This window comes from Beta vulgaris, chromosome 9 (genome assembly GCF_026745355.1).
Source record: "Beta vulgaris subsp. vulgaris cultivar EL10 chromosome 9, EL10.2, whole genome shotgun sequence".
Taxonomy (NCBI): domain Eukaryota; kingdom Viridiplantae; phylum Streptophyta; class Magnoliopsida; order Caryophyllales; family Amaranthaceae; genus Beta; species Beta vulgaris.
The window spans coordinates 30419761-30491849 of record NC_079210.1 but is presented as its reverse complement, the minus strand read 5'-3'; the positions used below and the strand labels follow the sequence as shown (position 1 = coordinate 30491849).

At 35.0% G+C, this 72089-nt stretch overlaps 3 protein-coding genes across 3 annotated transcripts; all 3 read left to right on the top strand.

Annotated features, from left to right (window-relative positions):
• Window positions 1-14924: 14924 nt before the first annotated feature.
• LOC109136028 (uncharacterized) lies at window positions 14925-15290 on the top strand. The gene has a single exon (XM_019251629.2). The coding sequence runs from the start codon at window positions 14925-14927 to the stop codon at window positions 15288-15290; it is 366 nt and encodes a 121-aa protein (XP_019107174.1).
• Window positions 15291-18396: 3106 nt separating this feature from the next.
• Window positions 18397-21240, top strand: LOC104903567 (heavy metal-associated isoprenylated plant protein 28). The gene is made up of 3 exons (XM_019251711.3): window positions 18397-18544; window positions 18672-18747; window positions 20651-21240. The coding sequence occupies exons 1-3, from the start codon at window positions 18536-18538 to the stop codon at window positions 21028-21030; spliced, it is 465 nt and encodes a 154-aa protein (XP_019107256.2). The 5' UTR covers window positions 18397-18535; the 3' UTR covers window positions 21031-21240.
• Window positions 21241-45932: 24692 nt separating this feature from the next.
• Window positions 45933-49211, top strand: LOC125493378 (heavy metal-associated isoprenylated plant protein 28-like). The gene is given in 4 exon segments (XM_048636666.2): window positions 45933-46095; window positions 46218-46293; window positions 48239-48298; window positions 48301-49211. Coding segments are annotated over 4 exon segments (462 nt in total). The 5' UTR covers window positions 45933-46086; the 3' UTR covers window positions 48618-49211.
• The last annotated feature ends 22878 nt before the right edge of the window (window positions 49212-72089 follow it).

Below are 72089 nucleotides of genomic sequence, written 5' to 3'. Positions count from 1 at the left end.
GTTAGAACTCCTTGGAAACGGTAACTTGTTAAACTTAGCATATAGACATGTATCGCAATCACACAGTTGATTTATGGTATGAAAACCTGCAATGTGTTTCAGCTTACACAAAGAAATATGTCCCATTCGAGCATGAAAAATATCTACATCAATGCTAGGACACTTATTTGCAATAGAATTACTAGGCTTTACAAAAGCAGTGTTTGTAAGTCTAGGAGTATTAATAGCACAACCGTGAACTAAAGACGTAGCATCAATAGCAACAGTGAGAACCTAACGAGCAAGATCTAGGTAATAGAGACCTCTATCCTTTTGACCAACTGTTGGAGTTTCTGATCTAGTAGTATGGTCCAGAAATGTACATTCATGTTGATTGAATGTCAATACGAGCTTGTTATCTTCTAACAGCTTACCAACGGATAATAAATGATGCTTGAAATCAGGAATGAATAGAACATCCCTTAGAATAAGGCCTGAACTCAATAGAATGTCACCAAGAATTGTAACAGATTTGTATGTGTTATCAGGAAGACACACAGGAAGAATTGTATGTAAAGTTCTTTTTGAACAAAAAAGTGTAGCATCAAAGGTCATATGGTCCATAGCTCTAGAATCCACTATCCATTTGCCACCATTCATGGAAGAGAAAGAAAAAGAATTACCTGCAGAGCTATTAAAAGCTGATGAAGTGACAGGAGAACCAATGGCATTTACATTGGTAGAATTACTAGTGCGTTGAAGAGCCTTCATAACTTCTGAACATATAGTGATCAGTATCGAAGGAGAAATTTGTCCAAAGAAAGGAGAGGACGAACTTGGAACATCATCAACTGGACTATCAGCCAGAAGCATCAGACTTATTGCCTTTGTTCCATCCAGTAGGATAACCAACTATCTTGAAACACTTATCCATGGTATGGCCTTTAGCCTTGCAAAAGTCACAAAAAACCTGGACATTTTCTCCTTCTTCCAGTCTTTTCGGGCATCATTAGAATAAGGATTAACACCTCCATTAGGAGAATGATTAGAACTAGCAACATGAGGGTCTTCGTAAGGCGGTTTAACAAATCTTTGTGCAGCCAAGGCACTAATCTCTGTATTAATATCAGCATGACCACTAAGCTCTCTCTGAGTTTCTACTTGTTGAAGGAAGAATAAAGCCTTGTTGACAGAAGGTATCTGATCTATAGTGAGGATATTGCTAATAGTGGAATCAAATCCACTATTGAGACCAAGAAGAAACTGCATCACCTTTTCTTCATTCTCAAAATTAGCTAGTCTTTTGAGAAAATTACAACTACATTTAGTTAAGGCACCACAATCACAAGAAGGAAATTGCCGTAAAACCTTCAATGCATCCCACAGATGCTTCATTTTACTGTAATAGATCATTACAGTTAAGTTCTGTTGTCGCAAATTATCTAAAGCTTTCTTCAATTGATAAATTTGAGGTCCTGTGGTTTGACCAAATCGTTCAAGAATCTCATTCAAAGATTTTCAGCAGACTCAACTAAAGAGAAATCTATTGAAATTTTCGGTTTCAAAGAATTCAAAATCCATCCTATAACCATATAATCACAACACTGCCATTGATGAAACATATGATCCGAAGTATCAGGTCTTTTAGTAAAACCTTCTATAAAACCGAGCTTATTCTTAGCACCTAAGGCTCGTTTTACATTTCGAGACCAATTCAGGAAATTGTTCCCATCAAACAACACAGAGACGAGAGAAGTAGTAGAATTGTCTGAATTTGCAAGAAATAGAGGATTACTGAAAGAATTACCTCCATTGTTATGCAGCGGAGCATCTCCATTATTGGAAATCACGGGTTCTTCAGTAATAGCCATGATCAATTGCCAAATTTGAGCACAAATTGCAAGAAATTTGAAGAAGTAAAGATGATTGCGAACAAAATTGCAGTGAACAATTATACCGCAAAATCATGCAAGAATCAAGAAGATAAAAAACAACAAAATATGTGTTGATTTTAGAAGAAAATAGAACAAAATATAGCAAATGATGCGGATCGCAAAAAAAATTTGCTCAGATACCATGAAGATATTAGCAGGTCTTCAACAAGAGAAAATAGAAAAGAGAAAATAGGAGAGAGATAATATTAGAGCTCTGAAGAAAGCAGTAGCTCATTATAGAAGATCCAAAAAATCAAGTAGACTTTACAATCTAATTTACTTATATACAAGCTAAGAAAGAAAGATGAGTTGTATTCTAACAAACTTGACAGTTGTCCTAACAAAGTTGACAATAAGGAAACCGAGTGGCTGGCGCGTCCCAATCAAACAAAACAATAAAATCCAGAAATCCATTGAACATCAAATTAGCGACATCTTTCCGAGTTTTTCAACAAACTCAACTTCCTCAGCAATGGAGACGACAATCGTCGTTTAAGACCTCGAGAGCGGTGTAATTGATGCGATTTTCGAGGTCGAGTAAGAGGTCGAGGTTGCGAAGCCTGACATTGGCGTCAATGGCGACGACGGAGAAGCCGTGACGTGCGAGAGAGATGCCGATGTTAGCGGTGGTGGTGGTTTTGCCGACGCTGCCTTTACCGGAGGCAATGACGACGACGCATGGGGTGGAGCCTGCGAGTTGGGGTTTTCGATTGTATTGGAGGATTGATTTTGATGGGTTACTAATTATGGTTGTGGAGGATTAATTTGCCCAGGTAGGGTTTAAAGGAGTTGGATATGGAAATGGAATGAGAGAGAGTGGAGGTGGGAGAAGGAGCTTTCAGGGATAGCATTGCTACGCAACTTCACAAGAAGAAGAAGGGATGGAAATTTACAGATGGGAGCTCATTTTTTAAGGGGTGGAGAAAGGGAAGAAGATGAGTTTTTTGCCATAGCTAAATTGCAGATTTAGGTATTTTTAGGGTTAATTTGATTGGGAATTATATTTGTAGTCCTGAAAAATTTCCGTTTCCGCCATAGCTAGGGCTTTGAAGGTTTGTTTGTTGGTTTCTCTCTCTTCGACTTCAAAAATTACAAGGAAGGAAGAAGGAGAGGGGGGGAGAGGAGAGAGAGGGGGAAAAAGTAACCTCTAATTCAGTAAAAGTAACCTCTTATAATGACACTCCCAAGTAAAAGTAACCTCTTATAATTACAAAAACTAACCCCTATTCACTATAGAAGTAACCCTTTATAATTACAAAATTAATCCCTTATAATTACAAAAAGTAACCTCTATTTACTGTAGAAGTAACCCTTATAATTAAAAAGTAACCCTAATTTCAATAAAAGTAACCCTTATAATTACAAAAGTAGCACCTACTTTTAGTAGAAGTAACTCCTTAAATTACAAAAAGTAACCCTAATATAGTAAAAGTAACCCTAGTTATAGTAAATTAATCCCTTATAGTTACAAAAAGTAACTTATACTTTCAGTAAAAGTAACACCTATTTTATAGTAAAAGTAACCCCTATTTATAAAAAAAAGTAACCCCCTTATAGTTACAAAAAGTAACTTATACTTTCAGTAAAAGTAACCCTTGCATTATAAAAGTAATCCCTAGTTCAGTAAAATAACCCTTAGCATTCGATAAAGTAATCTCTAATTCACTAAAAGTAACACCTTAGCATTGAAAAGCAACGCGTTTTACTTTTTATGAATAAATAAGATTACTTTAAATATATAATAGGGATACTTTTTATAAAACTAATTAATGGGTACTTGTACTTTCTTATGATTACTTTCTATATATTTCAAGCTATTATATAATAATTAGAGTTACTTTTGCGAACATATGAGGTTACTCGAACAAATAAAATAGGTTACTCAAACATGTAATTAGGATTACTTTTATTAGCTAATGAGGTTACTTTTATAATATAATGGGTCATTTAAAAATATATATGAGGGTTATTTGTAGAATAAATGGGTTACTCGTATGATAAAATAAGGGTACAAATAATAATAGTTACTTATTATGAAATAATGGGTTCCTCGTATCATAAAATAAGGTTACAAATAATAAGGGTTACGCGTACATTCAGATAGGGTTATCCGAAAACAGATTCACGCTTAGGATTTTTTTAAAGGAGACACGAGCATCATTATAAGGCCTAGCTTGGATTTATTATTAGCTGGTCACGTCCTTATTTATCAATGTGTTAATGGTAAAATTCTAGAGGAAATAAGAGGAGAGAGAAAATAGGAAAAAAAGGAGAAATAAGAGGAGAGAGAAAATGAGGCAAAAAAAATAGGCTAAATGAGAGAGACATCAAAGAGTTTAAAAAAATTGAGAGAAAGAGAGGGGGCGTGCGTGAGAGAAGGGGGGGGGGGGGGTTGGTGAGACTTGAGAAAAAGGGGGTAGTGGCCACATCATTAGTTGAAGGTGTGACCCGTCTCATACAAAAGTTTGTGATAAACTAATAATCTTTATAAACTTACTAAGTTATTAACTTAATATAGTTATGAACGATCTAAGAAAAATAATCTATTTTCTCAGTAAACATTCTCGGGAAACGAGTTTTAACGTTGGTGTATGTATTTGACTTGCTCATGTAAGAAAAATCAAGCTAGATGAAACTTTCACTAGTGAAGACTTAGGGGAAATGAAGTATTTCCTTTTTTGGATAGAAGTGGCCAGAAATAAGGTGTCATGCTCAATCAGAGAAAATCTATCTCTATTATATAAGGGAAGGGGAAGCAATGGTGTCCTTTTTTGAAATGCCTATTTTGCCCCCCCCCCCCCCATTCTAAATTACAATTTCACTTCAAATCAAAGGGGCTTCAAACAAAAATACAAAATATAATTATAACAATCACTCACAATCAACTAAAATCATAAAATTGTATAATTTACGTTATGCAAATCACTAAAACGAGAAAACTTTATAAAAACTTAAAAATTCACTTACAAACTACAACCTAGGAAAAAATTGACTTGAAATCAAATAGTCAACTTTCTTTACAATTTATGAAGTACTGTACTTAGACCTGGCAAAGTTGGTCCTGATCCGAAAATCTGGTCCGAAATATCCGATCCGTGGTCCGATCAGGGTCCGAACGAGACGGTCCGAACCTTGATCCGAATCCGAAACGGTCCCGATCCGGTCTGAATCTCGATCCGAATAATCTTGACCGAAACTCATCCGAAATCCGAATGATCCGATATAATCTTACCCGATCCGAAATCGATCCGGCCCGATCTAAAACTGATCCGACCCGAAGGTAAACCGATCCGAAATTATTGGTTTCGATTAGGCTTTGATCCGAAATACCCGAAACTTATCCTTTTTTTATATAAAAAAAATATCATTGGCATAAGTATTCCATTCATTCCGATCCTGGTCCGAATGTAACTTGATCCGAAAACGGTCCGATCTGAATTGGTCTGGTCCGATTCCGATCCGAAATAATAGTCCGGACGATGACCCAATCCGAAACGGTCCGATCCGGTCCGATCCCAGTCTGAATGTAACTTGATCCGAAAATGGTCCGATCTGAATTGGTCCAGTCCGAATCCGATCCGATTGGTCCGATTGCCAGGTCTAACTGTACTTAATTCAAAAATCAACTAAAAAATTATAATATTAGAAATCATAAATAAATTCAATAAAATTTCTATTTTGTTCATAGAATTTAACTTTGAAAAGTAAAAAAAAAAAAAAAAAAATGGTGAGAGACTTAAGTGACATAAACTAAACCAATCAAATTTCGCAACTAAAACAATTATACTGTGTATGTCTAATTTTCAAATTTTGACTCTTATGCCGAAGAAAATCGAGTTTCTGTTTCGAAAAATATTCAAGCACGCATCGCGTGCAAAAAATTCTAGTACTAATACTCCTTCCGTTTCCTAAAGATCTTCCCTCTTTCCGTTTAAGGGTGTTTCCAAAAGATCTTCCCTTTTTTGCTTTATTCTTATTTGGCAAAACAAATTTCCCTATTTACCCTCTCATGTCACTATCATATGGTCCACCATTGCATTATTAATTCAATTTTATTCCTTTCTCTCTCCTACTTTAACCCCTTTTATTTGTTTATTTATCTTAACCCTTTCTCTCCCCTACTTTACTCACACCATTCCCCACACAACTTGATTTTCCTTGGTATTTGTAGGAACAGTAAGTGGGAAGATCTTTAGGAAACGGAGGGAGTATATTAAAAGGCGTGCGTAAACCAGGAACGGTGCCACATGGCGCTCTCCCTAGGGAGTTTTAGATCATGTAATCCATGTGCAATAAAAAAATTAGAAATTGCATAATATAGGTTTTGATCTCGTGACCTCAAGTTCATGTACTAAAGTTATAACCACTAGACCAAGTAGTATTTAGTGTTATCATATCAAAGTACAATATTAATAAATTGAAAATTGTCTTACCAAGAGCATAGCCCAGACCTAATAACTAGTTAATTCATGTAATATTGAACAGCGACACTGAAATTTTAAACCTGCCAAGTGTCCTTTCCCTATTAAAGGGGTGAAATTATCTCTTTATAAAAGTAACCTGCTAGAAGATCTCAAATTTACAAAAGTACTATAATCAAACTAAGGTACGTCTATTCACAAAAAAAAAAACTAAGGTACGTATTTCAACCTCATCGGGCTTGATATATATTTATTCATTGCAACTGTTGAGTCAATTCATGAATCAATCTAGAAAGTCTCACCTTCAGACAACTACACATCTCATTAAGTACCTTTACGGCTCGTTTGGTAGTCGTTAATAAATTGCGATAATGAGAATGAATTTTAAGTGTAATTTTATTAGCAAAGTACCCTTAAAATTTCCATGGGAGGCATTTTTTCTCCATGGGCAAGCAATCTCACCTCTAAACTTGTGTTTTTATGTAATCCCCCACATTTTTAAAGGATTTTCATAAATATATTTAAGTATTTATGTAATTATATTTAAATCCAAATGAGTTTGGAAAATGATTTGACTTTTAAAAAGGGTTGACTATTTTAAAAGTCAACTAAAAATATTTTTCTTAGCTTAATAAAATTTGTAATATTTTAATTAAGCGTGTTTTAAATAAGAGTTTAATTATTAAAAGCATATTTGAAAAGAAAACTTAATGGAATCGAAAGCCCAAAAGTAATAAAAAGGGAAAGGATAATTTGATGACTAAAGTCCTAATAAGCCCATCTTGTTAGTCATCAAAGTTTTAATTATTGAAATTTTTTTCCTAAGCCCAATAGGATTAGCCTATTTAAATATCCTAAAAACCCAAATATTTTGCCCTACACTATTTTCTCTCTCTCCTTGCACGTGACTTCCGAATTTCTCTCCCTATCGACATTTTCTCTCTCCTCTTCCTTGTGCGTGAGTTCTATTTTCTCTCAAAAATCGTTTCTTCTTCGCTAAGTAACGTTTCTTGTTGAACAAGAAACGTCACAATAATTTCTTGAAGCCAAAACCTGCTGCCGCCACTCCTTGCTGCTGTCAAGCCAGCCGGCTGCTTCTTCCTCTTATTTTGGTTGTTTTTCTTTACTTCTCCTTTAAGATTCCATTAAAGTCCTAATTTTTATTGTTATTTTATTATATTTACATGATTTACGATTTGAGTTATTATTTATTATGAAGAATTTGTTTGGTTCTCATATGTATAAAAGAAAAAATTTCAGATTTATTATTTTTAGTTTTAATCATGAAAGATGTGATTTTTAGGGTTTTAAATCACTAGAAATCGTATATTTAAAGTATGAATATGAATTTTGATTGGAATACGATTTTTATATGCATTTAAAATATTTTCAGAAGGTTTAGAAAATTTTATAGATGCTGGAAATTCAGAAAGTTAATATTTTAAGGTTTTTAATGATTTTTAATCACTAGAATAGTTGTACTATACTAGGGATTAAAGATAACGAGAGTTTAAATTATAAAAAGATTTTTAAAGACGTTTAAAAGGTTTGGGCGTTTTAAAGTTGCTGTATTTTTTTTAGTTCAAGTATTTACTTGATTATTTTATTGTTGTAGCGGAGAATTTATGTAGGGGACTTTTAGAATAAAAGTGGCCTACCGTTGCGTTTATACAAGGTACGTACATAGTCTACGTGCTATATGGTTTAGAAATGCCTTAGGGATGATTTTATTTTGTATCATGTATAGGACCTTGTTTGTATGTATATGATTTACTATAATTGCTTTACATGTTACTTGCCTTGTGCTGCATGTAAATGAGAATATGTATGAGTATGACTTGTTTGTATGGAAGTTTGATGCAACAAATAATTTCAGTTTGGTATTAATTCGTAAGTGGATTAATTAAGTAAGTTGAAATCAGTGTTACATAGATTTCTTGGAGATTATTAATTTATCTTATAAGAACCGTGGATCTTATTTGGTAAGTATGGATTATACCTAGTATAAGGTACGGATTTGTTGGCTAGGTTCAACAAAGGATAAAAAGGAAATAAAAGGAGTCTTGATTGATAAGTTATGATCACTTGTTAATTCAAAGATAAAAAGAATGTTGTTATGATTATGTGATTATTGAATTATGTGTTATTTGGTTGTTGTGGTGTCAACACAAGTAATAATTAATTTAACGTAAAGTGAAACGAGAAAAGTTATAGACTTTAGACTGGTGCACGTCTAGAGTTGGACACTAAGGGTTGGGGACATAGTCCGCCGTGATATGTATCTTCGAGGGTTGGATTGATCACCATTCCTCTTTAGTTCAAAGGTTCCTCGATATCGTAGGTCATTCTGGTTTACGGAGTCATGACCGTATTTCCTATTTTTGGTTGGTCAACTCGTCCAATAACTATTCCATTAAAGTAATAAAAGTTGGGTCAGGTGTAGTTCAGTAAAAGTTGTTTGTAGAGTATTATTTACTTATGTTATTATTTATTCCTACGAGTTATGTTTGTAGTATCATGCTTAGGATTATTTGTGTCTGATATGTAGTACTCAGCTTTGCTGATTACGTGCTTGTCTGTGTTTGTGATCATGGCTTTGCCTATTGATCCTGTGGTGATCCTTCGGGGGAGCAGAGTCAAGAAAGCATTGACATTACAGGTTCGAAGATGCATACCATTGGGAAATCTGGAATGGAGAGGCTTTTGTGACATTAGTCGTATTTAAGTTGTTTCTAGGAATTTATATTTCAAACTTTAGCTTTAAGTTGGTGTGTTTCAGTTCAAACATTGTTTGACTCTTATTTCATAAGTTTAATAAAGTTGGTTTTGTTTTAGTAAGTTTTCCGCTGCAAAATTCTGAGTAAGCCAAAACGTTATCACACGAGCGATAATGCCTGGGTAATTCTCTAGATTTGTTATAAAAGTATTTTCTTGAAAGAGAGAATTATCGGGGTGTTACATTTTATCTCCAAGGGGAAGCAATTTTCATTACCACTCATTACCTGCACCTACAAGGTGATATTGGATGGGAATGAAAATTCAAGAAGGAAAGTGGATACTTTAGAATAACTTAGTATTACCATGGGAATGAACAATGATATTTTTCACAAATTTACACACAAATTCATTCCCATTACTACCATTTATGAACAACTACCAAACGGGCCATATAGAAACTGTGAATTTGAGGATTTTTTACTCAACTGATTTTGTTATTAAACGGAGTGCCTTGTGTGACTAAAATTAGGGAAATTGTGCATTTAGTGCAAGATCATAGATAGTACATTGTGTTTTCCCAAGGAAATCTTTTATCTATTAAAATTCTATGAAACAAAAGACTGTCCAAGTATTGCATAGAGGTTTAGTATAGATGTATGTCTGAGACAATTAGTGAAGTTGTGTGGCTTGAAGGAATTATCACTGATATAGGGTACCAAATACCTACTCTAATTGATCTCTTTAGTGATAATAGATCTGCTATTAACTCAGCACATAACCCTATCTTTCATGAAAGGACGAAGCATTTCAAGGTTAATTGTCATTATATTAGAGATCATCTCACAACCGTCTTTCTAAATGTCCTCCATTTTAGATCCTTCCTGCAACTTGCAGACCTCATTACCAAGTGTTCAAGTGAAAAACACAAGCTTCTTTCCTTCAAGTTAGTATTATTGTCCCCAAATCCAACTTGAGATAGGGTATATTAAACATGTAGTATATAGTCATGATCCGCTATAACTCTCACATACCTCATGTATTGTATTTTGTACTTTTTAGAATGTAATACCAAGGATTTTTTTGGCTGATCCAAGAATTTCTACCAGCCATTTTGTCTTCTTTAGTCTCCTTTTTTGTACAGCTTAGGAGGTTTAGAGTAGGGATTTACTTGGTTTTCTAGGAGTAGGGATTTTAATTAGTGTTCAAGTATATATAGGAATAGGAGTATGGGTTTTACTAGTCTTAGAGCATTGTAAAAATTTCTCTTTTACATTTAGGCTCTGTTTGGTAGGGCGTAAAACATTTTCTCGGAAAATTGTTTTCCTCTATTTTCAGTTTTACATTGTTTGGTTGGCAAAAGAGTGTAAAACCATTTTCCCTTGGGGTAAAATTACTCTCCCAAGGATGGAAAACCATTTTCCTTTCAAAATGAAGGGAAAACTATTTTCCTTCTTTATCTTGTACACTCCTCTCACTACCTCCTTACTTTCCCTTTCATTTTCCTTTCATTTCATCATTTTTTTTCATCGAACCAAACAACGGAAAACTAAATTTGGAATTGTGTTTTCCATTGTAAATTGTTTTCCATGAAAATCATTTTACAATGAAAATATTTTACGCCCCACCAAACAGAGCCTTAGTACAGAAAATTGGAGAGATTATTTCCAAACCCCAAACCAACCTTGAGTCTTTGTCTCTTTTCAGGGGTTATTGTTGCAAATAAATTATAAAGGATGACATTCCTCTGTCAAAAGGATTAAGAAAGAAAAAGAGACCAAAATTAACTTCGCAATTGAAGTAAGACATGATCCGATTGACCCGCCAAAATCATGATAGCTATCTATACAAATATATTAAAAGGCGTGCAAAAATAAGTAGTTTAGGGTTTGATCTTGAGACCTCAAGTACATATACTCAAGTTTTAACCACTAGGCTAAGTTATATTAGTGTTACTATCATAAAGTATTATATTAATAAATAAAATTTTTTCTTACCTGGAGCACAGACTGGGCCTAATAACTAGTTACTTTTACAATGTGTCACGAGTCATTCAATACTACTCTATTTTCTAAGTTATTCGTCATACGGAGGCGTAAGCACCCTTTTAGGTATAGACACCCTCTTAGCTTAGTTTTAGTTTTTATAGATATATTTAAGATTGGTAACAATGGTAAAAATGTGATGCAGTTACATTAAGACTGTGACCAACTTACATCCAACTAGTACTGGATTATTAAACTTGAGAATATAATTGTCTTCAATAAAATAGCATTTTTTTAAAGTTAGTTAAATTAAATTACGACAGGAGAATAAACAATGTGAGTCGAGTTCGAATTTAGGGTAGCTCGATAGTCGACTCGACTCGCTATTATGTTAAGTCTAATTCAAGTTGAGTTAGTGACATAGGAAGGTCAGCTGCGAAGTTCGACGATGAAGCCCATCGCCGAAAAGGCCTGAAATGATTTCTACTAGTCCAGCTCTCGGTATCACAATGCTTAATAAATTACCTTTTCGGAAAGGGGAACGGGCCAACAAGTCAAAATCATATATGCCGTGATCGACAGATTTTTTAAGCTATCTGAGTTCGTTTAAGGCTCGAAAATAACATTTTAATTATTTTCGAATTTTATTATATCCTAATTTTCGTATTAGGGGTTTGTTTAGGCTATTTAAAAATTATTAGCCGTCATTAGAAGGCATATTTTTATCCGATTACTCTTTTCTAGTGGATTTCGGAGTTTTTACAAATTTATCGCTTGTAAATATGTTAGTTCGTTCTAGGAATTATACTTGCTTTTCCTTTGATAATTACGATTGCGTCAGGTTATATCAACGCATGATTTCTCCTTTTTTTCCTTTCGTATCTTGAACATCCATGGGAGAACCAGTGATGACAGCAGACGTTGAAGGAGTTACTGGCTTACTGCGGGTTTTACCACGGTTGTTACTGCTTTGACCGATTAGATGACTGCGTTTGACTACACATATGAACAATATGCCGAATAATATTAACCAACAACGAGAAATGAAAGAGGAACGGAATAAAGTTCCACGGGGTAGAGGCAAACAGATTGTTACCGTGGATAGTTCGAGTTATGCAGAAGAAGAGCCCTTTAAGGAACAAAGGAGTGATGAAGGTAATCATTACCATAAACATGATTATCGAGTGAAGGATGACATTCCGTCGTTCTATGGAACTATAGGAGTAGAAGAGTTCCTGGATTGGCAGGTTGACGTTGATAGGTTTTTCGAAGTGTTGGAGGTTCCTGAAAATAAACATGTTAAGATGGTGGCGATTATGTTCAAAAGTAATAGTGCTGTTTGGCGGGATAAGTTGCTAATACAAAGGCAACGACAACGGAAGAGGCCAGTCAAGACTTGGCGGAGAATGAAATAGTTGATGTTGGAGCGGTTTTTGCTAGAAGATTATGAGAAGATTCTATTCAAGATGTATATAAAGTGTGTCCAAGGGAAGAGGAATGTGACAGAATATACGGCGGAGTTTTTACATTTTTTATGAGCGAAATAATTTGGGACATTCGAAAAGTCAGAAAGTGGCTCGAGATATTAGTGGTTTTAAAGAGTTTCTACAAGAGAAGTGGGCTTGCAAATTGTGTGGATTGTGGCAGAATCATCCAGTTTGGCTTTGAAGGCCGAATTGATAGAGAAATCCCCTCAAAATTTCTCATCTTTCAGAAGATACTCACCGCAGAGTAACTTTGATTCTGTAGGTGATAAGGGTAAGAGTGCGGTCGCAGTCGCTAGCAGGGATACCTGCAATCATTGTAATGGGAAAGGTCACCGATCTAATGTTTGTCCGACCCGGAGAGTTGTTGTTGTTTTGAAAGGCAAATGAGAGGAGTTTGAAGGATATAATGATGAGCATGCAGATGTGGAGTTTGTAGAGGAGAAGTCTGATGAGAGAGGTAACTTTGTGCTGCAAAGGGTCCTGTTAACATCCAAAGGTGAAGGCTAGTGCAAAAAATAGTTTAAGTCTCGGTGTTTAATTCAGATGAAAGTTTGTAACTTAATCATGGATGATGGAACCACAAAACTCATGATAAGCCATACACCTTCGACTAGGTCAGCAAGGGGTTACAAGTTCGGGTCACAATGACTTGTAGAGTTCCCATCTCCATAGAGAAACAATACAAGAAATAGGTAATCTATGATATTCGTGAAATGCATGGTTGTCTGTCATATTTTACTTGGTAGACCTTGACATTGTTGATAATGATGTGACTTATTGGGGAATTGACAATGTGGTAATATTTACTTGGGGTACCCATAAAATTGCAATGGCTCCTGTTTTGAATTTTGACTATAAGCTAGGGGAAGAAATCCAACTTCTTTGTAATGACTTACAATGACAAAGAACTTGATGAGACTATAAAAGAACTGATTATGTTTGTCCATTGGTGGTTAAGGGGTTGTTAGGTGCTGAAAAGGAAGAAACCTCGAATCATGTAGAAGTGTTAGAAATCCTAGAGGATTTCAAAGAATTGATTGTTGATGAGTTATCAAATAACTTACCTCCCATGTGTGATATACAACATCAAATTAACTTGATTCCTGGTTGCAGTTTACCAAACCTTCCTTACTATCGTATGAGCCCTAAGGATCAGAGAATGAGATTTTGAAAGAGCAGGTTGAGGATTTGTAAAAGAAAAGGTTCATTCGGGAGAGTATGAGTTCATGCGCAGTTCCAGTTCTTCTATTAAGAAGGGAAATCAGTGAAGGATGTGTGTTTAAAGCAGGGTCATAAATAAAATAACTACTAAGTATCTCTTCCCAATTCCTTGACTGGAAGACATGCTTCATGGGTTGTCGCTCGTCTTCTTAGGTGTTTTCGAAGATAGATCTGCGTGGAGGATACCATCATATTAGAATTTGGCGTCAGCTGAGTGGAAGAGAACTTTGATGAACAAGGATGGGTTGTATGAGTGGTTGGTGATGCCTTTCGGATTGTCAAACACCCTTAACACTTTCACGCGGTTAATTAAGATCTTCGTCCTTTTACTAGTTCCTTTGTAGTGATTTATTTCAATGATATTCTGATTTATAGTAAGAGCATGAAAGAGCACCTTGAGCATGTGAAAAAAGTGTTGCAAGTGCTACAGGAGAACCAACTGTACATTAATCTAAAAGAGTGTACATTCTGTACCAATAAATGGCTTTTCTTAGGCTTTTGTTGTTGGTGAACAAGGGATTCAGGTAGATGAAGAAAGGTGAGTGCAATCAAGGTTGGCCCACACCTACATCAGTGGTTGAAGTTAGTGGTTTGCATGGCTTGACCACTTTTTATAGGAGATTCATCAAGGATTTCAGTACCAATACGGCTCCTATAACTTAATGTTTGATTAAAGGGAAGTTTCAGTGGGGAATTGAACATGATCGGAGTTTTGCATTGATTAAAGAGAAGCTTTATAGTGCCCCAGCGTTAGCCTTCCCAATTTTAATAAAGTGTTCTAAGTTGAGTGTGATGAACTGAGGCCGGTATTGGTGCAGTTATGTACCAAGAAAAGAGAACAACAACATATTTGAGTGAGAAATTAAGTAATGCACGACATAAATAGAGTACTTATGATTAGGATTTTTATTTCGTATTTACAGCTTTAAGACAGTGGGAGCATTATCTGGTTCAAAGGGAGTTCATTCTGTTCACTGAACATTAAGATTTGAAGTTTCTTCACAACCAGAAGGTGATAAATAAGATGCATGCTCGGTGGGTTAGTTTTCTGCAGAAATTCCCTTTTACTATACATCATAAATTAGGGGAATTGAACAAGGTGGCAGACACATTGAGTAGGAGAGCTTCCTTACTCATTACTTTAGTTCAAGAGATCGGATTTTGAGTGTTTGAAGGAGTTATATGAGGAGGATGCTAAATTCAAGGAGTTATGGGCCATATGAGGAGGATGCTGAATTCAAGGAGTTATGGGCCAAGTGTAGTAAAGGGCAGCCTAATGGTGATTTTCATATTCGAGACGACTACCTTTTTAGAGGGAATCAGTTGTGCATCCCTTTTTCTTCCTTGAGAGAAAAGTTGATCAGAGATCTTCATGGTGGTGGACTTGGTAGGGACAAGACAATTACTGGTTTGGAGAGGTATTATTGGCCTCACTTTGGGAGAGATGTTGGTGCTATAGTCCAAAGATGTCATGCTTGTCAAGTGTCCAAAGGTCAGTCCCAAAATACTGGTCTTTATATGCCTTTGCCTATTCTTGATGATATTTAGCAACAGATTTTGTGTTGGCTTTACCTCGCACTCAATGAGGCATGCATTTTTTATTTGTTGTTGTGGATCATTATTGCAAGATGACGCATTTCATTGCTTGTAAGAAAATTATTGCTGCTTCAAATGTAGCAAAGTTGTTTTTTAGGGAGGTGGTGAGACTTCATGGTGTTTCTACCTCTATCACTTTAGATAGGAACACTAAGTTTCTTATTCATTTCTAGATTACTCTTTGGAGGATGTTTGGGACGACGCTAAATGGAAGTTCTACAACTCATCCACACACAGATGGGCAGACTGAGGTTACTAACAAGATCATGGGGAATATTTTTGGTAGTGTTTGTGGAGATAAACTGAAGCAGTGGGATTTGGCATTATCCCGGGTGGAGTTTGCGTACAATAATGTAGTACATTCGGCTATGGGGAACCCCCCATTCTCTCATGTTTACACTTCTGCTCCTAGGCATGCGGTTGATATGATTAAATTGCTTAAAGCTCCAAGAATTAGTGTAACAGCGAGTGATATGGCTGAGGGGATCAGATTGTTGCTCTTAAAGAAGTTGTCAAGGCTAAGTTACAAGCCACAGGGCAGAAAAATAAGGTTTCAGTGTGGGAGATGATGTAATGGTGTTTTTGCATAAGGAGAGGTTCCCAATTGGTACTTACAGCAAGCTAAAACCACGCAAGTATGGCCCGTTCAAGGTGATTTGCAAGACCAATGACATTGCTTATGTGGCAGCTCTTCCAGATGACATGACCATATCCAACACTCTCAATGTTGCTGACATTTATGAGTACCACACAGATGAGGTTATTTATGAAGATACGAACTCGATGGCGAGTTCTTCAGAGGTGGAGCAGACTACCGTAGGAAGGTTAGCTGCGAAGTTCGACGAAGAAGCCCATCGTCGATAAGGCCTGAAATGATTTCTACTAGTCGGGCTCCCAGCCAGTATCACAATGCTTAATAAATACCTTTCAAAAAAGGAAACGGGCTAACGAGTCAAAGACAATACTGCAATTCTTTTTAAGCCATCTGAGTTCGTTTAGGGTTTGAAAAACAACATTTTAATTATTTTCGGATTTTCTTATTTCCTAATTTTCGTATAGACTATTTAAACATTATTAGCCGTCATTAGAAGACATATTTTTATCCTAATAGTAATATCTGAGAGTTTTTACTCTTTCTAGTGGATTTCAGAGTTTTTTTACAGTTTTATCGCTTGTAAATCTGTCAATTCATTATGGGAATTGCGATTGTTTTTCCTTTGTTAATTCCGACTGCGTCAATTAGAGTACAGTCGAGCTCACTCAAGTCGAATTTTGACTTAGTTAAGTTTTGAGTGTCGATCTTGATAGCTCAAAGTGTCTTGTTTTATTAATACCACTAAGTTAGACAATATGTGGATTTCGCACCTTGCTTCTGATGTTACTTGATTATCAAGTACTTTTCTAACGAGCTTCTGAGTCGAATTTCGAGTTGTTCAACTCTACGTTCCAACATTTTGAGTCTATATCGAGCTTCCTCTAGCCGAGCTTTGCTCGAGTTGATCTCGAGTAAATTAAGAATTGTCTCGTCTCATTTACAGTCATATTTGAGCTAAAAATATGTTTATAACACATAATAGAATAAGGGCATCTTCTAGAATGGGAAAGATGCTATAAGAAAGCTAATTATATGATAATTATTTATATGATAATATGTGGTAAAAATTATGTAATTCCCACAACATGTTTTATCATATGAGCAAATTACTTCTTGATACTCTTGTGCATGAAACTATTGGTGAGCTTGAGTGTGTATTAAGATATAAATTTGAGTTTCTAATGCGGAATATAAAAAAAGGAAAAATTGGAATTAAATAATACGATCTCAAGAATTTGTGATAAAATATCAACTTTTAATCGTTATGTGCTAAGTAAAATGTGATGGGACTAGACATATATGTGAACATTCAAATTGAGATATGCATGAATCAGGTAAAATTATATATCAACTGGTCAAAATTTTGCATAGAGCTATTGGTCTCCTTAATGACATGATTAAAGCTAACTAAATCAAACTACCTAAAAATAGCTTGAATCTCACGAACAATCATACCCAAGCACGAACCATCACCTTTCTTCCCATTTACCAAATTAATAACTTGAAGATTATCACACTACACCGCTTTCCTTTTTGCATCACATTGAATCACCATTTTCAACCCAAGCACAATTGCTAGCTTTAGCCTCTATTATAGATACCTCCCACTGCTGCCAAGCTTGTTGATCGACATGCGATGTTTTCTTTTGCACAAGGATCAAGGAGGAGAGTGATAGAGAGATCAAAAAAAAAATCTCACATGCTAGGATAGTTAAAGAAAGAATATATTGCCGAAAAATATTGTAAATAATAGAATATTACCAAAAATCAAAAAACATTGTGACTAAAAAAATGGGTTGAGGAAGTACATAACATGTATAAGCTGCTAAAAAATATGTATAAACTCATATAAAAATATGTTAAACTGAAAACAAATTTATACAAACTGATAAGAATATACATCAAACTAATACGTAATGTGTGAAACCGATATAAATATGTCATAAACTAAAAACTTGTATCTAAAACTTTATTTACTTAGATACGTCTCATTCAAAACGTTTTCTATTTATTTTACATTGGTTTGTTGTATTTTTTTGAGAAATTGTTCAAAGACATATTGTTGCCAGAGTTATGTAGTATCAAAATTATAAATTTACAGTGTCTGGCTAGCAATACCTGGTCAATTCGTTAATGTTTCAACTCTCTTTTTCTTTCAAGATAAAATCGACCCAATATCATACTCTACGACATCACTTAACCATGCTTGTTCAACAATATCAAATTGATGGTACCTTCCCTCTATGATACGAAGTCAACAACCCTAGGAAATTGTAACCTTTGCTTATGTTAGACATAAATTATAGCACATGCTCAAACCTTCAAAACCCAGCTTTGAAGCATACAACATTGTCACAGTTCCAAGCTTGAGCTGTGCATCGTACCAAAATATTAATATTGAAATAAGAGTCGGTGCAGATCAGTTGTAAATCCTTACATAGAACGACTATAAAAAGCTTAATTATAATAATAGAAAAAAGTAATAATGGGAAAGTGCTCTTTATAACGATAAATTGCTGAAGTTTATAGAGAAAAAAGAACTCTTATCAACTCTAATTATACTCAGTGTGTCTAAAGATCATCAACTACAATTCCTGAGAAGATGTCGACGGTAATTATAATCATCCTAAGAAGCTTAATTGCAGATCATTCATTATAATCATCCACAGAAACGTACTTATACCATGTTGAATTGATTAAAAGGAAACTAAATTGTGATGATATTATTATGCTCACAGGTCACAGAGATGAGAGTCCACATGTGCTGTCCTGGATGTGAAAGCAAGATCAAGAAAACATTATCAAGGATGAAAGGTACGTAAGAATATTAAGAGTTTTTTCATGGATATATACTAGGCTATTAGAGTATTTTGCGGGGATATATCTTACTAATTTTTATTTTTGTGGGCATATACGAACTTAAATTTAGTTTTGTTAAAAGGTATCAAAAACACTATTTCTGGCAAGAAAGTCAAATTTCCGGCCTTTGACTTGCTTAATTACTCTTATATAGTGTATGATATTCAATTGTTTCTATTACATACATTCACTAGCGAGTTCCTACCAAGTCAAAGGCTGGAAATTTGATTTTCTCGCCGAAAATAGTGTTTTTGGTACCTTTTAACAAAACTAAAATTTAGGTTGGTATATCCCCACAAAAAAAAAAAATCTGAGGTATATCCCCACAAAATGTCATCCCCACAAAAAACTTGAATATTAATACTCCCTCCATCCAACTTAATCGTATAGTTGGTTTTGCACTTGAATCCTTCGCTTTGGCCATATTCTTTTAACAACATACTTCCTCCGTTTTAAAATAGTTGCACCATTTAACATTTGGTCACATTGATGAACCAGCTTTGGCAAGCATTTTCTCACTATTATATAAGAAAAAACATAGTCAACTGGGATCTTGTTAAATTCATCTCAATACAAAAATTTCAAATATTAACTTTTTATATTTTTTACTTTTACGCAACTAGAGATATTTAAGTTCAAGAAAACGTCTTGGCAAACGTGAAAAAGCAAACGATGCAATTATTTTGAAAAGGAGGAAGTATAAAAGCAAACGGTGCAACTATTTTGAACGTTGCAACAAGTATATATATACTTCCTCTGGCTTTTTATAGATGCTACTTTTTAATAGTGGCTATCATATAGAAATCTTAAATTTTTCTTTTGATCCGTCTAATACAATTGTCAAAATCGAAAGGATGGATGTTTGGTTCATATAATGGTATGTGTTTGTAATCAAGAATGAAACCAATGTGGTATATATTTGAAACTTGATACTTAATACTATGTGTTTGGTTTTATTTGAAAATAAAATTTTTTCTTTGTTAATACCTAGAGGTATTGGTATGAGCATACACACCTCCTTGGGGTTTCTAAACCCCATACCTTATGAATTTGATGTATGAGTTTTAAATCTATCAATTTATTAACAAACACTAGGTACGGATTTTGCTCATTCTAAACTCATACCTTATACCAAATTCATATGAACCAAACGCTCCCAAAGTATAACTTTTGTGTTTTTTTTAAACTTCTTGCTTCCATGGTTAGTGCCCCAATTCGATGATCCTTGGTCTTCTACCTTCAAATCTAAGAAAACGCTTATTATCGAACTGTTTTCCACATAGTAAGAAACATATTGACTTTATCACCTTCTATTCACTGAACTATGGTACTGCAAGGACAAGAATCATCGTACCTTTGTTTGGTAGAAAACCGTTAGATAACCTTACTCTTTATGTAGTGATTCGCGCACCTTTACATGAGGGTTTTTTTTAAGAGTGAGGAGATGATTTTGGAGGGCGAGGACTGATGAAGATGGTGAGGGATTATTTTCGAGGGGGGGTGGGGGAGTTGTAGGCTGCTGCGTGGGTGAGGGTGGTAGAAGGGGAAGGGGTGGTTTTGGGGGTAAGGGCTAATGGAGTTAGTATTAAGGTTTTTTTAATTGAAGTAATAATTTCTTTTAGAAAGAAAATAAAAGGTCAATAAGTATTTTTTTTTTCAAACTGTTAAGCAATGCAAGTTACTAGTTAAAATGGGACAATTGGGAAGAAATGAGTGATAGTTGGAATTATCGCAGATTTTATAAAGATGAGACTATTTTGAGCAGAGCCGCAAAATTTGAAATTATTCCCTTCAATTCTTGGTAATTAATATTTATTTCTTACCAAATTTTAGTTGGATATAATCAATGGATGTGTAGGAGTGGATGAAGTTGACATAGACATGGGCATGCAAAAAGTGACAGTAAATGGTAGCGCAGAGCCAAAGAAAGTATTGAAAGCAGTGAGGGGTACAGGGAGAAGAGCAGAATTATGGCAATTCCCTTATCAACCTGAACTTAGGAGTTTCACACATCAATACCCAAATCAATGTCAAAGCAATGGAACAGCAGCGGCAGCATATTCTGGACAGCCTCAGCCAGCTTCATCATCTTATAACTACTTCAAGCATGGTTATGACGGACATGAATCTCATGGCTATTATAATTTCAATAATCCTTCACATTCTTCTTCATTTGTTGGTGCAAGAAATGGTGATGCTTTTAGTGATGAGAATCCTCATGCATGTTCCATAATGTGAAATCAAGGTCACCGCACCAATGAATTTATTTGGATCGTATATGTTCTTTTCTATAGTTTAGAAAAAGCGAGTCCTAGTTGGGACCTTTCTTTTCTGCTAGGATGCGCATAGTTCCAACTTGCCACCAAACTTATTAATTTTCCCTCCGTTTTTTACTAGTTGTATCGTATTGTCATTTGAAAATATTTACATTTTCTATTTTCACCCTATTGTATTATGTGTACATGAGGAAAAACATAGTTTAGTCATGTGAATTCTTGTTAGATATATACTCCTTCTGTCTCATTTTATAGTTCTTGTTTCATTTTGGACACAAGAAGTAAGCAAACAATGATTATGATGTACTTGCATAGGGAGTTGTATTTTTGGAGTTATCGTCATTAAAAATGAAAAAAAATGAGAATAGTAAATGGATGGACATGTGAAAAGAGGAGAGAGAGAGTAAAAAATGATTTTTGATATATCTAACCAATGAGATTGAAGGAAGAAAAGGTGGAGAAAGAGTAAAATGTGATGTTTTTAAATGAACATAAGGAAAATGGGAACAATATTTTAGGACACTCAAAATAAAATACGGGAACTACAAAATGAGACGGAGGGATCTGATCCAATCAACATGTAAAATTAAATATATAAATTTTAAATATTGTGCATTTATACTTGTATCAAGTCGTTTGACTACAACAATTAAGGGTGTGCACCAGTCCAGGACCGGACCGGACCGAAACACGATGGATCAGCGGACCGGAATTATTTTTTCCAAAAAAATCTTTTTTTTATTTATATATATTTAAAAATTTATAATTTTAATAACAATAATCCTAAAAGAATAAATAGTAGATTTTTAAGTTTCTAACTTCCTACTTTTTGATTTTTTTTTAACATATAAACTTATTTTTTTACTAAAATAATAAAAATATCGGTCCAACCGGTCTGGATCGGAATTTTTTGAGTTTGGACCGGACTGGAATCTCCGGTGCGATCCAAATTCTGGTCCGGACCGGTTTGTCCACACCCTTAACAACAATTAAGAAAACCACAGGTTACAACAATTAACTAGTTATATTCCTAACTTTGATGGCTAAATTTTTTTTATTTAGCTCAGGTGCCTTATATACGAAAACCTAGTTAATTTCAATCTTAATTTCTAGAATATTTATTCTTTCTCCCTTTCGCTCTTATAAAATGATAAACATCTAATTGTTAGATTTATCTAAATAAGTTTTTTTATAAAAAGAATAGTATTTATAGGTAAGTAAATGGTGTTTCTGTGTATAAGCAAACAAAGTTTATGTTTGTAAAATAGAAAAATTAGGGAAGAACAATACAAACAATATATAATTTTACACAATCATTATCCATTCACCCACAAACACTATTTGGTACATATTTGGGTGCTAACGAGCCGAACCGAGATCGAACATACCCAGGCTCAGCTCGCCCCAAGAATGAATGAGGTAGAGCTTGGCTCGAGCTCGAAACGAACAATATCAGGCTCGGCTCGTGAAATCAAAATTTTAAAAATTAAAAGAAAATTCACTTAACATTAACCAAGACTTTAGATGTATAGCCCAATGTTTTGTCAAACTTTTTATAAGTATGGATGTCAGGCTAATTTCATTAAATATGGTAAGCCCAACAACGATATATTCTACTCCTGTCTATACATGCCCATATAATACAAGAGGTCCCCCCTTAGTACTCTTGCTTCCTCCCTAATGTGGGACTTTCAAAATCTCAACAAAGGAACCACTTAGGCTCTACAACGACCACCAAAAAGAGATGGGTGCATTTGTTTTCAGTATCATGCGCCTTTTATATTTGGAGATGTGAAGTTTTACTTTTGCCTCACCGATGTGGGACTTATAAACCTTAAATAAATAATTCAAAACACTAATCCACAATGTTTGATGGTAGTAGCCTGTAAGTGATGCACAATCATTAAATATTTGCAAATGTAATTATGAAAATTTGCTTGCATTGTTCCTCATATTCCAAATATGGGTAGAAGAAAAGTCATGGAATTACATATAGTAAAAGAATTAATTTTATGTTAATCCACGTTTTTAGACCTTCCATATTTAATGATTGTCCAACATTATAAAATAAGACAAATCAAACAAGAATTATAATGAACTTAAAGGGTAATAAGATCATATAGGAAAAACAAGGTTGTGTTTACTTTTTCTATCGATGTGGGACAATGCTTTTTCACATAAAGCCTATCTAAAATATTTTACGAACATGTTTGTGAATTTTCGAGCCGAACTCTACTAGGCTCAGGCTCGGCTCGCTAAGGTCACGAGTCGATCTCGAACTCGAGTTGAGCCCTCTCGAGCCGAGCTTTGACCAGGTTTTAACCGAGCCGAGCTCAAACAGTTTGCGAGCCACCCTGGCTCATTAACACCCCTAGGTAGATATATGCACAAAATTGTTAGATGCATCTAACTGTTAGATGTTTATTACTTGTCCTACACACCACGCTCAATCTACCACGCATCACCACTAAGACTCAACTATTGTTGCAAGCCTGCAACCCACGCCACCAAAACCATTAAGCGAATCACCCTAGCACTCGCCTTCTCCATCTCTTTATTCCTTCACGGGATCACTACTATAATTCAACCGCACGGCCCCCCAATGTCAGACCCTGGCTCCCCTTGGGGAGGTGTGAAGCAAACCAAAATTGACTTATCTTGAAATGATTTTATGGAAGAAGAAGAGGGCCATGAGAGTATATATATTTTATACTCTCCAAACCCCCTTCTTTTCAAATATCTATCAATTGACAGATTTCGTCAAGAAAATCATCCTCAAAAAGGGTTTGAGAACGATTTCATCTCCTCAATAACTTTATGTAGTAGAATGTATATAAGGTTTAAACCCTTCTATAAGAATGATTTTTTTTTTGGAAGAAATTTGTCAATTAGTATGTATATAAAGCGATTTAGGTCATATAAGATGGTTATTAAAAAAATTAACTTATAAGGTGGTTATTTTAAAAATTATGTTTTTAAAAGGTGCTACAAAATAAATAGAAATCCATTTATATATAGGGGAAAGATCACATGAGAATGCTCCTTAGATGAGAAGTGAGAATGAATCTCAACAATAACATCGGATCAGAGTTACAACACTTGTTCATTAGAGTTACCCCACCCCCCCCTAAAAAAAAAATTTGATCCAAAAGAAAAATTGTTTTTGAATTTTTTTCATAATATTCTTTGTTTGGAGTTACATCACTTTTTCATTAGAATTACATCACTTATTCATAAGAGTATATCGCGTAAAAGTCATTCTCATTTTTCATTAAGTATGCATTCTCATATGAACTCACTTCTAATATATATATAATATATATAATATATATATATAAATATATTATATAAATATATTATATAATATATAGGGTTGGGTTCTAATGAGAACCCTCTTATGGTGAGAACCGTGAGAACCACTTAAAATGAGCAAAAACATCCTAAAATGAGCAAAAAAAAGTAACAAATGAGCATAAACATAAAATGAGTAGAAAACATTAAGTTATCAAAAACGTAAAGTGAACAAAAATGTAAAAGAAGAAAAAATGTTAAATGAGCATAAAAGAGTTCAATGAGAAAAAAAGTAAAATGAGCAAAACGTAAAATGAGCAAAAATTTTGATAAATGAGCATAAATTTGTTAAATGAGCAAAACCATAAAATAAGTGAAACAAAAATTGAGCAAAAATATTATGAAACGATCAAAATCATCGTAAAATGAGTGGTTCTCACCATAAGGGTGCTTCTCATATGAACTTAAACCTATATATATGATATAATTCAGTTTCTTTCGACTATAAAAAAAACAAAGTTTTGCCTTTTCTTAGTAATAGTAATCTTACTAAGAATTCAAAAATTATTTCTGATTTTTCTTTCTTGTCACAAGCCTATGTATTTTATAAATTATCCCAAGCAAAAATTGTTAACTTATCGAAGTTAAGATCTGTCCTTCTGTATCGTGGAATATCTTTATTTCTTAAAAATGAAATAAAATATTATTTTAGAACCCAAGGAATAGCTCATTCCAAGCTAAAGACTAAAAAACTTACAAACTCTGAAATAAACCAATGAACAACTGGTTAAAATTGAAAATTAATTATCAATATGATTTACCTCATATAAAATGGTCTCGGTTAGTAACACAAAAATGGCGGAATAGAGTAACTGAACATTGTGAGGTTGAAAATAGCAATTTTTTTAAAAAAAAAAAGAAATTCAGATAAAAAAGAACAATTAATTAATTCCAAAAATACAACATATATATATAGGGGGATCCGCTGAAAACAACTTTTAATCTGAAAACTGAAAACAGGGTAACTTTTACCACTTTTAGGGCAACTTTATATATTTTAAGGGTAACTTTTACCAGTTTTAGGGTAACTAGATTATATTAAGGATAACTTTCTATTATTTCAAGGGCAACTTTATATATTTTAAGGGCAATTTTTATCAGTTGTGGGGTAATTACATTATATTAAGGATGACTTTATATTTGCCAAGGTTATAAAGTATAATTTTTACCACTTTTAGGGTAATTTTTAGTATTATAATAGTAAATTTGACTAATATTAGAGTAACTATACACCTTGATATTTTCCTCACCATCTTCTTCAACCTTCATCTCCTTCCTTTTTCTCTCTCTCTCTCTCTCAACTTTCGGAAAAATGCGAGAATAATTAGTTCAAATTGCAGCTCCATAACTTAGCCAATCTCTTAAATAGAATCAATCATCATCATCAACAAAACTGGGCTAGAATTAAAACCACAAAGTTCCTCTAATCAACAATCAACATCACTGCTATAATATGAAGTATCCTTGAAATTATCAGACAACAACATATTGTTTCAAGTTTCATCATTCAAAAGAAAGTACAAATAACAGAATAGTGATCAATAAGAGAGAGAATAATAGGTCATAATTAAGAGTTAGTTAACGGCGGCGACCTACAGCAACTTGGACATGGCGTCGCGTCGAATAGGATGAAGACAGGCTGAGGAGTTGGATGGAAGTGAAATCGCGATTATCTAAGCAAAATCGAGGCTGAAAACAAGAGATTAGAGACTTTGATGTTGTTATCGACTTCTTTCCTCCAATTTTGCTGATTTTATTCTCTCTCTCTTCTTGTTTCTCCATTTTTTCAGCTATTAGAACTTCACCATAACTCAGAGATAAATGATGAGAGGAAAGAGAAAATGGATATTCTCCATTGTTGAGTTGTTGTCTGATGAATTCGTATTCAGAAGAGAAAGAATGAAAATTATTGAAGTTGGGGTTTTTGTCCTGTTTTGAAGAGAGAGAATGGGGCTCCTGGAGGAGCTAATGTAATTGGCCCAAATCTTATGAATTTGATCATAACCATCGGATCTAATTTCAATGGCCCAAATCTTCTGTTTTCAGTTTTCAGCTTTAGGGATGTTTTCACAAGATCCCATTCCTATATATCTCTATTCTATAAGGCAACTAGGGGGGGACACCAAAAATAGAAAAAAGAAAAAAAAAAACAAAATAAAAAAACCATCCAACTGCAACACAAAACGTCAATTAAAAAACAAAATCAAAAATAATAATTACACACAAACTGCACAAAAAATATGAACTCACTTATATATATATAAGTGAGTTCATATGAGAATGCATACTTACATGAGAAATGAGAAATGAGAATGAATTTTACGCGCTATAACTCTAATGAATAAGTGATGTAACTCTAATGAAAAGGTGACGTAACTCCAAAAAAGAATATTAGAAAAAAAAATCAAATTTTTTTTTGGGCTCAAAATTTTTAAGGGGGTATAACTCTAACGAAGATGAATAACCAGTGAGGTTCCCAGTATTTTTTATTGTTTAATAACATATCACTAAAAAATAGTCTTTAAGTGTTTCCTGAACAAACCTAGACTAAATTTTTTTTAGGGTGCATGAAAATATTTTATGGTTATTCTATTGCATAAAAATTGAAATGAATCAATATTATGTAGAGGCCATCTGGGCAAACTCGGTTCCTGACCGTGGTCGTACCCTCACCCCCTAACGCAATCTATGCTTCATTGACCATCTATGGAGTCGGATTGGAAAAATCTACATTGGATAAGTCCCTAAGTTGTCCCTAAAATCTTCTAATATCCAATTAGGTTTATGAGTCTTCGTTTAAAGATTTGTTGGCCACTATATAAAACCTTTGTAATGAGATAGTCAAATAATTGCTCATACCGTGTCGGCGAAATATAAACATTTTTTTTTTTGCTAGTTAAGTAAAGTATATTGATCACCAAAACAACTATACAAACCACCACAAACCAAGGGAGAGACAAACCAACTAGGTTGGACCCTCTCCCCCAAGGCTTGCCAAAAAGCTAATTACAAATCAACATTGAGTTAGCTCTATCTCTTAACCAACTTCTATCTCTATTTGTAATCTTATATGGGATTACACTATAGATTCTATCTATACAAACTTTCTGAATTCTATGAACATGATGCCTGATGATATCAATTTTACAGTTCCAAACTGCATCATTCCTTGCAAGCCATATGAAATAGATAGCAGCCCCCAGCACTGCTAGTAGGCTTTGCTTCTGGAACCTTAACCTTCTGCTGGTAAGCACTTTCCTACAGCTGCTGTCAATGCTGTCTCCAAATAACTCAAACTGCATCCACTTAGAGATTGACTTGCACACCTCTAGACTGAAAGGCGAAATATAAACATGCTTAAAAGTATATATTTATTTGTTTACATTGGATTTGCAAATAACATTCATAAGGTAGTTTTAGGCTTTTTTTCATTTATCAATGTGCTAATTTTTGGCTACTATAAAAAATTTTCAAAGTCCGCCACTACATGCTTATACATATGATAAATCTAAACACATAAATTATACCTTCGGTTATTTCACCAAATACCCCCGACAAATCAAAAAATTCACAATATACCCTCAATGTTTCAACAATTCACCATATACCCCTGACTTTTCATTTTTGTGCACCAAATACCCTTTTTCTAACGGACGTTAGGTTGCCGTTTGCTTTATTTACAATTTTGCCATAATTATTCACTAACCCTAATTTAAACCCTAATCCCTAACCCTAATCTAAATACTAACCCTAAAATCTAAACCCTAATCTTAACCCTAAGCCCAACCCAACCCAGCCCAACCCCCTCCCCTTCCCCTCCCCCTCCACCATCCCCCCACCCCTCCCCCTCCCCGCCCTCTGCCGCAGCCTCCAACCCCTCCCCCTCCCCTCCCTCTGCCGCAGCAGCCAACCCTCCCCCTCCCCTCAACTCCCCGCCGCAGCCCCTCCCCCACCCCTCCACTGCCACTGCCCCAACTGTTACTCCCTCCCTGTCGATTTCCCCTCCCCTTCCCCGTCGATTTCCCCTCCCTTCCCCGTCGATTTCCCCTCCCCTTCCCCATCGATTTTCCCTTCCCCGTCGCCTGCGCTTAGCTTGCCGGAGCTTTACTTCCTCGCTCTCTCTCCTGGGTCGCTGCTTTGCCATGGTTGTGTCTCGTGCCGTTGTGTCGACGGGGAAGGAGAGGAGGAAATTGACGGGTAAGGGGAGGGGCTGCGACGCCTGCGACGGTGGAGGGGAGGGAAGGGTTGGGGTCTGTGGGGATGCTGTCTCGACGGGGAAGGGGAGAGGAGGAAATCGGCAGGGATGAGGAGGAGGAAATCGACGGGAAGGAGGAGGAGGAAATCGGCGGCGAGGGGTGAGGAGGGCAGCGGCGGTGGAGTAGGAAATCTACGGGGAGGGGAGGGGAGGGGGTTGGCGGTGGAGTGGAGTGGAGGAGGGGGTGGGGCTGTGGCGGTGGAGTAGAGTGGAGGAGGAGGGTGGGGCTGAGGTGGATGGGAGGGGGGAGGGTGGGGCTGGGCTGTCATGGGCTTAGGGTTATGGGTGTGTTAGGGTTTAGGGTTAGGGTTATAATTAGGGTTAGAATTATGTTTATGGTATTAGGATCTTAGGGTTAGTAGTTAATGGTGGCAATATCGTAAATAAAGCTAACGGTCACTTAACATCCGTTAGAAAAAGGGCACCTGGTGCACAGTTTTGAAAAGTCAGGGGTATATGGTGAATTGTTGAAACATTGAGGGTATATTGTGAATTTTTTGATTTGTCAGGGGTATTTGGTGAAATAACCGTTATACCTTTAAAGTGTACCTTCCTATTGCTATTTTCACTACATGATATAAAACTCCAATGTGTAGTTCTTCTACAAAGATCCACACTGCTTCTCAGGATGCTCACCAGACTGACAACTTAGATCCAAAAATGATGATGAACAATTACCCAGTACTTATTTCTCAAGTCAAACCACATGAGAGAAAGAGAAGGAAAACGTGTGATGGAGTGAGAGAGAGAGAATGGCGGGTGATGATGATGGAGTGAGAGAGTAGAATGGTGTTCCCTTTTGTGATATTGCTTACTGATATCTCTACGAGATTTTGTCAGTTTTTTCACATAACAGACTTGGACTTGACCAATTCAATCCACACGCTCCTTTTCTCATCCTCTTACTCACATGCTTACTTCAACTCAACTTCTCTAAAGGATATCTTTATCCTAATGAATTAATCTTTAATTCAGTCATTGTTCGTTGCACTCCAATTAAGCTCACCTTAATGGTTTGTTCGATGCCCTTGTGTATGACCTCATGGGTTCAATATAATTAAGCTGCTTAAAACAATTAATCTTGAGTAAATAGATCAAAAGTGGTTTCCCGCTAAATATTCTGATCACTTAATATAATTAAATTAATTATTTCGTGATTAATCCTTTAAACTATCATACATAGAAATATATATTGTTGAAGGACACCATTTCAATAATTCAACCCCTTGACCTTGAGATCATGAGATGGAATCCACACCCGATTGAGTCAAACCAAGCTACTACATATAGGTTGGTAACTAACGCAAACAAAAAGGTTACCTACCAATGTTCCAACTGGTTAATTGATAGTTGAATCTTTTAAAAATAAATGGTTATAATTAGGGTTACTAGTATCAATTATTTCTAATAGTAATAGTGATTATAATAACAATGATGTAGTATGTAGTTTATATAGTGTAGTGCTTGTTTATTGGGAGGATGATGTCTAAACCATTTGCTAACAACATTTCTCAAAATTGAAGAAAGTTTGTTTAATGCAGCAATTGGAAGATTACAAAAAGTGTGGGCGACTAATTAATCATAGTTTATTCATGGAGAAAATATAGAATTAAAGTAACAAATATGAGATATGACAAATCTAAAAAAGAATTGACCAATATCATTGACAAATAAGAGTCAAATATTTGAAATAAATGTGGGATTGTTCTACAATGTTATATTAGAGTAGCTAAAAAAAAAATATGATTATTTTTGGAGTAGTTGTTGGGATTATTGTATTTATGTATTTATATGTATTGTATGGGCCTACGTATCTTTAGCTTAGTTTTACTGGTTAAGCCCATTAGCTTTCTATTAGGTTGTATATATTATTTTCTCACTTATGGAAATAGTAGAATATCACGCTCAATATTTCTACATGGTATCAGGCCTCTAGCAGCTAGGCTAGGGCACGCTTTTCTTCCACCTGCGCCATGACGACTGGAGGTATGGTGGTTCTCACCCTGAGAAAGGCACCGGTAGTGGTGGGGAGTCCAAAATTGATCCCTCTAACCCGTACTTTCTTGGTTCTCATGACGGACCCGGGAACGTGATCACTCCGATTGTGTTTCGTGGTGATAATTATGAAGAGTGGCATCGCTCTTTGCGTCTCTCTCTTATGGCTCGCCGAAAATATGAATTTCTTGAAGGTATGATCTCAAAACCGACCGAAGAGAAAGGTTTACGTGATTGGCGTTGTTTGCAAGCCATGTTAGTTCAATGGATTCTTAATACCATTGATCCTTCTGTCAAGAAAACCTTGCCTTATTTTGAAGAGGCCAAGCCATTATGGGATGTTTTGAAGCAACGTTTTGATGTTGGGAATGGACCTCGCAAACAGCAGATTAAAGCTGCTTTAGCCGATTGTCGGCAAACCAAAACCATGTCTATTGCAGAGTACTTTGGACGCCTTCAACCTTTATGGGATGAATTAGCCACATATAATCCTTTGCCCATTTGTCGTTGTGGTGGTTGTAAGTGTGAGATTGGCATACAACTTTAATCGGGAACGGTGCCACATGGCGCTCTCCCTAGGGAGTTTTAGATCATGTAATCCATGTGCAATAAAAAAATTAGAAATTGCATAATATAGGTTTTGATTCGTGACCTCAAGTTCATGTACTAAAGTTTTAACCACTAGACCAAGTAGTATTTAGTGTTATCATATCAAAGTACAATATTAATAAATTGAAAATTGTCTTACCCGGGGCATAGCCCAGACCTAATAACTAGTTAGTTCATGAAATATTGAACAGCGACACTGAAATTTTAAACCTGCCAAGTGTCCTTTCCCTATTAAAGGGGTGAAATTATCTCTTTATAAAAGTAATCTGCTAGAAGATCTCAAATTTACGGACATTGCTTGGGTAACCCACCGGGTAGACTACCCGCTACTAATAGATAATTTAAATATTAGTATTTAAGTCTAGTTGGATTCCACTATCATAATTACCACAACCTTATATTATGGGGTGGGTAGTCTATACCCGGTGGGTTAACCAAGTTTTTTCCCAAATTTACAAAAGTACTATAATCAAACTAAGGTACGTGTTTCAACCTCATCGGGCTTGATATATATTTATTCATTGCAACTGTTGAGTCAATTCATGAATCAATCTAGAAAGTCTCACCTTCAGACAACTACACATCTCATTAAGTACCTTTACGGCTCGTTTGGTAGTCGTTAATAAATTGCGATAATGGGAATGAATTTTAAGTGTAATTTTATTAGCAAAGTACCCTTAAAATTTCCATGGGGAGGCATTTTTTCTCCATGGGCAAGCAATCTCACCTCTAAACTTGTGTTTTTATCTCCAAGGGGAAGCAATTTTCATTACCACTCATTACCTGCACCTACAAGGTGATATTGGATGGGAATGAAAATTCAAGAAGGAAAGTGGATACTTTAGAATAACTTAGCATTACCATGGGAATGAACAATGATATTTTTCACAAATTTACACACAAATTCTTTCCTATTACTACCATTTATGAACAACTACCAAACGGGCCGTATAGGAACTGTGAATTTGAGGATTTTTTACTCAACTGATTTTGTTATTAAACGGAGTGCCTTGTGTGACTAAAATTAGGGAAATTGTGCATTTAGTGCAAGATCAAGATAGTACATTGTGTTTTCCCAAGGAAATCTTTTATCTATTAAAATTCTATGAAGCAAAAGACTGTCCAAGTATTGCATAGAGGTTTAGTATAGATGTATGTCTGAGACAATTAGTGAAGTTGTGTGGCTTGAAGGTGATGATTGAAATAATCAGGGAATAATTTCACAATGCAGAGGAATAATCACAGAGAGAAAGGAGAAGAGAAAATGTATTCAGATATTCTTTGTATTGCTAACCACAAAGAGAGAACCGTTTACAGCCTATATAGAATCCAGGAAACAGACAAAATAGATAGTGACTCATTTGACAGCCTGTTTATTACAGCAGATTCTAGAATGACAGTAGGAAATAACAGTAGGAATCAGTGCATAGTACTAGGACAGGAAATAAATAGAAATGACTATTTTATCCTCAATACTCCCCCTCAAGCTGGAGAGTGAAACTTGGGTGAAGCTCCCAGCTTGTTGATATGGTGTAGATGCTGTTTGACAGATAGGACTTTAGTGAGAATGTCAGCTACTTGTTCTTCAGATGAGACATGTTCAGTGCAGAGGTGCCCAGCTTTGATTTGATCCCTAACATAGTGGCAATCAATCTCCACATGTTTGGTTCTTTCATGTAACACAGGGTTGGCTGCAATTGCAAGTGCAGCTTGGTTATCACATTTGAGCACTGTAGGTGGCAGATTTTTAATGCCAAGGTCTTTTAGTAGGGAAGAGAGCCAGGTGACTTCACAGGTTGTGAGAGCCATTGCTCTATACTCTGCTTCAGCAGATGACCTAGCAACCACAGCTTGCTTCTTAGCTTTCCATGACACAGGAGAGTGACCCAGGAATATACAGTAACCTGTTGTGGACCTTCTAGTGACTGGACAGCTTGCCCAGTCACTATCACAGTAAGCTGTGAGTGTGGCAGCAGATGTACTGGCCAAGAGGATGCCTTGAGATATTGTTCCTACAAGGTATCTCAACAGTCTATTGGCAGCTTGTAGGTGAACAGAAGAGGGTTGATGCATGTATTGAGTTAGTAATTGCACTGAGAAGGCAATGTCTGGTCTGGTTATGGTAAGGTAAATGAGTTGTCCTATAAGTCTTTGATAGACAGTAGGATCAGGTAGTGGTGTTCCTTTGTCAGGAGTGAGTTTGAGATGACTATCCAGGGGTAGCTGCAAAGGTTTAGCATTAAGCATACCATGTTCCTTGAGAATGTCATGAGTGTATTTTTGTTGTGAGAGGAAGAAGCCAGAGGGAGATCTGTCAATTTCAAGGCCAAGAAAGTATCTTAAGATACCAAGATCTTTCATGTGAAACACTTCAGAGAGCAGTGCTTTAAGGTGGGTTATATGGGATAGACTATCACCACATATGAGCAAATCATCCACATAAATGAGGATTAAAGTGATGGCAGTGGGGGATTGATGAATGAACAGGCTATAATCAGATTTGGATTGAATGAAGCCCATGGAGAGAAGGGTAGATGAGAGTTTAGAGAACCATTGTCTAGGGGCTTGTTTGAGGCCATAGAGGGATTTTTGGAGTTTGCAAACAAGGGATGTGGGTGGAGGGGTGGTAGAGAGATGAATCCTACAGCCAAAGTGAGTGTAACCTTGAGGGAGTTTCATATAAACATCCTCCAAGAGGTCACCATGTAAGAAGGCGTTTGTGACATCCATATGAAAAGCATGCCACTGATGTATAGCTGCCACAGCCAACAAGGTCCTGATGGTGGTCATTTTTGCAACTGGTGCAAAAGTTTCAAAGTAATCTTCCCCATATTTTTGCTTGCAACCAAGGATCACAAGCCTTGCTTTGTGTCTTTCAATGGAACCATTGGGATTGTACTTGGTTTTATTGAGCCATTTACAGCCAATGGCATGTTTACCAGGTGGAAGGGAAGTAACTTGCCATGTATGGTTGGATTCAAGAGCATCCAGTTCAGTGTTCATAGCTTGCACCCAATGTTTTGAAGTCACAGCCTGTTTAAAAGAAATGGGATCAGATGTGGTGGTTAGTGTAGCAAGAAGGCAGTGGAAACTTGGTTCAGTTTCAGTGAAGGCTAAGTTGGATATATGATGTGCCCCTGTGGATTTGCCAAGATCAAAATCTTGAAGCCAGGAAGGTAAGTTGTGAGGTCTGGATGACTTTCTCACTGGTGGAGGAACAGGGGAAATTGGATGTGGGGAAGGTGGAGGGGTGGCAGGAGGAGAAGGGCTAGGTGAAGATATAGGTGTAGTAGCATCAGGTTGCTCAAAGTAGAAATCATCAATAATAGGTGCTGCAGTGTTGGAGATTGTGGGTATGGGTAGAGGAGTCATGTAGGCTTGAGTAGAGTTGGCATGAAATGGAAAGACACTCTCATGGAACTGTACATCCCTAGATATAAAGGTTTGTTTGGTAACAAGGTTTAAGAGTCTATAACCTTTTTGAGTGGGGGGGTATCCCAAGAAGACACAGGGAACTCCTCTAGGTGAAAATTTGTCAGTGGGGAATGTGGGATTGTAAGCAAAGGCAAGACATCCAAATACTTTTAGATGTTCATAGGTGGGGGTTTTTTTGTGGAGTGTTTCAAAAGGTGTTTTGTGTTGTAGTATAGGTGTAGGCAGCCTATTGATGATGTGCACAGCAGTAAGTGCACAGTCACCCCAATACTTGAGAGGCAATCCAGCATGGAACCTTAAAGCTCTACTGATCTCAAGGATGTGCCTATGTTTGCGTTCTACTCTTGCATTTTGCTGTGGTCTTTTTACACAAGATGTCTGATGGACAATGCCATGAGCAGCAAAGAATGACCTACATGGTGCATCATCAAATTCTAGAGCATTGTCAGATCTCAAAAATTTTATTTTCTTCCCAAAGTGAGTTGTAGCATACTGAAGGAACATTTCAAGTGTTCCCAGTGAGTCAGATTTGTATTCAAGCAAATATATCCAAGTATTTTGTGAATGATCATCAACTATGGTTAGAAAATACCTATATTTCTCCTTGGTACATTCTTTGTAGGGGCCCCAGATGTCTAGATGGATCATTTCAAATGGTTCAGTGGCCTTGGAGCAGCTTTGAGAGAATGGTTGTTTTGTGAATTTGGCTAGGGGACATGTGATACAGATTTTTGGTGTACTTGTGGTGTATGGTTGAACACACTCAATGTGCTTGAGTTTGCTAATGGATGCATGGCCTAGCCTGTGGTGCCACAAGTCCAAGGTTTCTGAGGCTGGTTGAGTTGATCTGTTTGCAGCAAGACAAGTTACAGTTTTATCATTGTCAAACCACTCAGCAGGAAGTGGTTTAGTTAAGTGGTTCACAAGGTAATAGAGCCCATGTTTGGCTTCACCCAATCCCATCAGCTTCTTGGTCACACTGTCAAGTATAGTGCAGTGAGTAGGGTAAAATTGCACCTCACATTTGCTATCCTTTATCAACTTTTGTACAGATAGCAAGTTGTGTTTGAAGTAAGGAACACACAGAACATTTTCCAATGTAAGACCAGTTGCAAGCTGAACTTTCCCAGTGTGGGAAATGACTACTTTATCACCATTTGGAAGGTTAATTTTGGGAGCAGTGGCAACTGGTGAAGTATCACACAGGTTTGAAAGGAAGGGGGTCATATGATCCGAGGCTCCAGAATCTATTATCCATTCATGAGGAGATTCTAACTGGAGATGGTTTGAAATCATGCCAGAAAAATGTGGGTCAAGTTCCTCATCAGTTTCAGTTCCCTGAAGCTGTTGTTTTTGCAACTGGGGCATCAACTTTGCAAGTTGTTCCAATTGTTGTGGAGAAAATAGAAGGCCAGGGTTATCAGGAGGGTTATGAAAAACAGTGGGAGAGGTTTGAGCTGAGGCTGCCATTTTTGGAGAGGAAGATTCATATTTTGGTGCAGGGTTCCATCTAGATGGGTATTGAGAGAAAGGTTTAGGTTTGTACATCTGGTTGTTGTTCTTGTATCTAGGGTGTTCCTTTGGAAAACCAACAACTCTCCAACATTTTTCCTTAGTGTGACCTTTCTTGCCACATACATTACAAGTAGGGATTTTTTCAGCTTGAGTTCTACTATACATAGCAGAAATGTCATGCTCATCCTGAGTGGAATGCAACACATCTCTTTGTGCTTCCTCTTGTTGTATCACAGCAGATGCTGATTCAACTGATGGTAAAGGACTCAACATAAGAAGCTGGCTCCTTTGATGATTGTAAGAATCATTAAGGCCATTCAGAAATTGGAAGAGCATAGCTTCTTCCTTTTGAAGGGTTATAGCCTCTAAGAGAGCTTGAACCTCAGTGCTGGGAGCAGATACAGTAGGCAACAGATTCAAGGAGTCCAGTTCCTCCCAAAGCGTTCTCATTGTGGTATAATATTCATTCACATTCATAGAGTTTTGCTTTACTTCAAACACTTCTTTATTCAGTTTATATTTTCTAGATCCATTCGTGAGAGAGAATCTTTTCTCTAAATTAAGCCAAATATCTTTAGCAGATGTCATATACATGATAGACTTCTTAATAGTAGGTGAAACATTATGAGTAAGCCAAGCAATTACCATAACATTGCAGGAGTCCCACATTTCAGCTTTCACCTCATCCTCATCAGGTCTCTTCAAAGATCCTGTAACAAAGCCTTGCTTTCGTTTGGATGATAGGTTGATTTCCATTGACCTTCTCCAGGATCTGTAATCAGAAGATCCTTGCAGTTTATCCACTTGATCAGAGCTTGCTCCATCAGAAGGATGCAAGAAGAGGGGATTAGCCATGTCTTGCATAGAGATTCTTGACATGATTCTTAAGAAAGAAAAGAGGAGAGATACAGATTTAAGAAGGAGAGGTGAGAGGAAGAAAGAAAGAACAGAAGAAGAGGATTTTCAGAGTTGAGCAATACTTCAAAATTTTCTCTCATATATTGAAAGACAAGGTTTTTCTTTTTTTTTTTTTTTGAAATCCTCTCAGCATTGAGTCTGCTCTGATACCATGATGATTGAAATAATCAGGGAATAATTTCACAATGCAGAGGAATAATCACAGAGAGAAAGGAGAAGAGAAAATGTATTCAGATATTCTTTGTATTGCTAACCACAAAGAGAGAACCGTTTACAGCCTATATAGAATCCAGGAAACAGACAAAATAGATAGTGACTCATTTGACAGCCTGTTTATTACAGCAGATTCTAGAATGACAGTAGGAAATAACAGTAGGAATTAGTGCATAGTACTAGGACAGGAAATAAATAGAAATGACTATTTTATCCTCAATAGAAGGAATTATCACTGATATAGGGTACCAAATACCTACTCTAATTGATCTCTTTAGTGATAATAGATCTGCTATTAACTTAGCACATAACCCTATCTTTCATGAAAGGACGAAGCATTCAAAGGTTAATTGTCATTATATTAGAGATCATCTCACAACCGTCTTTCTAAATGTCCTCCATTTTAGATCCTTCTTGCAACTTGCAGACCTCATTACCAAGTGTTTAAGTGAAAAACACAAGCTTCTTTCCTTCAAGTTAGTATTATTGTCCCCAAATCCAACTTGAGATAGGGTATATTAAACATGTAGTATATAGTCATGATCCGTTATAACTCTCACATACCTCATGTATTGTATTTTGTACTTTTTAGAATATAATACCAAGGATGTTTTTTGGCTGATCCAAGAATTTCTACCAGCCATTTTGTCTTCTTTAGTCTCCTTTTTTGTACAGCTTAGGAGGTTTAGAGTAGGTATTTACTTGGTTTTCTAGGAGTAGGGATATTAATTAGTGTTCAAGTATATATAGGAGTATGGGTTTTACTAGTCTTAGAGCATTGTAAAAATTTCTCTTTTACATTTAGTACAGAAAATTGGAGAGATTATTTTCAAACCCCAAACCAACCTTGAGTCTTTGTCTCTTTTCAGGGGTTATTGTTGCAAATAAATTATAAAGGATGACATTCCTCTGTCAAAAGGATTAAGAAAGAAAAAGAGACCAAAATTAACTTCGCAATCGAAGTAAGACATGATCCGATAGACATGATCCGATTGACCTGCCAAAATCATGATAGCTATCTATACAAATATATTAAAAGGCGTGCGAAAATAAGAAACTGTTCCACGTGGCGCTTTTCCTAGGGAGTTTTAGTTCATGTAATCTATGTACAATAAAAAAATTAAGAAATTGTGTAGTTTAGGGTTTGATCTCGAGACCTCAAATACATATACTCAAGTTTTAACCACTGGGCTAAGTTATATTTAGTGTTATTATCATAAAGTATTATATTAATAAATAAAATTTTTTCTTACCCGAAGCATAGCCTGGGCCTAATAATTAGTTACCCTTTACAATGTGTCACGAGTCATTCAATACTACTCTATTTTCTATGTTATTCGTCATACGGAGGCGTAGGCACCCTTTTAGGTATAGACACCCTCTTAGCTTAGTTTTTATAGATATATTTAAGATTGGTAACAATGGTAAAAATGTGATGCAGTTTACATTAAGACTGTGACCGACTTATCCAACTGATACTGGATTATTAAACTTGAGAATATAATTGTCTTCAATAAAATAGCATTTTTTTAAAGTTAGTTAAATTAAATTACGACAGGAGTGTAAACAATGTGAGTCGAGTTCGAATATAGGGTAGCTCGATAGTCGACTCGACTCGCTATTATGTTAAGTCTAATTCAAGTCAAGTTAGTGACATAGGAAGGTCAGCTGCGAAGTTCGACGATGAAGCCCATCGCCGAAAAGGCCTGAAATAATTTCTATTAGTCCAGCTCTCGGTATCACAATGCTTAATAAATTACCTTTTCGGAAAGGGGAACGGGCCAACAAGTCAAAATTATCGCTATGCCGTGATCGACAGATTTTTTCAGCTATCTGAGTTCGTTTAAGGCTCGAAAATAACATTTTAATTATTTTCGAATTTTATTATTTCCTAATTTTCGTATTAGGGGTTTGTTTAGGCTATTTAGAAATTATTAGCCGTCATTAGAAGGCATATTTTTATCCAATTACTCTTTTCTAGTGGATTTCGGAGTTTTTACAGATTTATCGCTTGTAAATATGTTAGTTCGTTCTAGGAATTATACTTGCTTTTCCTTTGATAATTACGATTGCGTCAGGTTATATCAGCGCATGATTTCTCCTTTATTCCTTTCGTATCTTGAACATCCACGGGAGAACCAGTGATCACAGCAGACCTTGAAGGAGTTACCGGCTTACTTCGGGTTTTACCACGGTCGTTACTGCTTTGACCGATTAGATGACTGCGTTTGACTACACATATGAACAATATGCCGAATAATATTAACCAACAACGAGAAATGAAAGAGGAACGGAATAAAGTTCCACGGGGTAGAGGCAAACAGATTGTTATCGTGGATAGTTCGAGTTATGCGGAAGAAGAGCCCTTTGAGGAACAAAGGAGTGATGAAGGTAATCATTACCATAAACATGATTATCGAGTGAAGGATGACATTCCGTCGTTCTATGGAACTATAGGAGTAGAAGAGTTCCTGGATTGGCAGGTTGACGTTGATAGGTTTTTCGAAGTGTTGGAGGTTCCTGAAAATAAACATGTTAAGATAGTGGCGATTATGTTCAAAAGTAATAGTGCTGTTTGGCGGGATAAGTTGCTAATACAAAGGCAACGACAACGGAAGAGGCCAGTCAAGACATGGCGTAGAATAAAATAGTTGATGTTGGAGCGGTTTTTGCTAGAAGATTATGAGCAGATTCTATTCAAGATGTATATAGAGTGTGTCCAAGGGAAGAGGAATGTGACACAATATACGGCAGAGTTTTTGCATTTTTTATGAGCGAAATAATTTGGGAGATTCGAAAAGTCAGAAAGTGGCTCGAGATATTAGCGGTTTTAAAGAGTTTCTACAAGAGAAGATGGGCTTGCAAACTGTGTGGATTGTGGCAGAATCATCCAGTTTGGCTTTGAAGGCCGAATTGATAGAGAAATCCCCTCAAAATTTCTCATCTTTCAGAAGATACTCACCGCAGAGGAACTTTGATTCTGTAGGTGATAAGGGTAAGAGTGCGGTCGCAGTCGCTAGCAGGGATACCTGCAATCATTGTAATGGGAAAGGTCACTGATCTAATGTTTGTCCGACCCGGAGAGTTGTTGTTGTTTTGAAAGGCGAAGGAGAGGAGTTTGAAGGATATAATGATGAGCATGCAGATGTGGAGTTTGTAGAGGAGAAGTCTGATGAGAGAGGTAACTTTGTGCTGCAAAGGGTCCTGTTAACATCCAAAGACGAAGGCTAGTGCAAAAAATTGTTTAAGTCTCGGTGTTTAATTCAGATGAAAGTTTGTAACTTGATCATGGATGATGGAAGCACAAAACTCATGATAAGCCATAAACCCTCGACTAGGTCAGCAAGGGGTTACAAGTTCGGGTCACAATGACTTGTAGAGTTCCCATCTCCATAGAGAAACAATACAAGAAATAGGTAATCTATGATATTCTTGAAATGCATGGTTGTTTGTCATGTTTTACTTGGTAGACCTTGACATTGTTGATAATGATGTGACTTATTGGGGAATTGACAATGTGGTAATATTTACTTGGGGTACCCATAAAATTGCAATGGCTCCTGTTTTTAATTTTGACTATAAGCTAGGGGAAGAAATCCAATTTCTTTGTAATGACTTACAATGACAAAGAACTTGATGAGACTATAAAAGAACTGATTATTTTTATCCATTGGTGGTTAAGGGGTTGTTAGGTGCTGAAAAGGAAGAAACCCTAGAGGATTTCAAAGAATTGATTGTTGATGAGTTATCAAATAACTTACCTCCCATGCGTGATATACAACATCAAATTAACTTGATTCCTGGTTGCAGTTTACCAAACCTTCCTTACTATCGTATGAGCCCTAAGGATTGGAGAATGAGATTTTGAAAGATTAGGTTGAGGATTTGTAAAAGAAAAGGTTCATTCGGGAGAGTATGAGTTCATGCGCAGTTCCAGTTCTTCTATTAAGAAGGAAAATCAGTGAATGATGTGTGTTTAAAGCAGGGTTATAAATAAAATAACTACTAAGTATCTCTTCCCAATTCCTTGACTGGAAGACATGCTTGATGGGTTGTCGCTCGTCTTCTTAGGTGTTTTCGAAGATAGATCTGCGTGGAGGATAACATCATATTAGAATTTGGTGTCAGCTGAGTGGAAGAGAACTTTTAAGAACAAGGATGGGTTGTATGAGTGGTTGGTGATGCCTTTCGGATTGTCAAACACCCTTAACACTTTCACGCGGTTTATTAAGATCTTTGTCCTTTTACTAGTTCCTTTGTAGTGATTTATTTCAATGATATTCTGATTTATAGTACGAGCATGAAAGAGCACCTTGAGCATGTGAAAAAAGTGTTGCAAGTGCTACAGGAGAACCAACTGTACATTAATCTAAAAGAGTGTACATTCTGTACCAATAAATTGCTTTTCTTAGGCTTTTGTTGTTGGTGAACAAGGGATTCAGGTAGATGAAGAAAAGGTGAGTGCAATCAAGGATTGGCCCACACCTACATCAGTGGTTGAAGTTAGTGGTTTGCATGGCCTGACCACTTTTTATAGGAGATTCATCAAGGATTTCAGTACCAATACGGCTCCTATAACTTAATGTTTGAATAAAGGGAAGTTTCAGTGGGGAATTGAACATGATCGGAGTTTTGCATTGATTAAAGAGAAGCTTTATAGTGCCTCGGTGTTAGCCTTCCCAATTTTAATAAAGTGTTCTAAGTTGAGTGTGATGAACTGAGGCCGGTATTGGTGCAGTTATGTACCAAGAAAAGAGAACAACAACATATTTGAGTGAGAAATTAAGTAATGCACGACATAAATAGAGAACTTATGATTAGGAGTTTTATTTCGTATTTACAGCTTTAAGACAATGGGAGCATTATCTGGTTCAAAGGGAGTTCATTTTGTTCACTGAACATTAAGCTTTGAAGTTTCTTCACAACCTGAAGGTGATAAATGAGATGCATGCTCGGTGGGTGAGTATTCTGCAGAAATTCCCTTTTACTATACATCATAAATTAGGGGAATTGAACAAGGTGGCAGACACATTGAGTAGGAGAGCTTCCTTACTCATTACTTTAGTTCAAGAGATCGTGGATTTTGAGTGTTTGAAGGAGTTATATGAAGAGGATGCTAAATTCAAGGAGTTATGGGCCATATGAGGAGGATGCTGAATTCAAGGAGTTATGGGCCAAGTGTAGTAAAGGGCAGCCTAATGGTGATTTTCATATTCGAGACGACTACCTTTTTAGAGGGAATCAGTTGTGCATCCCTTTTTCTTCCTTGAGAGAAAAGTTGATCAGAGATCTTCATGGTGGTGGACTTGGTAGGGACAAGAAAATTACTGGTTTGGAGTGGTATTATTAGCCTCACTTTGGGAGAGATCTTGGTGCTATAGTCCAAAGATGTCATGCTTGTCAAGTGTCCAAAGGTCAGTCCCAAAATACTGGTCTTTATATGCCTTTGCCTATTCTTGATGATATTTAGCAACAGATTTTGTGTTAGCTTTACCTCGCACTCAATGAGGCATGTATTTTGTATTTGTTGTTGTGGACATTATTCCAAGATGACGCATTTCATTGCTTGTAAGAAAATTATTACTGCTTCAAATGTAGTAAAGTTGTTTTTCAGGGAGGTGGTGAGACTTCATGGTGTTTCTACCTCTATCACTTTAGATAGGAACACTAAGTTTCTTATTCATTTCTAGATTACTCTTTGGAGGATGTTTGGGACGACGCTGAATAGAAGTTCTACAACTCATCCACACACAGATGGGCAGACTGAGGTTACTAACAAGATCATGGGGAATATTTTTGGTAGTGTTTGTGGAGATAAACTGAAGCAGTGGGATTTGGCATGATCCCGGGTGGAGTTTGCGCACAATAATGTAGTACATTCGGCTATGGGGAAGCCACCATTCTCTCATGTTTACACTTCTGCTCCTAGGCATGCGGTTGATATGATTAAATTGCTTAAAGCTCCTAGAATTAGTGTAACAGCGAGGGATATGGCTGAGGGGATCAGATTGTTGCTATTAAAGAAGTTGTCAAGGCTAAGTTACAAGCCACAGGGCAGAAAAATAAGGTTTCAGTGTGGGAGATGATGTAATGGTGTTTTTGCATAAGGAGAGGTTCCCAATTGGTACTTACAGCAAGCTAAAACCACGCAAGTATGGCCCGTTCAAGGTGATTTGCAAGATCAATGACATTGCTTATGTGGCAGCTCTTCCAGATGACATGACCATATCCAACACTCTCAATGTTGCTGACATTTATGAGTACCACACAGATGAGGTTATTTATGAAGATACGAACTCGATGGTGAGTTCTTCAGAGGTGGAGCAGACTACCGTAGGAAGGTTAGCTGCGGAAGTTCGACGAAGAAGCCCAGCGTCGATAAGGCCTGAAATGATTTCTACTAGTCGGGCTCCCAGCCAGTATCACAATGCTTAATAAATACCTTTCAAAAAAGGAAACGGGCCAACGAGTCAAATACAATACTACACCATGACCAACATTCTTTTTAAGCCATCTGAGTTCGTTTAGGGTTTCAAAAACAACATTTTAATTATTTTGTTTCTGATTTTTCTATTTTCTAAGTGATAGACTATTTAAACATTATTAGCCGTCATTAGAAGACATATTTTTATCCTAATAGTAATATCTGAGAGTTTTTCCTCTTTCTAGTGGATTTCAGAGTTTTTTTACAGTTTTATCGCTTGTAAATCTCTGTCAATTCATTATAGGAATTGCGATTGTTTTTCCTTTGTTAATTCCGACTGCGTCAATTAGAGTACAGCCGAGCTCACTCAAGTCGAATTTTGACTTAGTCAAGTTTTGAGTGTCGATCTTGATAGCTCAAAGTGTCTTGTTTTATTAATACCACTAAGTTAGAAAATATGTGGATTTCGCACCTTGCTTCTGATGTTACTTGATTATCAAGTACTTTTCTAACGAGCTTCTGAGTCGAATTTCGAGTTGTTCAACTCTACGTGCCAACATTTTGAGTCTATATCGAGCTTCCTCTAGCCGAGCTTTGCTCGAGTTGATCTCGAGTAAATTAAGAATTGTCTCTACACTCATATTTGAGCTAAAAAGATGTTTATAACACATAATAGAATAAGGGCATCTTCTAGAATGGGAAAGATGCTATAACAAAGCTAATTATATGATAATTATTTATATGATAATATGTGGTAAAATTATGTAATTCCCACAACATGTTTTATCATATATATGAGCAAATTACTTCTTGATACTCTTGTGCATGAAACTATTGGTGAGCTTGAGTGTGTATTAAGATATAAATTTAATTTTCTAATACGGAATATAAAAAAAGAAAAATTGGAATTAAATAATACGGTCTCAAGAATTTGTGATAAAATATCAACTTTTAATCATTATGTGCTAAGTAAAATGTGATGGGACTAGACATATATGTGAACATTCAAATTGAGATATGCATGAATCAGGTAAAATTATACATCAATTGGTCAAAAATTTGCATAGAGCTATTGGTCTCCTTAATGACATGATTAAAGCTAACTAAATCAAACTACCTAAAAATAGCTTGAATCTCACGAACAATCATACCCAAGCACGAACCATCTCCTTTCTTCCCATTTACCAAATTAATAACCTGAAGATTATCACACTACACCGCTTTCCTTTTTGCATCACATTGAATCACCATTTTCAACCCAAGCACAATTGCTAGCTTTAGCCTCTATTATAGATACCTCCCACTGCTGCCAAGCTTGTTGATCGACATGCAATGTTTTCTTTTGCACAAGGCCGATCAAGGAGGAGAGTGATAGAGAGATCAAAAAAAAAATATCTCACATGCTAGGATAGTTAAAGAAAGAATATATTGCCGAAAAATCTTGTAAATAATAGAATATTACCAAAAATCAAAAAACATTGTGACTAAAAAAATGGGTTGAGGAAGTACATAACATGTATAAACTGCTAAAAAATATGTATAAACTCATATAAAAATATGTTAAACTGAAAACAAATTTATACAAACTGATAAGAATATGCATCAAACTAATACGTAATGTGTGAAACCGATTTAAATATGTCATAAATTAAAAACTTGTATTTAAAACTTTATTTAGTTAGATACGTCTCATTCAAAACGTTTTCTATTTATTTTATATTGGTTTGTTGTATTTTTTTGAGAAATTGTTCAAAGACATATTGTTGCCAGAGTTATGTAGTATCAAAATTGTAAATTTACAGTGTCTGGCTAGCAATACCTGGTCAATTCGTTAATGTTTCAACTCTCTTTTTCTTTCAAGATAGTGTCGACCCAATATCATACTCTACGACATCACTTAACCATGCTTGTTCAACGATATCAAATTGATGGTACCTTCCCTCTATGATACGAAGTCAACAACCCTAGGAAATTGTAACCTTTGCTTATGTTAGACATAAATTATAGCACATGCTCAAACCTTCAAAACCCAGCTTTGAAGCATACAACATTGTCACAGTTCCAAGCTTGAGCTGTGCATCGTACCAAAATATTAATATTGAAATAAGAGTCGGTGCAGATCAGTTGTAAATCCTTACATAGAACGACTATAAAAAGCTTAATTATAATAATAGAAAAAAGTAATAATGGGAAAGTGCTCTTTATAACGATAAATTGCTGAAGTTTATAGAGAAAAAAGAACTCTTATCAACTCTAGTTATACTCAGTGTGTCTAAAGATCATCAACTACAATTCCTGAGAAGATGTCGACGGTAATTATAATCATCCTAAGAAGCTTAATTGCAGATCATTCATTATAATCATCCAGAGAAACGTACTTATACCATGTTGATTAAAAGGAAACTAAATTGTGATGATATTATTATGCTCACAGGTCACAGAGATGAGAGTCCACATGTGCTGTCCTGGATGTGAAAGCAAGATCAAGAAAACATTATCGAGGATGAAAGGTACGTAAGAATATTAAGAGTTTTTTTATGGATATATACTAGGGTATTAGAGTATTTTGCGGGGATATATCTTACTAATTTTTATTTTTGTGGGCATATACGAACTTAAATTTTAGTTTTGTTAAAAGGTATCAAAAACACTATTTCTGGCAAGAAAGTCAAATTTCCGGCCTTTGACTTGCTTAATTACTCTTATATAGTGTATGATATTCAATTGTTTCTATTACATTCATTTTCCTCCAACTTTCTCGTGGCTCACTAGCGAGTTCCTACCAAGTCGAAGGCTGGAAATTTGATTTTCTCGCCGAAAATAGTGTTTTTGGTACCTTTTAACAAAACTAAAATTTAGGTTGGTATTATATCCCCACAAAAAAAAAAAAAAAAAAAAAATCTGAGGTATATCCCCACAAAATGTCATCCCCAAAAAAAACTTGAATATTAATACTCCCTCCATCCAACTTAATCGTATAGTTGGTTTTGCACTTGAATCCTTCGCTTTGGCCATATTCTTTTAACAACATACTTCCTCCGTTTTAAAATAGTTGCACCATTTAACATTTGGTCACATTGATGAACCAGCTTTGGCAAGCATTTTCTCACTATTATATAAGAAAAAACATAGTCAACTGGGATCTTGTTAAATTCGTCTCAATACAAAAATTTCAAATATTAACTTTTTATATTTTTTACTTTTACGCAAGTAGAGATATTTACGTTCAAGAAAACGTCTTGGCAAACGTGAAAAAGCAAACGATGCAATTATTTTGAAAAGGAGAAAGTATAAAAGCAAACGGTGCAACTATTTTGAACGTTGCAACAAGTATATATATACTTCCTCTGGCTTTTTATAGATGCTACTTTTTAATAGTGGCTATCATATAGAAATCTTAAATTTTTCTTTTGATCCGTCTAATACAATTGTCAAAATCGAAAGGATGGATGTTTGGTTCATATAATGGTATGTGTTTGTAATCAAGAATGAAACCAACGTGGTATATATTTGAAACTTGATACTTATTACTATGTGTTTGGTTTTATTTGAGAATAAAAATTTTTCTTTTGTTTGATACCTAGAGGTATTGGTATGAGCATACACACCTCCTTGGGGTTTCTAAACCCCATACCTTATGAATTTGATGTATGAGTTTTAAATCTATCAATTTATTAACAAACACTAGGTACGAATTTTGCTCATGCTAAACTCATACCTTATACCAAATTCATATGAACCAAACGCTCCCAAAGTATAACTTTTGTGTTTTTTTTATAACTTCTTGCTTCCATGGTTAGTGCCCCAATTCGATGATCCTTGGTCTTCTACCTTCAAATCTAAGAAAACGCTTATTATCGAACTGTTTTCCACATAGTAAGAAACATATTGACTTTATCACCTTCTATTCACTGAACTATGGTACTGCAAGGACAAGAATCATCGTACCTTTTGTTTGGTAGAAAACCGTTAGATAACCTTACTCTTTATGTAGTGATTCGCGCCCCTTTACATGAGGGTTTTTTTTTTAAGAGTGAGGAGATGATTTTGGAGGGCGAGGACTGATGAAGATGGTGAGGGATTATTTTCGAGGAGGGGGGGGGGGATTGTAGGCTGCTGCGTGGGTGAGGGTGGTAGAAGGGGAAGGGGTGGTTTTGGGGGTAAGGGCTAATGGAGTTAGTATTAAGGTTTTTTTAATTGAAGTAATAATTTCTTTTAGAAAGAAAATAAAAGGTCAATAAGTATTTTTTTTTTCAAACTGTTAACCAATGCAAGTTACTAGTTAAAATGGGACAATTGGGAAGAAATGAGTCATAGTTGGAATTATCGCAGATTTTATAAAGATGAAACTATTTTGAGCAGAGCGGCAAAATTTGAAATTATTCCCTTCAATTCTTGGTAATTAATATTTATTTCTTACCAAATTTTAGTTGGATATAATCAATGGATGTGTAGGAGTGGATGAAGTTGACATAGACATGGGCATGCAAAAAGTGACAGTAAATGGTAGCGCAGACCAAAGAAAGTATTGAAAGCAGTGAGGGGTACAGGGAGAAGAGCAGAATTATGGCAATTCCCTTATCAACCTGAACTTAGGAGTTTCACACATCAATACCCAAATCAATGTCAAAGCAATGGAACAGCAGCGGCAGCATATTCTGGACAGCCTCAGCCAGCTTCATCATCTTATAACTACTTCAAGCATGGTTATGACGGACATGAATCTCATGGCTATTATAATTTCAATAATCCTTCACATTCTTCTTCATTTGTTGGTGCAAGAAATGGTGATGCTTTTAGTGATGAGAATCCTCATGCATGTTCCATAATGTGAAATCAAGGTCACCGCACCAATGAATTTATTTGGATCGTATATGTTCTTTTCTATAGTTTAGAAAAAGCGAGTCCTAGTTGGGACCTTTCTTTTCTGGTAGGATGCGCATATTCCAACTTGCCACCAAACTTGTTTATTTTCCCTCCGTTTTTTAATAGTTGTATCGTATTGTCATTTGAAAATATTTACATTTTCTATTTTCACCCTATTGTATTATGTGTACATCAGGAAAAATATAGTTGATCATGTGAGTTCTTGTTAGATATGTACTCCCTCTGTCTCATTTTATAGTTCTTGTTTCATTTTGGACACAAGAAGTAAGCAAACAATGATTATGATGTACTTGCATAGGGAGTTGTATTTTTGGAGTTATTGTCATTGAAAAATGAAAAAAAAAAATGAAAAAAGTAAATGGATGGACATGTGAAATGAGGAGACAGAGAGTAAAAAATGATTTTTGATATATCTAACCAATGAGATTGAAGGAACATTAAACAAGTGTGTCAAAAACCCATGGGAAAAGGTGGAGAAAGAGTAAAATATGATGTTTTTAAATGAACATAAGGAAAATGGGAACAATATTTTATGACACTCAAAATAGAATACGGGACCTACAAAATGGGACGGAGGGATCTGATCCAATCAACATGTAAAATTAAATATATAAATATTAAATATTGTGCATTTATAATTGTATCAAGTCGTTTGACTACAACAATTAAGGGTGTGAACCAGTCCAGGACCGGACCGGACCGGACCGAAACAGGATGGATCAGCGGACCGGAATTATTTTTTCCAAAAAAAATCTTTTTTTATTTATATATATTTAAAAATTGATAATTTTAATAACAATAATCCTAAAAGAACAAATAGTAGATTTTTAAGTTTCTAACTTCCTACTTTTTGAGTTTTTTTTAACACATAAACTTATTTTTTTACTAAAATAATAATAATATCGGTCCAACCGGTCCGGATCGGAATTTTTCGAGTTTGGACCGGACCGGACTGGAATCTCCGGTTCGATCCAAATTCTGGCCCGAACCGGTTTGTCCACACCCTTAACAACAATTAAGAAAACCACAAGTTACAACAATTAACTAGTTATATGTAACGCCCCGACAAATTAACATAACCTTAATCGTCAGCGGAAGCATAACTTAATCCTGTAGGTTATGGCCCACAAATAAAATAATAGCCTAAAATTGAAAATTCACTATACAAATACTCATCGTATAATAATACTTGTTTATCCATCATACAAAATATCCTAAAACCTCATAGAATCATACATAATCTCCATAATGCAGTCTATCAGTGATCCACAACTGTTCTTCCATACCTAAAACATAAAACAAAACGTCGTGAGCCGAGGCTCAGTAACATACTACTCTAACATCGTAAATTCATTTCACATCATTTTGGTTAAAAACAGGGAGGAGAGAATAAGTAAAACATTTCACAAATATATCATAGTAGGTTACATTATCTTCTTTATCATGTTCATCATCATACATCTTTTACTTTGGTAACTTGGCAAATATCGCATATCACATATCGCATATAGGGACGTCTCCCTAAACAAATGGGTGATACTCTCGGTGTCCAAATATTGCCAGAAAGGCAGTCACAAATGGATGACACTCTCGGTGTCCAAATATTGCCAGAAAGGCAGTCACATCATAGGTGACATTTTCTATGCCCACATACTTGCCAAGAACCATATATCTTTCACCTTTACTTTATCATGTTTCAAATATCATAATTACATTACATCATTATAATCATAATCATGAAACATCATTAAAACCATAGCGTTATCATACTCATATTTTCATAAACATCAGAGTCATTTCATTTCATCGAAATACCCTGGATAGCCGGGGGAGGCTTGTAATATCCTTTATCTTCTTTAATCTATTCAAGAATAGTTTTATTAATGAACGTTTCGTTATTTAGCTTTTAAGCCTTAGTTAGTGCTTATTAAGGTCATAGCGGTCATTATAACGTCGTAAAGGTCTCCTTAAAGGTCATTATTTCTTAATCGTTAATAACTTTGTTCAATTAAGGTGAGTCTTTAACAACCACTTAATGAAATAACTCATTTAGCTATATTTTTGGAATTATCGAAACATTAAAGTTATATTACTACATATTATATATCCTTTCGAAAACATAACATTATTCTAGTTCATAGTTAATAACTACTTAGTCGTCCATAAATAAATCATTAAGTTTAAAGTTATAATAGCTCCATTAATATTATTATAATATTATTTAGTTATTTAAAACTAACAAGTCAAGTAACTAATTATTACAAGTAAACTTAAGAATTAGTGAAGTTCTCATAACTTGAACTCAATTATAAGCTTAATGAATTATTTTTAATCAGTTTTAATTAGTTTTAGTTAACTCAAACAACTTAGTCATTAGGAATCATAGCCCAAACATAATTTTAGTAAATAAGTTAGGTGGTTTAATGAAACTAACTAAATCAGTCCACTAAAGCTCAATATATATTAAAGCAACGAGATTAACTTAAGTGACTTAGCTAAGTAAATCAGATTATAAGCCCAACATTATACTTAAGTTAATAATTATACTAACATAACTTAATAAAATACTAAATCAACTTTAGTTCAACTCAATTAGCCCAACAATTAACTAGGTGGCTCAATTAACATTACAAAAATCAGAATTAGACCCAAAAATCATACACGCAACACTTAGATTAAGTTGGTTTGAGTTTGACTAAGTAACCAGATTTTAGGCCCAAAACTAATATAACTAGCAAAAGACATTTTGGGCTTAAACTTTAAGAAATCAGAAAATTAAGAATGAAAGGGGCGTTATATACCTCTGCTCCATGAGCAGGGTCGACAAGCGTGGGGCAGAATGATGTCTCCGGCGAACGGCGACAACGAGCAGCAACGGTGCGACGGCAAGGAGGTGCGGCGTGCAACGACGGTGGCGGACGGAGGTCGTCGGTGGTCTGCGCACAGCTGGGCACGACGAAGAGGAGCGACGAGAGAGAAGAGTGCGAGGAGGAGAGAGAGTGCGGGAACGTTGGCAGGTGCGGCGAACGACGGCGAGGCAGGGGAGGTGCGACGGAGCGTGGCGCGATCCCGGCGTCACACGACCGGTGGTCGGTTGGGGGGGTCAGACGCGGTGGTCCTGTGGTGGTGTTGGTGGTGCAAAGACATTTTTAAATTTTGGCTTTTTAACTCTCTTCTTCTCCTTTTTTGTTTCTTGATTAAATTTGAGGTGAATTTCTGGATGGAGTAGTGCTGATTTGTGTGATGTGTTTGAGCAAAGAGGGTGTCTATTTATAGCCATTGTTGGGGCTCAAAACCATGAGCTTTGTTGGGTGGTTTTTGACCAACATTATGGATGTAAACCATTGAGTTATGGAATTGAATAATATCTCTACTGAAATGTTGACTTAGATGAAGGTGTGAGTGGGTTGGGCAAAGAAAAAGCTGATCAAGTTTGGGCATGTTTGCCATGTGTTTTGCCATAGAAGAGGAAGGAATGAAGTAGGAGGAAGAAAGCAGTAAACTTTCTCAATTTTATAATACTTTCTTTATTTTTCCTTTAATTTATGAAATCAGAAAATGGTCATTGTTTCAACTTTCAACCACCTAGTTGGGTGATAGTTAACTATAAGTCTAATATTTTCTGGTTAAACAAAAGAATAGGATTGCTCCTTTTTACAAAGTCTAGTAATTTATGTTTAACATAATAAAAGAAAATCTAAATATTAGTCAAATTAGCGATAACTATATTTAATTAATTGATTAAACATGATTAAGTTTTTAGGATATTACATTATAGTCCTAACTTTGATGGCTAAATTTTTTTATTTAGCTCAGGTGCCTTATATAGGAAAACCTGGTTAATTTCAATCTTAATTTCTAGAATTATTATTCTTTCTCCCTTTCGCTCCTATAAAATGATAAACATCTAATTGTTAGATTTATCTAAATAAGTATTTTTATAAAAAGAATAGTATTTGTAGGTAAATAAATGGTGTTTTTGTGTATAAGCAAACAAAGTTTATGTTTGTAAAATAGAAAAATTAGGGAAGAACAATACAAACAATATATAATTTTACACAAACATTCTCTATTCACCCAAAACACTATTTGGTACATATTTGGGTGTTAACGAGCCGAACCGAGACCGAACATACCCAGGCTCAGCTCGCCCCAATAATGAATGGGGTAGAGCTTGGCCGCTCAAGCTCGAAACGAACAAAATCAGACTCGGCTCGTGAAATCAAAATTTTAAAAATTAAAAGAAAATTCACTTAACATTAACCAAGACTTTAGATATATAGCCCAATGTTTTGTCAAACTTTTTATAAGTATGGATGTCAGGCTAATTTCATTAAATATGGTAAGCCCAACAACGATATATTCTACTCCTGTCTATACATGCCCATATAATACAAGAGGTCCCTTATTACTCTTGCTTCCTCCCTAATGTGGAACTTTCAAAATCCCAACAAAGGAACCACTTAGGCTCTACAATGACCACCAAAAAGAGATGAGTGCATTTGTTTTCAGTATCATGCGCCTTTTATATTTGGAGATGTGAAGTTTTACTTTTGCCTCACCGATGTGGGACTTATAAACCTTAAATAAATAATTCAGAACAATAATCCACAATGTTTGATGGTTTTAGCCTGTAAGTGATGGACAACCATTAAATATTTGCAAATGTAATTATGAAAATTTGCTTGCATTGTTCCTCATATTCCAAATATGGGTAGAAGAAAGGTGATGGAATTATATATAGTAAAAGAATTAATTTTATGCTAATTCACATTTTTAGACCTTCCATATTTAATGATTGTCCAACATTATAAAATAAGACAAATCAAACAAGAATTATAATGAACTTAAAGGGTAATAAGATCATATAGGTAAAACAAGGTTGTCTTTACTTTTTCAATCGATGTGGGACAATGCTTTTTCACATAAAGCCTATCTAAAATATTTTTACGAACATGTTTGTGAATTTTCGAGCCGAACTCTACTAGGCTCAAGCTCGGCTCGCTAAGGTCACGAGTTGATCTCGAACTCGAGTTGAGCCCTCTCGAGCCGAGCTTTGACCAGGTTCTGACCGAGCCGAGCTCAAACAGTTTGCGAGCCATCCTGACTCATTAACACCCCTAGGTACATATATACACAAAATTGTTAGATGCATCTAACTGTTAGATGTTTATTACTTGTCCTACACACCACGATCAATCTACCACGCATCACCACTAAGACTCAACTATTGTTGCAAGCCTGCAACCCACGCCACCAAAACCACTGAGCGAATCACCCTAGCACTCGCCATCTCCATCTCTTTATTCCTTCACTGGCTCACTACTATAATTCAACCGCATGGCCCCCCAATGCCAGACCCTGGCTCCCCTTGGCGAGGTGTGAAGCAAACCAAAATTGACTTATCTTGAAATGATTTTATGGAAGAAAAAAAAATGGAAGAAGAAGAGGGCCATGAGAGTATATATATTTTATACTCCCCAAGCCCTCTTCTTTTGAAATATCTATCAATTGACAGATTTCGTCAAGAAAATCATCCTCAAAAAGGGTTTGAGAACGATTTCATCACCTCAATAACTTTATGTAGTAGAATGTATATAAGGTTTAAACCCTTCTATAAGAATGATTTTTTTTGGAAGAAATTTGTCAATTAGTATGTATATAAAGCGAGATGGTTATTAAAAAAATTAACTTATAAGGTGGTTATTTTAAAAATTATGTTTTTAAAAGGTGCTACAAAATAAATAGAAATCCATCTATATATAGGGGAAAGATCACATGAGAATGATCCTTACATGAGAAATGAGAATGAATCTCAACAATAACATCGGATCAGAGTTACAACACTTGTTCATTAGAGTTACCCCACCCCCCAAAAAAAAATTTTTGATCCAAAAGAAAAACTATTTTTGAATTTTATTCCTAATATTCTTTGTTTGGAGTTACATCACTTTTTCATTAGAATTACATCACTTATTCATAAGAGTTATATCGCGTAAAAGTCATTCTCATTTTTCATTTAAGTATGCATTCTCATATAAACTCACTTCTATATAATATAATTCGGTTTCTTTCGACTATAAAACAACCAAGTTTTGCCTTTTCTTAGTAATAGTAATCTTACTAAGAATTCAAAAATTATTTCTGATTTTTCTTTCTTGTCACAAGCCTATGTGTTTTATAAATTATCCCAAGCAAAAATTGTTAACTTATCGAAGTTAAGATCTGTCTTTCAGTATCGTGGAATATCTTTATTTCTTAAAAATGAAATAAAATATTATAATAGCTCATTCCAAGCTAAAGACTAAAAAACTTACAAATTCTGAAATAAACCAATGGACAACTGGTTAAAATTGAAAATTAATTATCAATATGATTTACCTCAGATAAAATGGTCTCGGTTAGTACCACAAAAATGGCGAAATAGAGTAACTGAACATTGTGAGGTTGAAAATAGCAATTTTTTTTTTAAAAAAAAAAGAAATTCAGATCAAAAAGAACAATTAATTAATTCCAAAAATACAACATATATATATATATATATATATATATATATATATAGGGGGGGGATCCGCTGAAAACAACTTTTAATCTGAAAACTGAAAACAGGGTAACTTTTACCACTTTTAGGGCAACTTTATATATTTTAAGGTTAACTTTTACCAGTTTAGGAACTAGTTATTTAAGGATAACTTTATATATTTCAAGGCACTTTATATATTTTAAGGTAATTATTTATCATTAGGTAACTACATTATATTAAGGATGACTTTATATATGCCAAGGTTATAAAGAGTAATTTTTACCACTTTTAGGGTAATTTTTAGTATTATAATAGTAGCTTTGACTAATATTAGAACACCTATACACCTTGATATTTTCCTCACCTTCTTCTTCAACCTTCATCTCCTTCCTTTTTCTCTCTCTCTCAACTTTCAGAAAAATGCGAGAAATAATTAGTTCAAATTGCAGCTCCATAACTTAGTCAATCTCTTAAATAGAATCAATCATCATCATCAACAAAACTGAGCTAGAATTAAAACCACAAAGTTCCTCTAATCAACAATCAACATCACTGCTATAATATGAAGTTTCCTTGAAATTATCAGACAAAAACATATTGTTTCAAGTTTCATCATTCAAAAAAAAGTACAAATAACAGAAAAGTGATCAATAAGAGAGAGAATAACAGGTCATAATTAAGAGTTAGTTAACGGCGGTGACCTGCAGCAACTTGGACATGGCGTCGCCGCGAATAGGATGAAGAAAGGCTGAGGAGTTGGGTGGAAGTGAAATCGCGATTATCTAAGCAAAATCGAGGCTGAAAACAAGAGATAAGAGATTTTGATGTTGTTATCGACTTCTTTCCTCCAATTTTGCTGATTTTATTCTCTCTCTTCTTGTTTCTCCATTTTTTCAGCTATTAGAACTTCACCGTAACTCAGAGATAAATGATGAGAGGAAAGAGAAAATGGATATTCTCCATTGTTGAATTGTTGTCTGATGAATTCGTAGTCAGAAGAGAAAGAATGAAAATTGTTGAAGTTAGGGTTTTTGTCCTGTTTTGAAGAGAGAGAATGGGGCTCCTGGAGGAGATAATGTAATTGGCCCAAATCTTATGAACTTGATCATAACCAACGGATCTAATTTCAATGGCCCAAATCTTCTGTTTTCAGTTTTCAGCTTTAGGGATGTTTTCACAAGATCCCATTCCTATATATATATATATATATATATATATATATATATATATATATATATGTATATATAAGTGAGTTCATATGAAAATGCATACTTACATGAGAAATAAGAATGAATTTTACGCGCTATAACTCTAATGAATAAGTGATGTAACTCTAATGAAAAAGTGACGTAACTCCAAAAAAGTATATTAGAAAAAAAATCAAATTTTTTTTTGGGCTCAAAAGGGGGTATAACTCTAACGAAGATGAATAACCAGTGAGGTTCCCAGTATTTTTTATTGCTTGATAACATATCACTAAAAAATAGTCTTCAAGTGTTTCCTGAACAAACCTAGACTAAATTTTTTTTAGTGTGCATGAAAATATTTTATGGTTATTCTATTGCATAAAAGTTAAAATGAATCAATATTAAGTAGAGGCCATCTGGGCGAACTCGGTTCCTGACCGTGGTCGTACCCTTACCCCCGAACTCAATCTATGCTTCATTGACCATCTATGGAGTTGGAATGGAAAAATCTACATTGGATAAGTCCCTAAGTTGTCCCTAAGATCTCCTAATATCCAATTAGGTTTATGAGTCTTCGTTTAAAGATTTGTTGGCCACTATAAAATGTTTTCAATAAAACCTTTGTAATGAGATAGTCAAATAATTGCTCATACCGCGTCGGCGAAATATAAACACGCCTAAAAGTATATATTTATTTGTTTACATTGGATTTGCAAATAACATTCATATGGTAGTTATAGGCTTTTTTTTCATTTATCAATGTGCTAATTTTTGGCCACAATAAAAAAAGTTTCAAAGTCCGCGACTACATGCTTATAAATATGATAAATCTAAATACATAAATTATACCTTTAAAGTGTACCCACTCTTGCTATTTTCACTACATGATATAGAACTCCAATGTGTAGTTCTTCTACAAAGATCCACACTGCTTCTCAGGATGCTCACCAGACTGACAACTTAGATCCAAAAATGATGATGAACAATTACCCAGTACTTATTTCTCAAGTCAAACCACATGAGAGAAAGAGAAGGAAAACGTGTGATGGAGTGAGAGAGAGAAAATGGCGGGTGATGATGATGGGGTGAGAGAGTAGAATAGTGTTCCCTTTTGTGATATTGCTTACTGATATCTCTACGAGATTTTGTCAGTTTTTTCACATAATAGACTTGGACTTGACCAATTCAATCCACACGCTCCTTTTCTCATCCTCTTACTCACATGCTTACTTCAACTCAACTTCTCTAAAGGATATCTTTATCCTAATGAATCAATCTTTAATTCAGTCATTGTTCGTTGCGCTCCAAGCTCACCTTAATGATTCGTTCGATGCCTTGTGTATGACCTCATGGGTTCAATATAATTAAGCTGCTTAAAACAATTAATCTTGAGTAAATAGATCAAAAGTAGTTTCCCGCTAAATATTTTGATCACTTAATATAATTAAATTAATTATTTCGTGATTAATCCTTTAAACTATTATACATAGAAATATATATTGTTGAAGGACACCATTTCAATAATTCAACCCCTTGACCTTGAGGTCATGAGATGGAATCCACACCGATTGAGTCAAACCAAGCTACTACATATAGGTTGGTAACTGACGCAAACAAAAGGTTACCTACCAAAGTTCGAACTGGTTAATTGATAGTTGAATCTTTTAAAAATAAATGGTTATAATTAGAGTTACTAGTATCAATTATTTCTAATAATAATAGTGATTATAATAACAATGATGTAGTATGTAATTTATATAGTGTAGTGCTTGTTTATTGGGAGGATGATGTCTAAACCATTTGCTAACAACATTTCTCAAAATCGAAGAAAGTTTGTTTAATGCAGCAATTGGAAGATTACAAAAAGTGTGGGCGATTAATCAATCATAGTTTATTCATGAAGAAAATATAGAATTAAAGTAACAAATATGAGATATGACAAATCTAAAAAAGAATTGACCAATATCATTGACAAATAAGAGTCAAATATTTGAAATAAATGTGGGATGGTTCTACAATGTTATATTAGAGTATTAGCTAAAAAGAAAATATGATTATTTTTGGAGTAGTAACCATAGTTCAATAATGTATCAATAATTTCAAAATAGAAATACAATTTTTTTTGTGATGTTGAACTTATTTTTTGATAAAATGAACTTATTTTTCTTATATATTGGAGCTTCTGTCAACTAATTCTAGGGGAGCGAGCCATACACGTATTTAAAGACTTTTTTATGTAAACACATAACTTTGTCTTCCCTTTTAGCACCCAATGATGAAATAAATAGTCGTCCTATTTGCTCCCAATTAAAGAGGAACAAATAAAAGCGTTACCAAAACCTTTTTTGAGTCCAAATGTGTTTTAAACCCAATTTTAAAGAAAAAAATAATTTCAAGCTCAATTAGTTATTCACGATAATTAATTAATTAATTTTCAATAAATCTTTTATTAAGTTTTTTCATAAAATCACGTTTTATGATTTAAATCAGTTATTCTTGATAACTACTGATAAGAGATAAGTAAAAACGGTTATTTAAGATAAAAATTCAACTTCGGCAAAAAAAAAAAAGCAGAAATCATTGTACCCAAGGGCAACATGCGCGTGAAGTGGTCTTGGATTGGATGCATGGCTCCTGCATGGTGTGTAACACTCTTGAGTTAGGCACATAGTGCCTGTGCGAAGCACAAGCTTTCTTTTTAATCAGCAACTTCTATTTTCCGAATCCTAATCATACTTTTTACTTAAAATACTTTCATCCGTATTTTCTCACGAACTTTTACGTATACTACAATATATCTGGACACTCAAAAACCACTCAAGAATATTCATTCATCACTATAAAAACATACATCTAAACATATTCAAACAAGAAAATTCTTTCTTCCTTATTTAATTTGAATCTTGATTCAAATTCTTACTTTTCCAAGTCTAAAGATTAACCCATTCTGACGACAATATAGTCATACCTAAGTGACGAAGGTATAGACCTTGAGTGTCAATTTCAATTTAATTCTTATTATACTAACAATCTACTAATTTCATGATGTAGATATGTATATTCAAAGAGACGTAAATCTTGTGTATAGTTTGTATACTCTTTCCTCTTCTCTTTTGATTCGTTTTCATGAGAATTTATATGCTTGAATATTTATTGTTTCTTGTGCAATACACAGTTTCACTTTGAATTTTGCATATATGCGTTGTTAGACCCTTTGTAATAAAGAATGAAGACTCTCTTTTTCTTTCCTTCTTAATTTATTTCTTATTTTGATAAATAAAAATAAGAAATAAGATTTTTGTTTGTGATTTTGGTAATGTTTAAAGTAAAGTTCTATGAAAAAAATGAATTTAATGGAATATTCCATTTATTTTGTACCAAAAACCAAAAGTGATTTCTTGAACTTAGCCATTTTTTTCCATTTTCCTTCTATTTTTTTGTTTATTGTTTGGGAGGTTTTGTAATCAATGCAAGTGGCAAGCAAAACTAGATGATTAACAAAACTAGAAGAAAGATGGCGGGTTATATATGGAAAAAGAATTAAAAAGAATCATTAATAAGGGAATTCTTGATTAGCTGACAAATTTAATTTAATTTTCTTTTTTTAGGATTCGGTGTAGTTACAAGAGCTTCCTACGTTATAGTATTCAATTTGCGACTGTTATGCATATTTGATTACAATTGGATGATCAACCATTATTATATTGTTTGGTAAAGTAGACCTGCTAATTAGTTAAGTCATGCCCAATAAGATATTTGGACGATCAATCTAGGTACCTATTAATCTTTTGATTTAATTAAGTGATTACCAAAATCAGATCTTAATTGTTAAAAAATCGACGTCCAACATGTTTGTCTTTTTATGCAATTGATCAATTTATGTGCATATATTTGAATATTTCATTGATAAATTAATAAAATTCAACCCGAACTCAAAATTTCTTCTTTTTGGTTTTACTCATTTTTTCTTTAAATTATTTGTCGACTTTATTTTAGGAGAAACATATCATTAAATGTTGTGCATGCTAAAACATGATAATAACATGACTTTGTATCATAATACCATTAACATTTTACAAAATGAGCCACAAGCCATTTAGAAGCATTCTTCTTTCACTCTTATAACTGATTTGTTTTTCCTTACAGATCGCGTGAGCTTTGCTCAATCTAAAACAATTTTATACACTCTTTTCAGATTATTCAAAAAACAATTTTTTTTCATAAACAAATTAGTACATTTAATCAATAAAGTTGTTGAAATCAAACCAAAAACACCATTGTCATAATATACCTATCGTATTGTTAATGATCACTTCCATAATCGAGATCACTAGCCGAGGAATAAAAACAATTTGAGTTGGATCTTTAAGGTATTTAGAACATGAACACTTAGCCTATTGGGATTTTAATTTGACAATTTTCAATTATATGATTCATTGGAATTTGATAGATATTTTTTGGAGTTTCGAAACAAATTGAGTAATTTTGGGCTTGATTTTGATGCTTATATTAGCTTTGTGTTTGATTTTTGGAGCACTTTTATTTTGAATTCTTTCAATAATTAGTATAATTAGAATTCATAATTTTATGTTGATGATCAATAAATAAAATTGAAAGATATCAACATGAAGTTGATGCTATGTGGGTGGTTATCAACATTCCTTTGGGGACTTTTCCCTTCAAACATTTACGGGTTCCCTTGGCTCCTAAAAAATTGTGTTTATGGTGAGTGCATGCCCATTATAGACAAAGTGTCTTCTAGAGAGTACTAAGTGGCTCTCATATAAAGGTAGGTTATAATTAATTGATTCTATTCAATTTGGTTGCACCATTTACTTATGGATTGGAGGTGAAGCTTCTTCTAAAAGGTCCATGTTACTTGGGTTACTCTTTGCTTGAAAAGGGTTTGAGGTTGGTACCTCAAAAACCATCATTTTGTGAAACAAAGCTGCAATTACAAAATAATTTTGGGCTGTGTTTAAAAACCAAGACAAGCTCTGGATGTACATGCCTACTACAACAAGAGGCATGATGTTTGGACCATGAACATTCTCTCGGAGTGTTTGTTGAGCCTTGAGGAAGATAATTATGGAAAGCAGATAGGCTTTAATTTGCTTGATCAAATTAGTGCTCAACAACTTATTCGTCAATGTAAATTTTCCATTAAAAAGCTATATTAGAACTTAGTTGGAGAGCACACCAAACTGAACTAGAGAAGAATCATCTCCAACAATATGGCTCGACCTTAAGTTCTCTTTATTACTTGGTTAAGCCTTCAAAGAAAGTTTAGCACCAAGTAAAGGTTATTTTCTCGGGGGGTCATTGGTGAGTCTACCTATGTTTTGTGTGGCACTGCTCTAAAACACTAATAAGCATTTGGTCTTTGGTTGTAATTATAGCACTTCACTATGGAAGCTTTGTCTGCAGGTTGTGGGCAATTCCAGGGTTGTCAAGTTGTTTAGTGAAGAAGTTTAAGCAATATCTTCCAAGTGCAGAGGTCAGTCTATTAAAAGTAGGTTGTATGGCATGTGTTTTTGTTAAATGTATAACCATATCTAGATGTAGAGGAATCAAGAGGTCTTTGCAGACTAGGGGCATAGACTTATAGCTATTGTTGTTGCATCTAGAAGCTCACTTGAGATGGAAGTAAGGTTGTTGGTTTATGTGGTGTGGATGATAACATGTTAGCTCCCCCCAAGATCTTTCTTGTTATTTTGATTTTGTTTGTTGTTGTTGCTCTTGTTGAGTATGGCATACACCTTTGGGTAGCATATGAAGATGTTGTTTCCCATTGACTTGTGTTTGTAATTCTCTCTTTTCAGTAGTCAATAAATATTTTGAATTGTCAAAAAAGGAAGATATTTGATATAAAAGAAAAAAAATTAGAAAACATTAATAAGAAAGGAGAAAAGAAAGTGCGTCGAAGATACTAAAATTTAAAATGGATCTTTATTCTTATTTTTTAAAAAGGAGTCTTCATTTGTAGAACTTGAAAAAATAGTTGTTGGTTAACTTTATGCTTGTATGTTTTAAATATAGTCGTTGCAATATTTATAACAACTATACCTCTTTCCTACAATCACACGACAAGTTGGGTAAATCAAACGACTCTAAGATGCGCGTCCGAAGGCATCTACAAGTTTTTTTTTTTTGTCAATCGAAGTTTGCTAGCTAGCAGTTAGCAAAAAAAAAATTACATCACACCCCCTGTCTAATGGGCCCCACACTCACAATTCAGCAAAATTTCGATCATCTTATATCACAAAACAATGATGAAGCATAATACAATCTAAAATTTTTGTTTCCAAGGACAAATAAGATTAGAGCAACAATCTTTAACATATAGGGATCCATTTTAATATATATTTTTGACACACTTTATTTTTGGTAAATTGGGCCATTGGGGAAGTTTTTCGTTTCACAAATTATTGGAAAAGACGGTCTCATATTACTGTCAACGTGAGACCAGTTCATGTCATGCTAACATCACATGCGTGCATCAAACCATGTGTCTTGGTTAGGAATAGAAGCAGAATTAGTTAAGCGCTTGAACCTATTAGTTATGCTAGTAAAACCATCACATTTCCCCCTCAATTTATATTTTCTCTCTCCTCTGCCAACCATCATTTGTCTCTCTTATGCAACTCTCTTCTACCAACTCTTATTTCTTTCTCACCTACCCCTCCCGTTTCTCTTTCCTCCGCATTGACATTTCCCTCTCCTCCACTCAACTTTCATTTTTCTCTCTTAGCTTGTTGTTTTATGTAATCAAATCTAGAACCTAAAGCCTACTTCTCTTTCTTTTCTTTTTCTTTCACGTTTCTTATGACCTAAAACACCAAAATTATCCATATTTGTTAGAGTAGTAGACTTGTAACTCAATTGTTGCTAATTTTGTGTGAAACTGAGCTAAAGTAGGACAAATCAAATATGAATGAAATCTTTTTCGAACATTTGAAGCTTATCGACTAACGTTATTTTTCGCCTCTTTTCCAATCTTGATGATGAGAATTTGATATATGATGCTTAATTTAGTTTTTCTCGCTTAAAGAACGACATTGTTGCGTCAAAGTCAAGTAAGTATATTCCTAAGTCTTAAAGCTTATTATTTCCCTCTATCAATGGGGTAAACTCTAATGTATCTCTTATTATTAGTTATGGTTTTCAGGTTGTTAGTTATAGTTTTTGTCGTAATATATGTTTTAGGTAAGTTGCATTTCAATAAAGAATCTTTGCCAAATGCAACCCTTTAAATTGATCACTTTGTTAATTGCAGCTCTTTCATTTCAATCTCTTCAACTGCATCGTCAATTAAAATCAAACACTTTTAAGTTGCAGCCCAAAAGGCATGAAAATAGGTTGAGTCTAGGCTGCTACTTAAAAGTCTTTGGTTTATTAAAGGCGGTAATTAAACAAATTGAAATGAAAGAGGTGCAGTTAACAAAATGGTTATGTTTAAAGGTCGCATTTAGGAAAAAAAAATCCTTTAACAAATGGAACAAAAATAATTAAAAGAGACGGTCAAATTTTAGTATAAAAGCACATCTAGTCACTAAGTGGATTAAATTAGTCACCGAAAGAAATGAACCTAGTCATTATTGGGCTAACTAGTTTTGAAGCTCGTGCGTTTCACAGGTTATTGTTTATTTTATTTTTGCAAATTTTTTGTTAACGTTGTTGATTTTTTATTGATGTGAAATGAGATTTTAACACAATTATTATATAATTTCTCCATTCTTTTTCTATTGCAACAATTACCACTTTGAGTACTTTCATCTATCAGAATCACTTCACTTTTGGGAAAAAAGCAACTATAGTTGACAACATCGCTTTTACTTTATGTTAATAAACCATCATTAATTACTCATATTGCCTCAAAAAGTTGCGTTTACTTTATTAAGAATTTACTAATATCCTACTCTAGTTTAACACTCTATGCTAAAATACCCTTTCTTTTTTCTTACAAACCATGCCGAAACTCATTGTTGCAGTAGAAAAAGATAGAAAAAGTATCTGTCTTTATACTTTAATTCCTAGATTTGTTATTGTGATATACAAATTTTATATTTCTAATGTCAGTTGAATATTATAGTTAAGTCTATTATTATATAGTATCCCAATAATTGGTATGAGTAATGATAGCTAACACATTTTTAACATTAAAAATACCCGAATGATATTTTAAGAAACTATAGGGTAAAAATTTAATAGATACAGGATCGAAAGAATAGAGAAAAAATATGAGTGTCTGCCAAAACTTCAACCTTTAATTATTAGCACATAAACACTAACGCATATAGAATAGAAGATGGGAAAGGAAAAAAGAAGATCATAATGATGGTATCATGAATAAATTAAATTAAATATAAAACTAACCTCTATTAATAATTAAAAAAACTATTTAAGAGAAAAAATATATTCATCCATCATGACCATATCAAGACTTATCAAATTTCCCCTTTTTTATGATATGCGAACTCAAATAGTCTAGAAACTCGAACCTTGATTTCCCAATTAGTTTTAGTAAAATTAAGTTCATTAAGAGAAGAATAAGATCTGACATACAGATATATGAAAAATAAAAACATAAGTCGTTATTTATATAACAAATATTCTAGGAATAAAATAATTAGTCAATTGGATAATACCTCTGCAATGTCGTTGACAAACTTTCATTTGATTCTTCAAGTAATGTCATCATGGTATGCTATAGGTTCAAAACTATATATGTTGGTATTTATTATCTTTATATAATTCAAATTTTAAAAGTATGATTTTGAAAAGTATAATTGCTATTGTTACATATAATACGCTGTTTTTACAGTTAATTTTATATGTATTTAAAATAAATAATAAATAATATGTTATTTTTAATCTAAATAGATATATTTTCATGATTTGTAAAATTATATTGTATATGGAACTTATTTCGAAACATATTTCAAACACTATCGATGGTAAAAAAAAATATATATTGTGAATTATGTAGCAAAAGCTATATTCCATTTACATAGTTAAATAATTTAGGTTGTTTATTCAAAATCAGAGTGTCGTCTTCACTTATTAAAAATACCTTATATGCATTTATATCTATGTTAAACACTATTTAAAAAAAATAGAAAGAATGACATGTCCTGTGTAACACCCCGATAATTCTCTTTTCTAGAAAATACTTTTATAATAAACCTTAGAGAATTACCCAGGCATTATCGCCCGTGTGATAACGTTTCGGCTTACTCAGAATTTTGCAGCGGAAAACAACTTTATTAAAACTTTCGAACCAAACAATGTCAGAACTAAAAACACACCAAATTAACTATTGTCTGAAAACATAAGTTCCTACGAAAACAACTTAAATGATACTTGTAATACAAGAGTCTCTCCATTCCAGATTCCCAATGAGATGCATCTACGAACCTGTAATGTCAATGCTGTCTTGACTCTGCTCCCCGGAAAGATCACCACAGGATCAATAGGCAAGCCATGATCACAAAACAACAAGCACGTAATCAGCAAAGCTGAGTACTACATATCATACATAAATAATCCTAAACATGATACTACAAAATAACATGCAGGAACAAATAATAACATAAGTATATAATAATCAGCAGACAACTTTTATCAAACTAAACTTAAACCAATTTTTTATCACTTAAAGGGAATAGTTATTAGGACGAGTTGTCTTACCTACTAAGATGAAATGCGGGCGCGACTCCGCATTTCAGAGTGACCTGCGATATCGAGGAACCTTTAAATAAAGAGGATGGTGATCAATCCATGAAAAGCTATGGCACGCTCACCATAACCCCAACCCTTATGTCCAACTCAGACGTGCACCAGTCTAAAGTCTATAACCTATTCTCGTTTCACTTTACGTTGAATATATTTTATTACTTGTGTTGACACACACAAACAAGCAACACATAACTAATACTCAAACATCATAACAGAATCTCTTTTTATCTTAGATTATTAAGTGTTCACAACTTATCAATCAAGACTCCTTTACTTCCTTTTTATATTTACTAACTTTACTTGTTGAACCTAGCCAACAATAAACTTTACCTTTATATAGGTATAACTTGTCTTACCAAATAAGATCACGGTCCTTATAAGATAATATAAACACTCAAGAATCCATGTAAACATGATTCATCTAACTTACATTAATTCCTCACGAAATTAATAAATAACTTGACTTATCTGCTTGCATCAACTTCCATACAAACATTTATAATCATAAACACTTCTAGTTTACATGTAGCACACAGCAAATAACATGTAAAACAATTCCAGTAATCATATATATGAACAAAGTCCTATACATGATACTAATAAATAAAATCTCTTAGAGCATGCTTCTAACACATAGCACGTAGACATGTACGTACCTTGTATAAACAAATCGGTAGGCCACTTTTACTCGCTAAAAGTCTCCTACTCGAAATCTCCGCCTAGAAAATAAATAATGAAATAAATACTTGAACTAAAAATTTACAGCAACTTTAAAACGATAAAACCCTTAAACGTTTTTAAAATCGTTTTTATTACAAACTTTCGTTATTTTTAATCCCTAGTATAGTACAACTATTCTAGTGATTAAAAATCATTAAAACCTTAAAATACTTTTTCTGAAATTACAGCATTTATAAAATTTATAAATCTTCTGAAAATATATTAATACATATAAAATTATGTACTAACAAATCTCATGATTTATACTTTATATATATAGTTTCTAGTGATTAAAAACCCTAAAAACTATAATTTCATGATAAAATAAATAACTTAAAATAAATCTGAAATTTTTATATAATAATACATATAACCGAAATATATTTTCATAAAAAATAATTTAAATCATAAAATGCTAATATAATAAAATAACAAAAACTAGTACTTTAATGGAATCTTAGAGGAAGAAGAAAAAAACAACCAACAATGAGAAGGAAGGGCACGGACAGCAGTGCAGCAAGCAAGGGACCGGCGGCAGCAATACTTCGGCTTTGAAAGATTTGTGACGTTTCTTGTTCAACAAGAAACGTTACTTAAGAAGAAGAAACAATTTTGAAGGAAAAATGAAGAATACGCGCACAGAGGAGAGAGAGGAAATGCGAGTGGAGAAGGAGAATCACGTGAGAAGGAGGAGAAATAAAGTGTGTAGGGTAAAATATTGGGTTTTTAGGATATTTAATAAAGGCTTTACTTGTGGGCTTAGGAAAAGAGATTTTAATTAATAACTTTGATGACTAATAAGATGGGCTATTAAACTTTAGTCATCAAATACTCTTTCCCTTTTTATCACTTTTGGGCTTTCGATTCCATTAACTTCTTTTCAATATACTTTTAATATTAAACTCTTATTTAAAACATGCTTAATTAAAATATTCAAATTTTATTAAGCTATGAAAAATATTTTAGTTGACTTTTAAAATAGTCAACCCTTTTCAAAAGTCAAATCATTTTCCAAACTCATTTGGATTTAAATATAACTACATAAATACTTTAATATATTTATGAAAATCTTTTAAAATTGTGGGGGATTACAGTCTACCCCCTTAAAAGAAGTTTCGTCCCGAAACTTAACACAAAACCCTCGTACTTTCAAAATTTGAACTCAACATTTCGAAAACTTTTGAAGAAAGGTAGTGCCTCTGTGCACTTTCCCATTTTTAAAAACTTGTGTTACTTATGAACACTTTTCTTATGCGGAGACTCTACTTCTTTTGCACTAACATGTGCAAATTGCCCACATAGGCATACATATGCATGAAAATCTCATAAAAATAGACAAAAGCGCGAAATTTATCGCATTCTACCCCCTTAAAGAAAACGAGTTACGCCCTCGTAACTCACCTCAAGGAATAGGTCTGGATACTTTTTCTTCATATCCTCTTCGGCTTCCCACGTTGCCTCTTCTGACTCGTGGTTAGACCAAAGAACTTTGACAATATGAACATCCTTGTTAGCGCGTACTACGCACTTTCCTGTCGAGAATCTTGACAGGTCTTTCCTCATATGTGAGGCTACTATCTATCTGAACTCTTTCAGGCTCTAACACATGCGCTCATCAGGGATATAGCGCTTAAGTTGGGAATATGAATACATCATGCATCTTTTCAAACTCCATTGGCAATGCCAATCTATAAGCTACTTTCCCAATGCGCTCCAAAATCTCATATGGGCCTACATATTTAGCACTTAGCTTGCCCTTTTTCCCAAATCTCATAACGCCTTTAGTGGGTGATACTTTCAAAATACTTTATCACCTACAGCAAACTCATCTTCGCGCGTTTTAAATCTGCATAACTTTTCTGCCTATCTTGCGCAGCTTGAATTCGAGCCTGAATCAATTACATTCTTGACGGTCTCCTCAATAAATTCAGTCCCCAAAACTTATTTTCACTAAAGTCATTCCAGCAAATGGGACTTCTACACTTCCGTCCATATAATGCCTCAAAGGTGCCATCTTTATACTCGCATGGTAACTATTGTTGTAAGAAAACTCAATCAAATCTAATTGGTCCTCCCAACTTCCTTGAAAATCTATGCACAAGCTCTCAACATATCTCCATAGTTGATTAGTCCTCTCAGTCTGACCATCGGTCGCAGGGTGAAAGGCGGTACTCATTTTAATGTTGTCCCAAGGTTTAATTGGACCTTTTTCCAAAATTAGATAGAAGTCTAGAGTCACGATCCGAGATAATGTCCTTTGGAACTCCATGCAATCTCACTACATGCTTGATATAGGTCTTAGCGAGTTGCTTCTTTTCCATGTCTCCTTAATAGGTATGAACACGCGGACTTGGTCAGTCTATCCACAATAACCCAAATGGTATCATTTCCACTCTCGTCTTGGGTAAGGCAGTCACAAAGTCCATAGAAATAGAATCCCACTTCCATCCAGGAACCTCTAACGATTGAATTTCCCCATGGGTCTCTTATGGTCTATCTTCACTTCTGACAGGTTAGCACTTAGACACATATCAGCTACCTCCGCTTCATGTTGGCCACCAATAGATCACCTTAAGGTCTTTTACAACTTGTCACCCCCAGGGTGCACAGAATATGGAGTATTGTGCCCCTCGTCCATAAGACGTCTCTTAAGGTCATTGCACTTCTGTGGTACACACCACCTCTCCTTTAAACCTTAGACTCCCATCATCATGAATCTTGAAGTCTACTTCCTTACCTTGCTTCATTTTCTCCTTATCTTGTCTAGTGCTCATCCCCGACTTGACCCTCAATATCTCGTCGAAAACTGACACTCCCAAAGAAAGATTACTAAGTCTAGCCTCACTTTCCCCAGGATTTAAAATTTCTAGGCTCAACCTTTGCATATCTACACAACTCCTCAGGGACTATCAAAGACTCAACTATGACTCGATTTCCTCTCAAGGCGTCAGCCACCACATTGCTTTCCCCTCATGATACTGGATGTCTAGAATCGTACTTAATCAACTCTAGCCATCTTCTTGCCTCATATTCAAGTCTTTTTGGTAAATATGTACTTCAACTCTTATGGTCTGTAAATATCTTCAAGTTGCTCCATAAAGATAATGTCTCCAAATCTTCAATGCAAACACTATGGCAGCTAACTCTAGATCATGGGTAGGGTAATTAGCCTCATAAGGTTTCAATTGACGCGATGCATACCATTACCTTACCATTCTGTTGCAACACACAACCCAAACCATTTTTCGAAGCATCACTATAGACCTCAAATCCCTCATTCCCATCAGGTAGGGTTAAAACAGGTGCAGTGGTTAAACGATCCTTCAAGATCTGAAAAGCTTCCTCACACTTCTCATTCCACTCAAACTTGGACTCCTTTTTCATCAAATTAGTCATAGGTCTTGCTATCTTCGAGAAATCTCCACAAACTCCTATAATAGCCAGCTAAACCCAAGAAACTCTAATGTCTGACACATCTTTGGAGTTGGCCACTCACTCACAGCTTGAATCTTGCAGGATCTACTGAGACTCCTTCCTTAGACACAAAATGACCCAAAATGCTACTTTCTCCAAACGAAACTCACACTTAGAGAATTGGCATATAGTTGGTTCTTCTCAAGTCTCCAAAATAATCCTCAAATGTTCATCATGCTCGGTTTCATTCCGAATATATCAAAATGTCATCAATGAAAACCACTACGAACTTATCCAAAAACTCATGAAAGATCCTATTCATCAAGTCCATAAATATGCAGGAGCATTGGTTAACCCAAATGGCATTACAGTGAACTCGTAGTGACCATAACGCGTTCTAAAGGCAGTCTTAGGTACATCCTTATCGCTACCCTCAATTGATGATATCCGAACGTAAGTCAATCTTCGAGAACACACTCGCCCCATTCAGTTGATCGAATAGGTCATCTATTCTAGGTAAAAGGTACTTTTTCTTGATGGTAACATTGTTCAACTCCCTATAGTCGATACATAACCTCATACTCCCATCCTTTTTCTTACGAACAAACACAGGAGCTCCCCAAGGGATGCACTAGGTCTGATATAACCTTATCCAAAAGTTCTTGCAATTGCGTCTTTAACTCACTCATCTCAGGAGGTGCCATTCTATAAGGTGCCTTAGATATAGGTGCAGTTCCAGGAACTAAGTCTATGGTAAACTCAACAGCTCTTGCAGGCGGCATACCTGAAATTTCACTCGGAAATACTCCATAAACTCATTCACTATTGGAACATCCTCAAGTTTTATTCAGCTTCCTTACTACATCTTGCACGCTACAGAAAAAGCTCACACCCCTTTCTCATCAACTTCTGCACTTGCATAGCAGAGATCACTCCAAACTTCTTGGTTTCCCAAATCGTCTATATGAGGTCAATTTTCCCGAAGGGTTTCTCAACACTACTTTTGAACTTCACAATCAATTTAGGCCTTGTAATGACTCAACCAGTTCATCCCAAGAATCACATCTAAGTCTCCTAAGTTAAACTCGATTAAATCGGATGGAAAGACACTCCCTCCTATCTTCAAAGGCAGGTTCTTGAACAACTTAGTACACTTTACGACTTCCCCAGTAGGAATACTGATAGACAAGTCAATTGATTCATATCTACTAACCCCAATCTTTAGAAAGAAGACGAAATAAAAGAATAAGTCCCCCCGAATCAAATAACGTTTTAACGAAAACTGAATTAATAGAGAAATTACCAGTGACCACATCGCGACTCTCTGCTTTGCTATGACTCATCACGAACACTTTTCCCGCAGGCTTGTTCTGGGTAGGATTTTCATTAGCAGGCCTACTATAGTTTCCTTGGTTATTCTGACCTCCAGGCTTAGGACCCTGGTTCCCTGCTGATTGGACCCTGATCTAGCCTGATTACCATTCCCCTGAGTCTTCAAATCTTTCCCGTGCTTAGAGAAGCACTCATACTCTCTATGACCCTTCTTCTGGCAATAGTTACAGGTCACTAAATCTCCCTTGCAGTCTCTCCCAGGATGGTTTTTGTCACACTTCTTGCAATGGTAAACCCTATCAGGTCTACCCTGACTACAGTTAACCTGGTTGGTTCTCCCTTGGAAATTCCCATTTCCATTCCGGTTTTTCTTAAAATTACTTTGGTTTCGTCCAATAATAACCTCTTTTCTCTTTTCACCAACTATCCCATTCTTCTTATCTCTTCTTGATTGCAACCCATAGATATGAAAAGCTCTCCCATACACCACATCTAAAGATGTAAA

Bases quoted from the DNA above. Each gene is read 5' to 3' on its own strand.
- LOC109136028 (XM_019251629.2), top strand. From the start codon at position 14,925: ATGAGGAGGATGCTAAATTCAAGGAGTTATGGGCCATATGAGGAGGAT.
- LOC104903567 (XM_019251711.3), top strand. The intron at 18,748-20,650 runs GTACGTAAGAAT...ATGGATGTGTAG, and splicing joins AACATTATCAAGGATGAAAG to GAGTGGATGAAGTTGACATA.